This window comes from Mercenaria mercenaria, chromosome 14, assembly GCF_021730395.1.
Source record: "Mercenaria mercenaria strain notata chromosome 14, MADL_Memer_1, whole genome shotgun sequence".
Lineage (NCBI taxonomy): Eukaryota > Metazoa > Mollusca > Bivalvia > Venerida > Veneridae > Mercenaria > Mercenaria mercenaria.
Genome location: NC_069374.1, coordinates 70,170,704 through 70,235,908, shown reverse-complemented (window position 1 = coordinate 70,235,908; position 65,205 = coordinate 70,170,704). Strand labels below are relative to the sequence as shown.

The 65,205-nt window shown below is 33.6% G+C and overlaps 3 protein-coding genes across 3 annotated transcripts; all 3 read right to left on the bottom strand.

Annotated features, from left to right (window-relative positions):
* Positions 1–11,972: 11,972 nt before the first annotated feature.
* Positions 11,973–15,722, bottom strand: LOC128548581 (acetylcholine receptor subunit delta-like). The gene is made up of 2 exons (XM_053523848.1): positions 15,583–15,722; positions 11,973–13,495 (listed from the first exon to the last, which is right to left on the bottom strand). The coding sequence occupies exons 1-2, from the start codon at positions 15,712–15,714 to the stop codon at positions 12,626–12,628; spliced, it is 1,002 nt and encodes a 333-aa protein (XP_053379823.1). The 5' UTR covers positions 15,715–15,722; the 3' UTR covers positions 11,973–12,625.
* A 15,547-nt stretch (positions 15,723–31,269) lies between these two features.
* LOC128548587 (acetylcholine receptor subunit delta-like) lies at positions 31,270–33,199 on the bottom strand. The gene is made up of 2 exons (XM_053523860.1): positions 32,781–33,199; positions 31,270–31,595 (listed from the first exon to the last, which is right to left on the bottom strand). The coding sequence occupies exons 1-2, from the start codon at positions 32,919–32,921 to the stop codon at positions 31,416–31,418; spliced, it is 321 nt and encodes a 106-aa protein (XP_053379835.1). The 5' UTR covers positions 32,922–33,199; the 3' UTR covers positions 31,270–31,415.
* Positions 33,200–37,245: 4,046 nt separating this feature from the next.
* Positions 37,246–42,733, bottom strand: LOC128548579 (acetylcholine receptor subunit beta-like). The gene is made up of 3 exons (XM_053523844.1): positions 42,470–42,733; positions 40,828–40,974; positions 37,246–40,339 (listed from the first exon to the last, which is right to left on the bottom strand). Exons 1-3 carry the CDS (start codon positions 42,608–42,610, stop codon positions 39,443–39,445), a joined length of 1,185 nt encoding a protein of 394 aa, XP_053379819.1. The 5' UTR covers positions 42,611–42,733; the 3' UTR covers positions 37,246–39,442.
* Between the last annotated feature and the right edge of the window lie 22,472 nt (positions 42,734–65,205).

Here is a 65,205-nt window from a genome sequence, read left to right as displayed (position 1 = left end):
AAGCGTCTCTTTAAATATGACCAGATATGTCGTACAGCTGTGGGCGCTGGGATTATTTCTTACGTAATAAGACAGAAGAAAGGTATGACACACATTAATTCTTACGGAAATCGTCCCGATGATATAAGAGCCCATACCTTACATATGATAAAAGTATATGTCATATGCTAAATAAAACAGATAACCCGCCTTTAGTTGTTGTGCAAAAAAAAACGTATTTTCTTGAAATGTCACTGATACAAAATAAAATGTTAACAAAAATCAAATATTTGCATCATATTTTTTTTTCAAATATACACCGACATTACTTGAATTTACAAACTAGCGATATACGTTATGAGAGAAGGATATGACATCAAAATAAAAATAACGTTCGTAGGTCTACTCTATTGTAAAAAAATCATTAAATTTTCCAGATATGGATTCCGCCTTTGCTTTATTATTGTAAAAAAGCATGAGGACGCAGCCATGATAGTGTTGTCATAAAAGTTATCATCCCGTGATAACCACGCATCGAAAATCGGTATCCAAGGCTTAAAATAGATTTGCTTAAACTTCTGCTGTCGTCTGAACGTTTTTTCTTCTGATCCTAAAAGAGACAATTCTATAGCGTTAATAGATGGTTTTAATCATATTGGCAAAAGCATTTATCATACACCTAAATAAACTTTGTCAAAAATAAGGCTTGTATTTCACAAGTAAATATGAACAAGTAGAAAAAAATCTGTATGGTACATTTTGTATTCATTTGTATGTTGCCTGCCTACATTCATTTAATATGCATGACCTGACACAATTCTATAATCATCGCACACAAAAACTTCACTTATTTCTATTTTAATACCGAGAAACATTTAAGATTTCGTTCGTTAACAAAACAACAAACAAAAAGGTGGAGGTATTTAATAAAAGGGTCATTACAACAGTAGCAAGATCTGGGATTTTGTACTCGCCTCTCGTGGAGTTTGCAAGGACGGATCACACTCGGCGCTAGTGCGCCTCGCATTCTTGTCTTCGTAATATTTGACTCTTGTAAGAATTTTTTGACGACAAGGATGCCGCCATGATTTTGCGAACCAAAACAACTAGGATATTACAACAGTTTGCTTTATGCTACAGTCACACATACGGATATGTCCGTGCGTTGAGGTACGGTGCGGATGAGATGGGGCGGACATGGATTAAATACGGAGCAGTACGTCTTAGTACGGGAAAAATGGTCAGAAACGGGGAACAAAAAAAAAACCCAGACAAATACAGGACGCGAATATGTACGGATAGGTCCGGCGTACTGCGCCGAACTATGTTTTACTGCGCCTGGCAACTTGCCCAGCGCGTGCAAGGGTCTGCGGTGAACTACGTTGAACTACGCTTTTGTACGGGTAGCCTAGGATAACTACGTTCAGCTACGGATCAATACGGCTAGGTACGTTTCGGTAAGGATAACTACATTTTAGAACGTTTAACTACGGACCAGTAAGTTTAAACCAAGTTGGACTAAAGTCACGCTCAAATGGCTACGGATCGCTCAAATTTTTGTGCATGTTCAAAAGTTGGAAAAATTGCAAGTCTGGGATAGGTTTTAAATACGTTTTGACCAAGTGTTGGTACGTAATGCTACGGATTACTACTTTGAGGTACGGCTCAGGTACGGATCGATACGGATTGCTACGTTTTTATCCTTGGCTAGACGTAGCTATCCGCGCCGTATGACTGGGGTATTAAGGAAAATGATTTGCAATGGTATTAAACATGAAGCAAACATTCATGAATGGTTGATTTGCAGTCATCAGTAGTACCGTGTCTCGTGCTTTACTTTCAAGGCTAAAACAAGCAATAACTTTTCGTTTGATAAAGGATGACCAGTTTTGTTCAAGGTGCTCGCAAAATCCAGGGACCTTTGGCATGAGGCTACATATAGTACAGTCTCTCAAGGGCTGATAAAACAGTATTTGCTGAAAGGAAGGGTCAATTTCGTACATAAAACCTAAATAATATTTTCTTCTAGAGCGGTTAATACTCTAGGGAGATGCCGTTTAGGGAGTCATAAAAACAACTGCACATTTTTAGCGAGTACTCCGGTAGCAATTAGGCATATATAAAACTTTATTTTTAATAGAGAAAAATCATTAGTACTTTAAGTATTACGTTTGTAATATTTGGTTTGTAGCTGATTGCACGAACAAAATGAATGCATACATTAACTGGTGTTCTTACACGCTCATTTCTCCCTGGTGCCGTCTAATACTTACAACAATAGTCCAGTATTAAACACATATTGAACTACATGTGGAAAATACAGCATAAAATAGAGAAAAGTGGAAAGCCCAAACGAAAGTAGTAAAATATTAGAATGACAATTCTGCGGAAGTCATCACTGTATTTTAATGCAGTGTATATTTGGACAAGTACTCATTAGGAAGGCATGTTGGACTGATTGATATGTTTTGTCTGTCTACTGACTTCACATTTAGTTCATCACTCCTGACTTCCACGCACTTCCACAGTCGAGAAATCCTAGATGTGAACGTTGCAGTGTAGTCCCCTATGGTATGCTCTTAAGTAACTGAAAAATACCATTCCCAAATGCTTTATACGATAAATATTTGTGCCAAACCGGCATCTCTTTCAGCTTTAGTCTTTTTCAGCCTATGAAAGAGGAAAAAGTCACAAGGGCTTAGATCAGGTGAAGAGGCAGGATGATTGATTTTCAACACTTTTTTTCTTATAAATATTCATTATACACATACTGGTACAGTTAAATCTTGAATTCCGAGAGATCGAGCATTTCACTTCGAGATAACCGAAATTCGACATAAAGTGATATGTTATGCACGTGTGTTCGGTACAGGACTTGAAAATATCGCGATTGTGAGATCAAAGCACCTATAAGCCGCTATTTGCTTTTTTGTCAATATCTTAAAAAATAAGCATAGACAGGAATGCGCCTTAATACGGAAGCCTATTAGGGACATTTTGTCTTAGTTTTTATGCATTACCTCTTATGTTTGATGTATTATGCGTTACGTATTATTTATTACCTCTTAGATTATACACGTAAGGTAGAGGTGAAGCGGGAAACATGAATTGAATCCTTTACTGATATGTGGAATGTATAAAGTTTTCTTTCACAAAGCTCGACCAATAGCTTTGTTAACTGGAATCTACATTCCGCAAAGTCTAGTGTATTTTGTTACCAAAGTATTTGATCGGTATGATTTTGGCACGAAAGTACGCTAAGAAGATGTCAGTATATGCTGTGAAATGTGTGGTTCCCATAGGAAGATATATAGCCAAGACTCAGAGTGTCTAGTAAGACTGCTCAAACCTATAGTGTTCAAATTTCCATACATGTACAAGATGCTATATAGACAGCTATGAACACTTGTTGAAGAAAAGCTTGATTAAATCACTTATTAACATAATGAAAATATCTTTCATTTCATCATATCAGTTTTCATTGCATCTGTGAAAATAAAGATACTATTGGATATGATACAGAGTTGGTTAGGGGGTGGGGGACACTTCTATGACGTTTGAACCAATTCCTTTGCCTCAAGGAAGTTTTATGTAAATTTAACTTGGGTTTACGCAGAACATAGATTTGTAGCAAAAATCGCACGTACGCTTTAAGAATATTTTCATCGAAAATCTTAGCTGAAAAACGGACACTAAACTGCCTAAGTAATATATGTTTTGTTTTTAAACGATGTGGGTGTAAGGTGTTAAATAGGTTTTAATACTGGTGAAGTTATAAATACGCTGGAAGAAAACTTCAGTCCTTAGTGCGGCGCAAACTGCGAATTCCTACTAAAGTCTTATTTATCAGCTCTTGCATATATAAAATGTACATAATGTTGCATTAGGTATTTCATCTTACATCTTATGTCTAAGGTATTATATATATATAGGTATTAGGTATTTCTTCTTATGTCAAAGGGATTAGGAATTAGGTATTTCATCTTATGTCTAAGGACTTATATACTCCCTGTCGTACTTTATAATAGATAAAGTATATAGTTTGTATTAGGGACATTTTGTCTTAGTTTTTGTGCATTACCTCTTATGTTTGATGTATTATGCGTTACGGATTATTTATTACCTCTTAGATAATACTCGTAAGGTAGAGGTAAAGCGGGAAACATGAACTGAATCCTTTACTAATATGTGGAATGTATAAAGTTTTCTTTCACAAAGCTCGACCGAATAGCTCTGTTAACTTGAATCTACATTCCGCATGGGCTAATATACTTTGTTACCAAAGTATTTGATCCGTAAGATTTTGGCAAGGAAATACACTAAGAAGATGTCAGTATATGCTGTGAAATGTTTGGTTCCCACAGGAAGATATATAGTCAAGACTCAGAATGTCTAGTAAGAGTGCTCAAACCAATAGTGTTCAAATTTCCAAACATGTAAAGATGCTATATAGAGAGCTGTTAACACTTGTTGAAGAAAAGCTTGATTTAATCACTTATTAACATAATGAAAATATCTTTCATTTCATCATATCAGTTTTCATTGCATCTATGAAAATAAAGATACTATTGGATATGGACACTTTTATGACGTTTGAACAAATTCCTTTGCCTCAGGGAAGTTTTATGTAAATTTAACTTGGGTTTACGCAGAACATTGATTTGTAGCAAAAATCGCACGCACGCTTTAAGAATATTTTCATCGAAATCCTTAGCTGAAAAAGGGACACTAAACTGCTGAAGTGATAAATGTTTTGTTTTTAAACGTTGGTGTAGGGTGTTAAATAGCTCTTAATACTGGTGAAGTTATAAATACGCTGGAAGAAAACTTCAGTTCTTAGTACGGCGCGAACTGCGAATTCCTACTAAAGTCTTATTTATCAGCTCTTGCATATATCAAATGTACATAATTATGCATTAGGTATTTTATCTTAAATCTTATGTCTAAGGTATTAGGCATTAGGTATTTCATCTTATGTCAAAGGTATTAGAAATTAGGTAATTCATCTAATGTCTAAGGACTTATATACTCTCTATTATGGCTATCGTACTTTATAATAGTTTGTTCAAATATAGTGTTTAGTTACATAAGCTATTTCAGAGATTGCTAACTGCGCAGTTAACAAAAGACGACGCACAAGATATGTAATGAAATATATAATGCAGCAAGATAACAAACCGAGAAAAAACAGAAGATAAGAAATGGGTTTATTTAGTCTGTTTATAGGCAGTAATGAAATATATAATCCTGCACGACAACAAACTGAAATGAATCACTAGGAAATAAAAAAACGGGTTTTATTGAGTCTGTTTATGGGCAGTAATGAAACATGCCCACTTGCGCCAGTTTAAGCCATTCTCTATTTAAGGAACAACCAAACCCCTACTTCCTTTTACAGTAAGTATATTTTATTTAAGTCATGGCCATGGTCTGGCTTTGAAAACTCAAACCACAACACCAGAAGTACAACTTAACATGTTGAATAACAATCCTAGGTCTGGTGACTCTATGTTTAATACTTTTTTTAGATATACATGACATATATTCGGACAGACGTACTGACAAGAACAATTTTAGGTCTCCCATAAAACAACAATAAAAATACTGTCGGTTGACTGGACTATTTGAAGAATTGATGGAAGTATGGGTTCAAAATATTTGACAAAAGATAAAAGATAGATAAGACAAACAATCTACCTGTATTTGTGGATCAGGATATATCTTGCACTATATGGCAATGTGTGGCCATGATGGTAAGCAAGTGTTCAAAGTTTCGAAGTTATATATCAAGCATTTTAGAAAACAAATATGGAATTGTATGCGAAACGTAACTAGTTATATTGCCAAAAGAAAACGCCATAATTGAGCTTAAGACCTTGTCCTGGTTATTTAGTCTTGCCTACATATGTATACTATGATAGTAAACAAGTGGTCATTAGAAAAAGTTGTTTTAAGGTTCTTCTATTTCTGTCTCTAATGGCTTAATTCAGAAAGGGATCAAATGCCCCGTGTTTAAACTACAGACAAAGGTTAATGATAATTCAGCAAAAGACTTCATGAAAAAAATGTTTAAAGTTATTTCTGTGTTTAGCTCTAGAGGGCCCTAAAAGGGAATCACTGCGCGTTTTGAAACAAATTTGGAAATGACCTTATAATAGTGGTACAGAGCAAGTTTGTTCAAGATCCATCATGCTGTTCATAGCATAAGTCTTTTAAAGTTTTTTTTTTCTAGTTTTAGTTCTAGTGGTCACCAAAATTGCCACAAGCAGTAATCGTTTACGTCCGCCAATTTTGTTTCCCTATTGAGAACTAGGCAAATGTAACTTTTGATAAGTAACACACAAGATATAATACCTAAGAGGTAATACGTAACATGTAAGAGGTAACTGATAACACGTAGCACATAATATGTCATACATAAGAGGTTATGCATAAAAACTAAGACAAAATGTCCCTAATAGGCTTCCGTACCTTAAAGAAATTAAACCACTTTAATAATCAAAATAGCACGTGATTTTGGTCTTATTTGTAGCGGCTATAGACTGATTCTGCATTAGCTCATGTTTCATATGTTGCAGATTTCCTTTCATATGAAAATTTCATAGCATAGACACTTAAGTTTAAGCAAAGATGTAGTTGTTCAGAACTGTTTTAATCATTGATGAAATAAGGACACTTTAAAAGTAAATGAGATAAACAATTCATCCAAATCAACGGCTCAAGTTGTGTTCTTCACAAAGATTTATTTTGAAAGTGGTTTGACAAACACACACATACGCACGCACTCACACACAGACAGACAGACAGACTGACAGACAGACACACACACACACACACACGCACATCCCAAAATGACAGGTATATCATCCATCATCTTTAAAGGAAGCATACACTACTGTATAATGTACAGAACTTTGCACAGCTACCTGAAATTTGTCATCAAATTGATTTTCCTCTGAAGACTCTTTATTTAACAATAATGATAGAACATTTTGTGTACAATGTATTCAATAAATAATTAACTACTCGACCAAATCAGTTTTACTGACCGTACCGACGTCATGATTCCAATTTTAATATATATCAGTTTTTTTTAATAAAGTGTGTATGTCATTTCTCGTACAATACAACGTCCGTTGCATTACAAATTCCAAATTACTTTGTTATTCGTCACATGGACTTTGCATTTATGTAACACGTATGACAGTGCATTTTATCTGGATTGCTGTCATTTCTTGATCTGTTGAGAGATAGTCATGTCATAGAACGGGCGTGTAAAGCATGTAAAAACATGTAAAGCCAGTAAACAGCCATTTGTTTTAAAGTCAAAGTCTAAATAGTTGTGAAGAAATGTGTCTCCTGACAATATACTAAAGAACAATACATGTTCTCGCTCGCAATGCTATATCATCTCTCAAAATTTACCGTAGGGAAAAATGTAATAAAGCGCCATACAAAACTTTATTAAAATTTCGTGATTGACTAAAATAGTTGTAAACAACTTTTTCTTATCAATAAACGACGCCATCTGCATTATATTCCTTAATTATTATAGCGCAATTAATCCCTTATTGGCATACTATATACTGTAAAATTATTGATATTCGTGGGGAAGTAATTTTCGTGGATTTCGCGGTTGAGTCAATCCACGAAATTTAATCCCAACGAACATGTAAAATTCCCATTCTTTTTATGTTCAAAAGTTGAAATCCACGAATTCATATCCCCACGAAGTTGCCGTTTTGACCAAAACCACGAACTTTCATACCCACAAAATTAAATGATTTTTCAGTATCCATTTAAATGCTACAATTAATTCGGATACGTTATCACGGCAATATTCATGATACGAATTTTAGTATAGTACGTTTTCTTCATTTACGTGGGGGATGTACCGTGTGCATCATCTTATGCCTAAGTGTATGATAAGGAACACGGAAAAAACATATTCGTTGCACGCACCCCTAACTTTTACACACATAGAGGATATGTGTCCATAAGTTGAGGACTTAAATGGACTTACAATTACTGTAACAACTAAACACCTCCAGCAAAGCTCTATGAACGATCGTATCTATAGTTGAGCCATGCCATGAGAAATCCAACATAGTGGGTTTGCGACCAGCATGGATCCAGACCAGCCTGCTCATCCGCGCAGTCTGGTCAGGATCCATGCTGTCCGCTAATGGTTTCTCTAATAACAATATTCTTTGAAACCGAACAGTATGGATCCTGACCGGACTGCGCGAATGCGCAGACTGGTCTGGATCCATGCTGGTCGCAAGCCCACTATGTTGGTTTTCTCATGGCACGACTCAGTTTCAAAATTAATCGAAAGATACTTTACAACACGGAAAAGTCTGTGGTGTAAAGGGATGCTGTTTACAAACTTCATAAGATTCTATATTGTGGACGTTTTCCTTTTTTCATGGATAGATGATATGTAAAATGAATAATGAGACCCGGTCACGACCGTTAGATACACACCGCATCTTGATGTTAATCTGCTTAACAGTTGGACGCTACAGGTTTTTCTTTGATTACAATTTTATTGCTTGAATTTTCCTAAGAGATTCACCGAGCCGAGATTTTTTTAATGACATTGTCCTGTAACTTTGAAACGTGTTTGGGATACAGAAAGATTTGGCCGGTTAACCAGTTGTGTTTGGCACTGATCGTTTCTATATGCTACAACCCTGTACTCTTTGCTTGTTTTGCCTTTTTGTAAGTTTGGCTTTGACTGTGATGTTTGTGTATATGTAATCAATGAATACACCAATAAAGACTCTGTTTTGGGCATATTACGCATTAATCTTTTGATTTTTGTCTGTGTTTTGGTATTACTAATTTTGCTTTTATAGAAAATGAACCATTCCCCCCGCAATAAAATACTCAGTTTAAACAGAATTTAGTTTGCTATTTAGGCCAGTCGTGTGCATTTTATGTAATTTATACATATTTTTGTTGTGTTTCATATGAAACCAACACAATAATAGGTCTTATGACTTTTTTCCAGCTTTTGACAGTAGAGTAAAAACACTTGGTGACCCGTCGTGCATTATTTCATCACCTGCGTAAACCACCGACCATCCGTAAGTAATCTGGATAACTTCCTTACATAAAGATTCAGCGCCCTGAGAGAGGCTCGAACCCACATTGGCGAGGGGTATATATTTGTGTGTGTTTGCTTTGTATTTAATGTCTACATTGTATTTATATAACTTTGTCAATGTGGGTCAGATAGGCAAGGAGAGTTAAGCGTGCATAAAGGTTTTAACTTACTACATCTTCCCGAAGTATATGTCTGATGATGCAATTGAGGGAGACTTTTAAGACCATTTTTATGCATATTTCCGAATCGTCAGAGATAATGGTACAACTATTAAACAATTGTCCATTTTCCCTTTCAGCGATATCTTACATTAGTTTGAAATATTTGAAGGGCGTCTTTAGCTGATTCATTTCATAATAATAAGGCATTAAGTTACATGTATTAATGTCTGTGCGATGCATGAATAAACTGACTAAGATCTCATTTAACGGTGGATGCAAACAAATTTACTATAATAGGATAGCAAGTTTGACAGCTGGCAAGTGGCAAGTGGTAATTCAATCTCATACCCTACTTTTAAATTAACAGTCATTGGCGTAAATATCCACCTAATTACTTAATATTCTCTTGAGTGCATTTTCAATTTATTATAATCTTGACTACTTCATGTTTGTCATAATAAATGACATACTATTGTTTCTGCTGGCTATATCTAATTGAAACGTCATATGTCGAGAATAGTTTACGTGTGTTGAAACATTATCATATAACCCTGTTGATATCAAGATCATTCTCTGGTGCGTCTGCAATACGAAAAGTACTTTTACTATAATGTTATTATTCAGGTGATTTAAGATGGTACGTTCATAGAATATGCCGAAAAGGTATCATAATTTAACGTTCAAGTAGATAAACCAAGCTTGGTTTTATCATATTTGGATACACATCTCGCCTGTATACTTCTTAAGCATTAAAGCGAAGTAAACTTTAAATTGCCGGAACATTTCCGTTAGATTGTTGAAACAAAAACAAAAATAAAGATACCCCGTAACAGTAATTTTTCTATGAAAAGGTATTAAAATTTCACGTGTTCCTGATATTTCTCAAAGACAGAACCTATTCTATTTTTCCAAATTCTACTACGTGAAACCATTTGAGGTCAAATATACACTGCCGTCCGTCATAACGAAAGGTTGACTGACCTTAATATTAGCCGTGGTTAATCATGTATAATACGATGAATGCTTTTAATTTAAGAATGAGTTTATATTATTTCTAAGAGCTTTTGCTTTATCGGCGATCACCAACAAATAAGTAGAAAAATATCAGTTTCATCTGAGGTTATTTTCCCTTCTATTACCGGTAGTAACTTTACCTTTTTCTTTACACACAATTTTGCAATATACAGGCTAGAAATATTTGGTAAAATGAATATCTGTTTTCAAAACACGATGTCTAATTTAAACTGAACAAAAAAGCTAAGCCACCATTTGCTATTTTGTGAATATCGTAACAATTGATATTAATGACCTTTTAGAATTAAGCAAACATTAGAACTAACATGTTGTTAAATACATTTCAAATTTTAAAAAAAAATATAGCAACACGCAAATATATAGTATTATTCATTTCACTTTTTTTTGTGTTTTTTTTGGGGGAGGGGGAGGGTTGGTTACGTCACACCGAATCAGTTTTAGGTAATATGGTGACTTTATTCATTTTACTATCACACCCCATTATTTGAAGTCACAAAATAAATAAAAAAAAGTTGTGTTTTTATAAAATTGGCAAATATGATTCATAAATATACAGAGATGTAGAATTTGATTTTTCACAAGACAATGGTTAACCTTTAGCCTGTTGGCGGCAAGTGGTTCTGCCTTTGCTACCAGTGCAGACCAAGATCATCCTGCACATCCGTGCAGGCTGATCAAAGTCTTCACTGTTCGCTATTCAGTCAGTACATTTTCAACTCTCCCTTCTAATGATAAATGGTACTGCCCAAACTGAATGATGGACCAGTCCATTTTAGAAATTTAGCAGGCTTAAGGTTAAATATCATACATATAACGATAGGGTACGCCAAAATATTTTGCTTTTTTTGCCATTTCCTTCCTTCTTAACGATTATCTCTAGTTTGTAAAAAAAAGATATTTTAGTGTATTTGTTATGACTTTCAAAAATGGTTTGATATTTATCCTTGTTTTCTGAAGCCATAGAATGAGTTAATGTATATGAAATCAACGATTCATTTTATTAAAATTTTGAAATATCATGGAACAACGTTCTAAAAGTATGTTTTATTTGGAAAAAACTACTTTCAGTAATTTTCAAGAAATTTGCAAAATAACAAAAAAAATGACTGGTTAGCTTTTTTATTCAGTATATTCAGTTGTAATATGTTACGTTATATCTTTCTCTTTATTCTGTATTTTATTAGTTACTAGTTCTCTTTCATTCAAAGTAACATGAAGCAAACTGGTTCAAAGGATTAATAATAATGTTTTCCATATGCAAATACAATGTATAATAATAATAATAATAGATAATAATAATAATAATAAATCTTTATTTAATGAAGGTAGCATACATAGTGTACATAACATGAAAATGAAACTTATACTTATTTTTAGTATGGCCTTCACTTAACAACAGCAATAATACACATGTATAAAATCATTTACAATCTCACAAATGAAATGAGCCGCGCCATGAGAAAACCAACATAGTGGGTGTGCGACCAGCATGGATCCAGACCAGCCTGCGCATCCGCGCAGTCTGGTCAGGCTCCATGCTGTTCGCTTTTAAAGCCTATTGGAATTGGAGAAACTGTTAGCGAACAGCATGGATCCTGACCAGACTGCGCGGATGCGCAGGCTGGTCTGGGTCCATGCTGGTCGCACACCCGCTATGTTGGTTTTCTCATGGCACGGCTCAAATATCCAAAAATATCAATGTATTTAAAAGCTTCCGATTTATCCATCCAACAGGCACTAGCCAACATTAAAGGCAATAAACAACAGCAACAAAAAGTAAACGGCGTCATAGTATATTAAAACGGGTAGAACATATTTTAACATGAACAAATGTTGTTTGAAATTATTTTTGTATGTTTTTAATGTTAACAGATGCAACCAATCACATATATGGAAGGCCAGTATATTGATGTCTGTTAAAATATTTTTGAAATATTTTTTCTGCAGTATCCTTTATAAACAATCATCAACTAGACATTTAAAAATTGTTCACAGGCCAAAACTTTACAACGTGTTGCTCCAGGAACAGTGAATTGGCATGTACGATTCTCGAGACACATGTTCCACCTACACATTGATTTTACCACTTGACAACTATAATTTGTACATGGAGAAAGACAAAAAATAGTAAGCAGTAAGTCTCGCTGACTTAATGAATAATACTCTAAGAAAGTAACAATTTGAATACAATGGCTACTTTTTATTTTTGTTTTCAGTAATGATTAGAATTTGATTACCCTACGTCATTATTACTTGCAGTCTGATGATTAATAGGCTATGTTATTGTAGGAATATTTATGCGGAACATTTACTTACACAGTACTTTTAGATTTCATGACTACAAAGAATACGATGGGCAGTGTAACCTTAATAAAATAACAAGAACAAAACACCATCTGTCGATACAGTGGCTAACATCTTGCCATGTTACATTCTTGCTAACTTCATGATTACATTCGTTTTCATCCTGTCCTCGTAGCCCTTTTTGGTTGACATTTTTATTATCACGAGCCTTTTCTTTATTGATACATTTCTGGGTTTCTTCCGATGAGCCAGTTTCTGTAGAACGTGTTTCCTTTCTGCGAAAGACCTTGCGAGTCAGCCGTACAAACTTGAATAAACAATTTGGAAAATGACCTTTATTTTTCATTGTGTTGATTCTTAAGTTTATTATTACAATAAACACAATTATAGCGTCCATAATGTACCATATAAACATCATGATCAAAATAAGTGGCATAGGTTCTGAATTTTGTGGGAGATGGTCGCTCACTATTGTCATGTATACAGATATTGCAAGTAACATTGTAATGGAAAATCCAACTCTTTCGCCGGATTTCTTTGGCAAAATAAACACTGTTGGAGTAAGCAAAGCAAGAACAATAATAGGAAGAAGAATATTAAGCAGGATGAACAATGGTCGCCTTTCAAATTTGAGTTTAATCTCAAAACTTCCTTTAAACAACGCTGTTGTGGTATTCTTGTAAACCAGCTTCCACGATCCATGTTTGGCATCTGAAGATGACAAGTCCTCATTTAGATGTATATTTAGCTTGAATGGAAACTTGGACGCCCCAACAACGCTCAGTTTGATAATGCACGTTTGAATATCAAATGGATAGTAGGTCATGTCAAGGTCGCACGTTGTTCTCGTGACCATCATTTCATCAAACCATGCCGATCCGGTTGAGTTATAGATGACGGAGTCCTAACAAAATATAAACGTTGTTTACTTACTAACATGTGGTAAAATTAATTATAATGATATAACAAAATGTACTTAACCTGGAAAATTACTGCGTGGAACTTTATTAAGTATATCTAACAGCGGTATTCATCCCTATGGGTTAAATCCTACTACGCTTGACATAATATACAGATCTATAGTTCTACCAAAAGGGCTGTACGGGTGTGAATTATGGAATAACTACGCTTTTTCTGATATGTTGCAGCTCGAACGTGCACATAGATTTTGTTTGAAATATATATTCAACATCTACATGTTTCTACAAACACCGAATTCACATTATGGGCGATAGGTGCACGCCCGATTGAGTGCGAAATTGACTACAGAAAATTACAATTCCTTGGTCAGCTATGTCGCCTTCCATCACATTATCTTGCTAAAAAGTTATTCAATCAGAGACTCGTTCATTATATTAATTACGACAACCAGATGCAAGGATTCATACCGGATATATATCGTGTCATGCAAAAGTATGACCTTACAGATTTTATTACCATATACCTTTGGTATGGGAGATTCCAAATAAGTACAGATGGAAAAAGACAATCAAACATGCTATTACGCAAATGTCAAGACGTCAAATAGAACAGTGTCTTTCAGAGAAATGTGCAGACTTTAATGAATTAATATTGAACGATAATGGGCCGTGTGAACTTTGGAAATTAAGTAAAAATAACCCATCATTAGCCCCCTGCTGTATATCAGTTATAAGAGCGATGGGGATGTTCTTTTCGCAGAAATTTATACGGTCATGTACTGGGTGTAACGCAATCACTAATGACACTTTGTTACATATTGTATGTTACTGTCCAGCGTGAAACGGTGATAGGTATAAGCTGTGGAATTTTCTCTTGCAGACGCATGGCGTCCATTTTTACCGGAATTGGATAACCTTAAATCCTGAGGACCAAATCAAAACACTGTTATTCCAACTCACACGGTTAAATGAGGACTGTCCCAATGAAAGTAACAGAGCAAATACATTAAAACTGTTGCACAATATTCTTAAGCCTTTTTGATATATGTGAATAGGATTTATAAAAGACTGTTTCAATAAATGTTAGTACCATAAATTTATTCTATTAAGGAAAACTGGCTATACATATTAAGTTATGTTTTACATAATACCCGTGAAGTTGTCCGTTTGTATCTCTTACATTTCGTTTCGTTTCGATATAAGAGATACTAAATGGAGGAAAAAGCGATGCAAATATGTGTTGCATTTATACTAGTCATGCAATTAAACGTATGCTGTAAAAGTCTCTTTAGAATACGTTTGTCTGAATCTCTTATATTTCGTTTCGGTAAAAGGGATATCAGAATGGCGGAGACCTAATGTTTGACTTGTATGAAATTTAGGTGTCGTTTTTTTTTTTTTGTTTTTTTTTTTTTGTTATGATTTTTAAACATATATATATATATTTTTTTTTGGTATGAATATTTATAAGATTTGCATGACAACTCATTTTTTCAGAATTGTTGCTGTGTATAGTCGTTGATTGATATATATATATATATTTTTTAAATTAACAAGATTTAATTCTTGATTAAAAGTTGCAATTATGTATATGTACATACGTAGAATTTAGCAGCCAAAGATCAGTTATTTTGCTAATATGTTTATATGTGTTTACTTGGATATAATCAGTATTGTCTGAAATTGTATTTATATGTGTAATCTTTATATATATATGGAGGATATTAAATAAATAATAGTTTTCATTGTATATCGTACAAGTAACAACATTGCCGATATTATATAACTAAATTTGATATTAACCGCCATAAAATTATTTGAACTCATTATGATACAGCTACGATATATGTATAATTGCTAAATCTGGTTACGTCAGGGGCCAAGGGGTAATACTCTATAATGAAATAAATTGCTTGTGCAATTTTAAAAGGCGTGTAGAGAAATGCCGGATAAAAGTGATATAATTATACAATTGCTACAGGAATAGAAAGAGGCATTCGAAATAATCTACAATTTCTGTTTAGTAATCCAGGTGAATTTGTATATATTGTGTTTTAGTTGTTCTACTTACAAACGAGCGATCAGTAGCCTGTCTGTTAGAAGAATCAGCATGAGGGTTATCTACACGCAGTACTGGTTTCCAGACATCTAACCAACCGAATGTTACATCCGTTATGTTATGTTCTTCTTGCGTCCATTTCATATTTTCATCATTCCACTATAATTCAATGTTATCTTTATGTTATTGTTTATACATTATCTTTATAAGAAGTTTCTTTAAGCTTCTTGAACTTAGTCATTAAAAAGTAACTTAATGAATTCCAATGCTTTCAAAATATAATTTACAAAGCAACCAAAAAAATCTAAATTTTGAGTCTTTTTAAATTCAGTGAGGTTAGATTCAAGATATTTTCTTAAAATAATCTTTCTTTAACACTTTGATCATATAATGAATACCGGAACATTGGTTTATGTTTCTAAGCTTTTTTAAAGAAATACCAGCTGAAGAGTCGGTACTCTAACCCGGGTCGCCTCCGCAATGATACCTTTCTACAATTTTTTCTAGTACACAATGGAAAATTTATTCATACTTCAAAACCGTTTTATATAGCTTTACAATTTATGCAGTTCAACGTCTCTACCCGGGACAAGCGCTATTCAATTTTGATGGAAGAAATTATAAAATAAACTAATTTTCACAAAATTCAGTAATTAAGCTTCAAAACCTTCTTAAGAAATACAGCAATATTTTCCGGATCTCTTAGAAGTTTCTATTTTTCTGTGTTGCCATACGATTAGGAGGTCAGTCTCTTAAAACAAAACCATCACATTGCTCAAAGTTAAAACTTTAGTAATCTGCACCGAAACTGTTAATTGTTTACCTTGATTTTGACAGGATTAAAAGTGAATCACGCCCTTGGGTGCAGCCAGTCAACATTTTATTTTCTTAGGCTTCACCGGAAAGAATCATTTGAAGTCTCTGTCACCATATTTTGTTGTAGATCATGTCAAAGTTTTAAGCTAACAAGTCTAAAATTACTGCTAAGTTGGTTCATTCACTAACTCTGTATAACACCGGTAACTTGCATCTGTAATGTTATGTATATGAAATAGGCATCAAAGACATGTACTCATTACTAATCTTGTACGTTAACCATAACACAGTTGACAGCTTCTCCTCTAGTTCATCTATTTCTCCAACAGCAACAAGACTTATATTAATTGCTATATTAAAAGCATTCATTCCAGAATAAGGCAGTATATGTTTTTTGTAATTAGACAGTAGTTTATCAGAGAGTGCCCGTCTGTCCTCCAGTTTTGAAATAAATGGAAAAACAGTTTTCCACTCGCTCGGCCAATAGTCCCACATAAAAGTACTATATGGTGTCGACCAGTCATAGGGTATCTCTGAGGTGATCTCAGGAGGATATTCAGTAGGTAGGCTCTCCATAGGCAATTCAGTATGGACATCAAAAGGCAACTCCGTAGTTGCATCAACAAACATCTCGGTATGCAATTCAGCCGACATATTAGGAGACCATGTAGAAGACTCGGCTGCTATAGTCTCAGAAATCAAGCTGAAGGTCAAAAATAGTGAAGCAAACATGCTGCGTATTTTGGCTCCTATCAAGTAGATGAATAAGTGTGACTACAAACAAACTGTCGACGAATATTTTAAGATCAAAACCGCATAACCGTTATCTAAACGAAAGATCTTGATTTCCCATGACATTTCTCAAATTGTAAGAATTTCAATATCGAACATAAACTTAAATCATAACATATTATAACCATTTTCAAGATGAATATAAATGCACAGTCTTAAAATTTACATGTATGTAAATATTATCACGTATTCTAACTACAAAAATATAAATAAAAATTATTATTCAGAACGTTTTAGAAGTAGATTCCATACGATTAAATATATCATTTAAATGCATTCTATAAAATATGATTATTAAACAGGGTACTTATAGCTGCAAACTCTAATCTACATATTCATTTAAAAAAACGGAAATTCATTAATGTAACTACTCATTAATGTAGGTACTGTGTCATCTAAGTATTAATGATAGATATCTAATTATTTATCGAATTGAGTGCGAGAACCAAATGCGTTAAGGAAAGGCTTAAAGTTATTTTATGAACTACTGATTGTCAATTGAGGCAAAATCGAAGTTCTATTGAATGGCAGTTTGTCATTCTAGATCGTTGTTGATGATGATAACTTAAATACGAACTGTAACGTAAGTTCACATTTTGATAAAATCATTAGATATCAGTTAACTTCCAAACATGTGCGCTGACATATAATGTTAATTCCATGTAGAGTTTACTTAATTCACTGTTGTCGAAAATCTAAAACACCATTCGAAATATCCTTCTCAAAGCATTTCTTGAAGTATATACCTATTTATCTAATGCAATACAATCATATGTGTATTGTCAAATACTGAACTGGGACCATTTGACAATTAATGAAGACCCACCAAAAATATGATATTCTCAAGCATTTGATACCCAAAGTGAGGCTCGTGTTAGATTTTTATCAAATAAGTATAGACTTAAAATGACACGAGCAGTTGTAAACTAATCTTTCGGGTCATTGTTAGGAAAATTAAAAATGAACCTTCAAATAGTAATTGTCATATAAAAACGGTGTAGTTAATCAGTCGCCAATGCTTTATATTTCCTCATATATCATATAATAAAGCTTTGAGATAAGCCCGTATCTCAACAGCATTTACTCTTTCAAAAGTAAGAGACATGTAAATTGATATTATCCGCATGAAAATTTGCCGTAGATGATAAGTCTTTAGGAAAGCAAGGTAACCGGCTGAGACAAAAAAAAAAAACAACAATACTTCTGTCACCAATGTATTGGACCTAGTTTTACGTTTTGAATAGATTTGGCATATTAAAGACAATATGGAACGCTGCAAACATACCAGAACACCACTATATTATATAGTTTAAAAAAAGTAAGGGGACTGAAAACACACTTAAGAAGGGTAACAAAAGGAACGAATTGAAATGCCAGAAAGAGAACACATTGCAGGAAAATGAATACCCGTTTTGGCGACAGAAGAAACCATGTTTAGTGACAAGACATATGGCCTTATCATAATGTCGTTATACCTTAAATGAACAAAACGTTTTATAATTGTGGTGATCAGTTTAACATTTTAATCTTTCTTTTAAATTATCGCATGACTGTCTGTCTGAGGTATTATTGTTAACAATTTATCACCCTGTTTTCACCTACATAGTTTAAAAGTTCGCTGGATGCCTTAAGTTGCTTTTTTTTTTAAATATTACAATGAAAAATGATGTATGACACAGTTTATGATATGTTTACTATCCATGTCTTGTGAAAAAAATATGTTTTAGATAATCTGCGTTTTTGACATAGAGATAACAAAAAAGAATGTGAGAAGTAGACATCTGATCTCAAATGTCAGATTGCAAATAAGAGTAATTTATATATCATATTTAAATTACTGATTATAAATAGCATAATAACATAACTAAATGATTTAAAATTCAGGATATCTATTCTCTGTCATAATAAAGCGTTTCATTCTAATTGTTTGACAAATGGAATATATTGCGGTTGACCTTTTTGAGAAAGTGTATGTTTGTAATCAAAGCTATTGGAGAATACTTTTACCTTAACGGTGACTTAATACGGAAATATGTATTAAAAATCATAGGTACCGGTGCTTGATCTTGAATTATCTGCCCTAGGCCTAATCATGAAATTTATCAGATGGACAAAACATTGCCTGTGTTTTGTTTTGTTTCTTGTGTACAGAAATAATATATGAAGTCATTATGTCTAATGCTGCATTTTCGTTACATTTGAAATGATATAGTATTGCCTTGGCTAACGGGACAGATTTTGTCCAGCATGAAGTGTCAACGAGAGTTTTATCCACCTTGAAAATTCATTGGAGGAAGATTTGTCCTACATGAAAAAAAAAACTGTCCACTTTATCAAAAACTGCGGGTTCGGTTTTGTCCTAGACTCAATGGCTTGTGCATTAAAAGGTATATGCATACTCATATGCAAATTTTAAGAAAGTAAACAAAGCGTCTAATACGAAGCTACATTACACGTATATCCAGTATCGTGAAACGTTATAAATGTGATTCTTTAACGTAACTAAGAACGTTAAAAGGTTGATTTCCCAGAAGCACGTAACACCCCAAGCACAGCCTTAGAGTCATGCTCCACAACAAAAAAGTCTGTAACGGAAAAATATTGTAGACGGGTTGCTTTAAAAATCCAAGAAGTACATTTTAGTTATATGCAAAATATAGAAAAAGGGGGGTGGGTAGAGGTAAGGGATAGAAAAAAGGGGAGGGTGGCGGGGGTGGTAAAGGGAAAGCCACGTTTCTCAAACGCAGCAACCCCACAACGTAAACCACAGTAGCGGAGACACCCACAAAAACAAACACACACACAACTAACATACACATAAACAAACAGACAAGTAAGATAAAACACCACAGTGGGGCACCGCCCAAGACACACACACGCACACACACACACACACACACGCACATACACTAGAAGGAAAAAACAACAGTCAGACACCACCTTAAGACGACCGACAGCCAAAATTATGGTGGGCACAATAACTTACTCATAGTAAAAGGAGAGGGGTGCAAATGCAAGGGAGCGTAAATGCAAGGGAATGGATGGGAGGGGTCTTAAGATATTCCATTACACTTGCTGTACTTGCTCTTATTGATAAAATACTTAATGCTACCTGCAATTATTCGAGAATTATGCCCTTCTTTAAGTTTTGTTAAACTGTTTGAAAAAGTACAATATAGTTTTTTAGCTATTGCAGAAATGACATAAAAACAAAGTTAACACCATACTTCGACTTAAAAAATCTAGGCTGAAGATATGCCTAAAAATCGCTCTCTTAATTGTCAGTTCAGATTTTGATTTGAAGCTAACTTAATGTTATTTAGGTATCTAAATCTTGGTGAAAGGTGTATGTCATACGAGGGGCGTTCAATATGTTCTCCGTATGTAGTTCCGTAACCGCTGGTTATTTTTAGATGCAGTTTTCGGCACATTATAGAGCAATTTATTGGGAACTCAATGCTATATAAATTATAAAAATCGACAGGTTCGAAGTAAAAATATAATCATTTTAGTGAGGTGTACTCAGGTATACTGAACCATAATTATAATTTAGGTTTGTCTTGGGCATCCAGAGTCTCAGAAAAATAGAATAACTATAATTCTATCATTTTTCTACGAGGTACAGCAATTTGTGATGAGTTTGCTTTTGTTTTAAACTATTTATTGCATTTTTAATTTTACAACACAACTAAAAAATCTAAACTCGAGGTTGATTCCATCTGGAATGGGTGTTGAGAGCGATTAATCAAAATTGTAAGAACTAGTTTCGCAATCGAGAATTAAGATACTAGTATCAACTTAAAATACAAGAAATTTTTAAACGATGATTATCGCGCCTGACAAAATTGCAGAGGCTTATTGTACTAACCTTATCATTTTTCAAGTAAAAATATACACACTCAATTTAGAACTGTTATAAACTACTTTATTTTAGTTTTCATATGTTTTTGTGAAGATCATGATTTGTTTTATCTGTTTAAACTGAAAATTGAACTATAGTTCTAGTTGTTGAATAGTAGAATCAAGGAATTGCATATTACAAGCTCAATATTTTGGACATAAAATTGTCCATTCTTGCATAAAACTGCCGTTCTTGTCACTTTTCGGGAGTGTTTTAACAGGAGAGAAAATGTGTGTTAACAGAGAGATTCTCGCGCTCGCGTGCTGTTAAAACACCTTTTATATATGCGCGTTCCGTGGCAAAGCGTAAACGTATTACGGCCCCAAAACGGATAATTCAAAAGGAAATGACGTCAACGTGAAAAACAACATAGACTTTACCGCGCATTTCATGGAAATTTCATGACGTTGAGGGTCAAAATATTCATTTACTTGGTTTTTACGCGTTTTATGCTAGAATAGCGTTAGCGCATGTTCTTTTCGTGTTATAACATTTTCAAAATCCCTCGGGTACCAACCAATCCCTCGAGATTCTGCAAATGTTATAACACGAAAAAACATGCGTTATTCCTACAGTATACCCGAGTACACCTCACTCAAATGATTAAATTTTTACTTTGAATCTACCGATTTTATAATTTATACAGCATTGTGTTGCCAATAAATTGCTCTATAATGTGCCGAGAACCCCATTTAAAAATAATAAGCGGTTACGGAACTACATACGGAGTAACATTACATATTGAACGCCCCTCGTATACCGCTGAAATGTAATTTGGAAAAGTTACTTCCCTTTTTGGACATTCATGTTTTGGGGCCAGACAATACTTTTTTTTCTAAGAAAGCCCAATATAGAGCGCGGATCTTCGGATTATGGAGTTGTGAGTTCGATTCCAGGGCGAAGCACATGTTTTCCATGACGATTTGATAAAAGACATGGTGTCTGTAATCATTCGTCCCCCAAACTCTAATTCATGTGACCAGGGGAAGTTGGCAGTTACTTGCAGAGAACAGATTTGTACTGGTACAGAATCTAGGTCATTAGGGTAACTTCCCGCCGTTACATAACTGAAATACTGTTGAAAAACGGCGTAAAACGCAAACATAAAAAAATTTCGACAGAAAAATTACTTAACTGACTAGCTCTGAAACAATCGAGCGTTATTTTATGAGACAGCTCTTGTTATTACAAACAATTGATTAAAGCGTTTGTCAGTTTGCAAAAGTTGGCAAATTGTGGTGGTAAACAAACAAGATATAAACAATAAATAATTATTTATTAACAATCTCAATAAAATTGAAAGAAATGTTTCATAATTTGAAGGCGTTTGTCCAGAGGAGGGTTTTTGTTGCGCCTTTTTAAAGGACAGGACCATTTCTTAACCTTGGACTTTCAGTAGGAAGCGTTTTATCCACATTTAAATTTCAACGGAAGGATTTTGTCTTACGTATGAGAATGGCGGCAGAGGTTTTGTCAATATCCAAAACAGAAGGAAGGGTTTTATTGAGGAGGTGTTTTCAGGCTGCCTGGAATTCTTTCTAAAACAAACCACACTGTCAAGTCCTTAAAACACTTTTCTGATATCACCCACTTTGTTACAGTTAACATGTACCGAACCTTTAGCTTTGAGTATCTTTATTTTTCTTAAAAACATACCAGTACCAGTGCATTGGCGATTTTTGTATTTCAAGACGCCCAGACAGATCAGATGAATTGTCAAACAGGTGTTTAATGATAAAGTATAGTTAAGTACCAATAATTAATTTTTACTTACTTTCATAATATATTGGTTTGCAAGTTAAACAAAAAATATAAATACGCACTGCCTAAAACGCATTAAAAGTTCATGTGTATCCCCGAAACTATATGATAACTCTAAATACAGTCTTAAAAATCAGTTAACAAAACTCTTATCAACATTTCTTAAAGTAATATGAGAGAGAGAGAGTGTGTGTAAAGGATCTATTCGTAAAATATTCTAATTATCATACAAATGCAATGATTAAAAGGATGACATGTGAGCATATCTAATTCTTCTTCTTTGCTGTTTATTACCTACTAGTGTATAACGCTATACAGTTACTGAAGCACAACTTTGTGATAACATAAATTGTAAATATAACATTTTTCATCGGCAAAATTCTTTACAAAAAGTAAAGTAGAGCGTAAAATTTTAAAGGCTCAAGATTCATATATCTTCAAAACAATTATATTTTTAATAACTTCTTGATAATATTGGGCCAAAATTGTTGAAAGTTTCTTTATCATTTATAGCGCTTAGTCTGACATATATCATTCATTGTAGTAAACACGTATTTTAAACTCAACATTTCCAAATGTAAGGAAAATGCTAGTATCAAACCTTTACACAAAGCCGGTGATCAAGATAATGTAAAATCACTATAGACCAATATCAATTTTACCCACCCTATCAAAACTAATTAAAAACATGTATACGATCCTCTTATGTCTCCTCAATCAAATTTCAATCTTTTGCACGAAAAAAAAACCGGATTTCGAACGATGACTATTTATTACTCCTTCTTCTTCTTCTTCTTTTTCTTCCAGCATAAGAGTAAAGATCCTGACGGAACGTCTAGTACCCTGCGATAAAACTGTACTACCTGATAAAATAGCTGGCTATTTACAATAAAAATTATATACATCTCGCTCGGGTACTACTGTTGCTGGGGTGCAGGGCTCAGACTTCTGCCCAGAAGCTCTCGAGCGTCTGGCAGTTGGTGACGGTGGCTGGCAGTAAGTTCCAATCTCTGGTTGTTCTTGTAGATGTAAACCGAGGCTGGGATCTAGTAAAATCTGTTGGCACCTCTAGGTCTTGCATCGCTGTGGAAAAGGGAGTTCTCTTGCACCTCAACTATACTGCTGCTGATCTTAAACAGCATGAAGACTCTGGCCGGGTAGCGACGGTATAGTAGGGATTCCCATCCAAGGTCTTGAATCATCTTAGTTACATATCAAGGAGTACAGTCAGTGTAACTATTGTAGACGAACCTGGCATCTTTCCAGTTCCAGTGTATGAGCTTCTGTAGCTGTTGCTGGATCCCAGACACTCACGGCGTATTCCAGCCCTGGTCTGTGTATGCAGCTGCCTTGACGGCAGGGGAACAATCTGTTAGTTTCCGTCTTACAAAGCCGAGTGTACGGTTGCCCTTAGCAGCGGTGTTGTTCATGTGTTTCTTCTACAGAAGATCATCGCTCAGTGATACTTGCTGCTATCCGCAGACTAGAGGGTCTCTCCATGGAGAGGGTACTTGGTCTCAATGCGACGGCGGGGGTTCTGGCAGATACGCATTTGCTAGTCGCTATCCCAATTTTCTAGGGCCCCAAGGTCCTGTTGGAGGAGGAGGTCAGCATCATGCTGGTTCCCAATGAAGCGGAGGAGGATACTGTCATCTGCGAAGAGACAGGATTCGGAGTGTGCGGAACATTCTGGAAGATATAGGCGAGAAAATATATGGACCAAAAACAGTTTCCTGGGGCACACCGGAGACGACATCTGCCCGGGTTGATTTCTCGCCTTCTACGAGGACCTTTTGCTTGTGGTTGCTGAGGAAGCCTCTAGCCAGCGAAGTGTCTTCCCTCTCAGTCCGTAGTACTTTAACTTGTGCAGAAGGTGCTGATAGGGGACCTTGTCGAACGCCTTTGCAAAGTCATGAAGTATTACATCAACTTCGGCCCCTCCCCTTGAGTCTACTGGCAAGGGTTTGGATTGTCCACAGTTGCTGGGATTCACAGGATCGTCTGGCCTAAAAACCATGCTGTGACTCTGTGAGTATGCGGTGCTGATCGAAGAATCGCATCACCGAGCTGTACACAATATGCTCTAGGACCTTGCAGTAGGGCTCGTAATGGCAGACTTTTGAAAAATATCTAGTCGATCATGATGTTCGTTTTTAAATATGTAACACTATAAATGTCTTAAGTCATGTATCAATTGGTTTGCATCATATTCAGGCCATACCAAATTGATATGTCGTTCGTCGGAACCACCGCATGAATAATTTCATTCCCGAGAAAAAAAAATAAAAATTACCCGCCCGCACGTACATAAAAATCTCCGAAAAAAATTTTTTTTTTCGATTACGCGGTCCGGAATAATAACGGCAAAACAGGTTTTATCGCTGTTTTAATGCGTCAAAGTGATATTGATCGGATTTCATTCGTCCGTAATACATGTAGCTGATGATCCAAACTCAAAAAGTCAGGAATTATGGTGGTGTTCATCATTTGTTTTAAATCTGGAGTGTCTGTGCTAGTACCACACATGGCCTTCGATGTGCCGGTAGGTAATGAAATAGGCACATTCTACTTTTGTTCAATACAGTGAAAAGAACGAAGCCCGACTTGTAACAGGTCTAGGAATGTGGAGTATTTACAGATTATCTGTCAATTTACAGATAATCTATAAATTTACAGATTTTTCAATCTGTAAATTTACAGATCAAGTGTTTGAAAACTGCTAAAATTATATTTAGACACAAAATCGCAGCTTGAAATTAATTGATTTACTTATGGTATGTATAAATAAAGGTCAATTGTAACTTTCAGTCATTTCTGTTGACTTTGATTTTTCTGAAAATGCCAAAAAATCAAAGTCAACAAAAACGGCTGAAACCCACAAAAGACCTTAATTTATGCATGCTGTAAATAAACCAATTAATTCCAAGCTGCGGTTTTGAGGATAAATGTTATTTCATCAGTTTTCATACACACAATCTGTAAATTTACAGATTGAAAAATCTGTAAATTTATACATTATCTGTAAATTTACAGATAATCTGTAAATATTCCACTTTCCTAGACCTGTGTAAGACCTGCACGGGGATGCAGTTAAAAATGTTTGGAAATATTGTTCAGATATAAAGTTTTCAAACCATTTGTTATCAGTTGTTTAATTCAGCATGTTAGATCTAGAGCCCAAAGCTGAGGCCAACTACTATCTTAAAAAAAAATATTTGTTCACAGATCCTGACCTATCACATTGTCTCGGCCCAACTCTTTTTGAACGTAACTTCTTTAGTACAACAGTCAGATATTCTATCAAAACACATTTAGTCAAGTTAAAAATTGTTTAGCTTTTCAAATAAGTAGTGTTGATATGAAAATAATTTCTAACAAAATCTGTCCTTTTGTAACCCCAGTTTTGCCTGTTTGTACACAAGATGCCAGGATATATTTAAAATTGGCTGTAAATTGATCGAACGAAAGAAACTGAAAAAAACAGACTTCCCCAACTCTAAATGTATAGTTCAGTCAAAGCACAACAAACAACACTTTTAAGGGTGGCCATATTGGGATCATTCTTTGTCCGCCTGTTATTATTTTTGGCTGAAATGAATCTCTACCACAAAAGCTTAAGCTAGCCTGATCATGATCTGTTAAGAAATTATTCCAAATCGATTCGAGCAATGTCGAAGCATCTGTATGCCCAACTCCATTTGGTCGCACTGGTCAAGTGGTTTATTACTTCCCCTCACCTCTATGGGTTGGAGTTCCACTAGGGGCACAAATTTGTTCATGTGTCAAAGCCATCTAACTGTGTTTCAGAAGAAATGTTATTCCACACAATCATGTGCCTGTTTTGTCTTTAATATTCCTCATCCTGTGTCATTAAATAGGCACATCTTCAGATTAATGTAGAAAAATCAAAATTAAAAATAAGACACTCATTCCTTAGTAATTAAAATTACAAAATAAAAAAAAATAAAGTGATTCAGTGAGTTTTGGCAAGAATTTATTTGCAAAATCATTCATGTAGTCTTTAAAACATATAGAAAAGCTATATACTGTGTTACCCACACTGTAAATGTTTGATTTCTGTGTTATTTCTAAAGAAATGTTAACTTTATATATAATCATAACCGCCTCCTCAAGGGTTCAAGCTGGGAAAAAAAATAAAAAAGCCCGCTCGCTCCATGTAAAATCTACCCGCCTCTGAAAAAATCAAAATTGAGAAAAAAAAATAAAATAAAAATTTCGCTCGCCCGCTCCTATTTTTTTTGAAAATTTTCCGAAGAACTATTAATCAATTTGGTATGGCCTCATCGGACCGTCATCAGTCATCAGTTAGAACAAGTAAATAACGTTTTATAAAGTAGTTGTAACAAGGTTACATGCAACGTGCCACACTGATCTGTTTTAGGGCCTTCATTATTTCTTTTATGTATTAATGACTTGTCACTCACAGTAGGAAATATAGTATCATCTATAGAACTTCTGTATGCCGATGACACAACTTTCGATGATATACAAAATGACAAAACCGTTTTACAAGCATATCTAAGTTCCACACTGTCCATTTTAGAAACACTGATGGGAAAAAAAATGTCACGAGAAAACAAAAATAATGTTTACAGCGCAACAGATGCGTCGATTTCTTGAAAATAATGAATTAAATGTTTTCTATAAATGTAATGCTACACCAAAGTCAAAATTAAAAACAAAATGAAACACTCATAGGAATTTGCATGCAACATGATCTTAAACTGAATTCACATGTTAAATCTGATTGTAAAAAGATATCCTCTTTATATTGTTACTCTCTAGAATAAAGGAACGTCTAAATACAGAATATAGAATCTTATTTTGTACAGCTTATATTCAACTGCATATAGATTATTGTTAAATAGTATGAGCAAGAACAGTAAGTAAGAACATACAAGAAAATTATACGATTGCAAAAACATGTTAGGATCAAATGATCCAGACTTCGATCAAGCTCTTAATTTTGTCAATATACAACGGTTTGATCAGCGTCTGTTTTACCAGAAAGCATGTTTTATGTTCTAAATCGCAAATAGCCTATTACCAAACAATGTGAAATGTAGATCTACAAACAAAAAAGGACAAATGGTACGTCTTTAATATAACGGTCAAAAGAAATATTTATATACCACAAACGCAATCAGAACTGTTCAGTACTTTATTCAGATATATTTGCTTGGAATATATCACATTTCGATGATGTAAAATCGTCTAGCTCACTAAAGTGTTTTAAATCAAGGTGTAGCAATTGGAAGACTTTGCCATTAAACAGGCATGTAAAGGTTATTTTCGAAATAACAATGATTTGTATTTTTGTCGTATGTTTGTATTTTTATTTCATGTCGTACTTACGATGTCATTTGTTGTTTTTGTTTGAACTCTTTTTGTACATATTTGTGTTATAAGGGGGCTTCATGGGAGATTAGCGTCAGCTAAATGAAGTACTCTTTATAAGTAAAAAGTCTACTCGATTTCTTACTTACTTACTTTATTTATTATTCTGGATATACAGCACATTTAGTAATACATTTAAAAAACAAAAACAATTTCGAACATACAAGTGTCTTTAAAGAGTTGTCTTTTAAAATTTGTTTCATACAATGTGCATTTGTATTTTGTTGTTTTGTGTTTCTGTTGAGGTACAAACTTGAGAATAAAAGTACAAATTATGCATAATTAGTCTGATATTTCTAACAGCATTTAGTATTACATACTAGTATGTTACATAATCTCATTCACATTGTACTGCAAGACTTCATAACTGCAAAGAATACAGCCGGAAGAGAAATCTTTAAAACATAACATATCATAAAGCACCATCTATCGATACAATGACTAAGATCTCGCCATGTTACTTCTTCGCAAACGGCATGGTTATGATTGTTTTTTAGTTGTCCGTGTCCATTTTGTGTAGCACTTTCATTTCAACCATGTTTTCATTGTCGATACATTTCTTTGTTTCTTCTGAGGAGCCGGCATCAAAAGTATGTTTTTTCTTTCTGTAAAAGATCCTGTGAGTAAAGCTCACAAACGTGCGTACATAATTTGGAGGTTGCCTTTTTTGTTTCATCGTGTTGATTCTTGAGTTTATAATCACAATAAACACAACGAAAGCGTCCAATACATACCATATAAACATCATAATTAAAATAAGCGGCATAGGTTCTGAATTTTGTGGAAGATGGTCACTCACTATAGTCATGTACACAGATATTGCAAGTAACATTGTAATGGAAAACCCAACTCTTTCACCGGAGTTCTTTGGCAAAACAAACACGACTGGAGTAAGCAAAGCAAGAACAATAATAGGAAGGAGAATATTAAGCCAATCTGACTAAAGTACATCTCCTATTACGCTACGCATAGGATCTGACAACGAGCTATTCATGGCCTCGTTCTGACAACCCTTCCGCTAGCCAATCAAAAGCTACCTTACAATATCCTGCAAGCTTTAAAAGCCGTGGGTTTTGATATCAACAATTTTTATGTTGAAGGATGTCAGATAGCCGGTTAGCTCAGTCGGTAGGGCACTTGCTTTGTAAATGAGAGGTCCCGGGTTCGAGCCCTGGATTAACTGCAAATTTTTCTTACTCTTTGACATTCGAACAAGTTGTCTGGTTGGTTCAAACAAAAATAGATTTGCGAAAATAAAAATAGCAATATTGGAAATCCAAAATATACAGAAGACGAATGTGAATGGATCGTTCTCAGATCTTCGTTTAGAAGATCAAGTACTTTAGTCAGATTGAATATTAAGCAAGATAAACAATGGTCGCCTTTCAAATTTGAGTTCAATCTCAAAACTTCCAAAGAAGGTAGTTGTATTCTTGTAAATCAGCATCCACGATCCGTGTTTGGCATCTGAAGATGACAAGTCCTCATTTAGATGTATATTTAGCTTGAATGGAAACTTGGACGCTCCAACAACGTTCAGTTTGATAATGCACGTTTGAATATCAAATGGATAGTAGGTCATGTCAAGGTCGCACGTTGTTCTCATGACCATCATTTCATCAAACCATGCCGATCCATTGGAGTTATAGATGACAGAGTCCTGACAAAAAACGAAAGTCATTCGTAGAAAATAAAATACAAAAAAGAATACGAAGAACGGTCTTCTATGTTATATCGTAGATAAATAATTACAAAAGATACATATTAGTGATTGTAAAACATGATATATTCAACACGCGAAATCTGAATAATAGTTTTTGACTACAGTAGGTGATTGAGGTTATTCAACGTATATTTAGCATGTCACAAAAAAACAATTTCGACATTTGCCATGTATAATTCAGCAGAAAAATCTACACTGTAATGTATACGTGTACGCATACCTATGGGACCTGTGGGCATCAGCGTGTATTTTTATTTTTCATCTCGGCATACAAGTATCTAGGATGGAATACATATGAAATAGCAGATGGTATGCGTGAGATGTGCGGAATTAAAGAACCCCTTGATAAATGGATATTTCAAGAACTTAGTCTTTAGTGTAAAATTCAGTATGCTGCTCCGAAGACCATGTGCTGGGTTCTTCTGCTATAGTATTTGAAAATAAGCAGACGACAAGAAATGTTGACGCGAACATCCTGAATAATCTGACGTCTGAAAATGAAATGAAAAGTATTGTTACTAACGAAAAAATAGAGAGGATATTACTTGAGTGTCTTTTTATATTGAATTTATGAAACTTTTATCAATTCTATTCAATGAGTTTAATAAATTCCATGTGGAAAGTCACAACATTTTAATGTAATATATCACATGTTAGCTTTTCCTGTCGAAACATAAAAAAAATCTACTTTCTTTAACTGTTGTAGATAAGTCAGTTTGACCAACGTCTCCTAAACTATAAGCGACATCGACGTCAAAGCTACACTAGTGTATTATAAGTTTTATGCAATGACTTTATTTTATTCCCGCGATGTCAAACAAGTGATAAAATCACTTATGCATAATCAGTACGAATATAAACTACACAGGTTGATTACAGATACCTTGCTTTAGTTTATCCCCTATTATTATGGGACCAGTGGGCATCAGCCTCATGAATTCTTAATCGAGTCAAGTGTATTTTTATTTTTCATCTCGGCATACAAGTATCTAGGATGGAATACATATGAAATAGCAGATGGTATGCGTGAGATGTGCGGAATTAAAGAACCCCTGATAAATGGATATTTCAAGAACCCAGTGATCCGGAAGGACCAACTGAATGTCACTAAGTAATATGATATTACCAAAAATCACTCTATTGTCATACATGTATACTAAACAGTCACTTCTTGTCAACAAAGAAAGACTCAAAAAATGAACTAATAGGATACTGAATACAATGCATTTACTATTTGAACGGAAAGAGGTATTCCTATTTAAAGTAATGCCTTTGAAATATTGCTCATTCTTATTGACTATATAGACCTAAATCGTCTCTTTTGTAAAACTTACTGTTTTGTTTGTTATCTTCTTGTTGGGTTTAGTAGCACGCCGAAACACTTTAGGTCAAAACTTTATGCCTATTGCGTATTGCTTAACATTTACGGGACTATCAATACATGTATATTTCAGTTAAACTACTTACAAACGAGCGATCGGAAGTCTGTCTGTTGGAAGAATCTGCATGAGGGTTCTCCACTCTCAGTACTGGTTTCCAGACGTCTAGCCATCCAAAAGTTATATCTGTTATGCTATTTTCGTCTTGTCTCCATTTAATATTTTCATCTTTCCACTGAAAAATAATCCTAACCCTGCTAAATTTCTATGATAAACTTGTCCATCTTTCAATTTGGACAGAACCAATAACTGTTAAAAGGGATACTCTCCAAAAGATACTGACTAAATGGCAAACAATGCAGTCTGATCTTGATGAGGCAGAATCATTCGTGTCCAGCATGATAAGGGTTAAGGTCAAAGTGAAAAACATATGAGCCGCGCCATGAGAAAACCAACATAGTGGCTTTGCGACCAGCATGGATCCAGACCAGCCTGCGCATCCGCACAGTCTGGTCAGGATCCATGCTGTTCGCTTTCAAAGCCTACTGCAATTAGAGAAACTGTTAGCGAACAGCATGGATCCTGACCAGACTGCGCGGATGCGCAGGCTGGTCTGGATCCATGCTGGTCGCAAAGCCACTATGTTGGTTTTCTCATGGCACGGCTCATATTAAAACGTATAATAATCTTTACCGAGTTTTATTTAGGTTTTGTCATATGATAAAACCCAGCAAAAATGAATTAGAATTTTTAGAACTTGAATAAATATAAAACAGAACATTCATACATTCACATGTTTATCGTTAAAAAACTTATTTGTTTTATATTTACTGTAAACAAATTAGTTCTTATTGACCAAATAGATCCCTCTTTGACTAAAAAGTACCACACGACGGTTTTGATGCGAAAATCTGCGCATCACATTGTTCTATACTATTTAGCCTATCAGAACGGAGACTGTGAAATAATATATGATGTTAAAGTGCACTGATTTTGGAATAAAAACATTATTTTTCACCGTTACTTTATATCGGTTTTCAAACTGGGCAAAGCTGTACCTTATAAAATCAAACAGTGAAAACCGATACAAACATGAAGTGATCTGTTCAGAAAGAAAGAGATATTGACATTGCAATGCACAGCATCGACAAACAAAATTATCTGAGTGCGGGACACGGTCAGTTGCATAGCTGAAAGGGCAATAGTAATTGAACAGTTATAGTATGATCATGAGATGAATATCAAGGTTAATGGACCTGAATATCACTTTGGTCAGGTCCATATACTTAGATATTCATCGACAAAATTAATATACATATGTGACTATAATTGGTTCGTTCAAACAACAATGTGAAGCCGATAACTTAGGTGTATATCTTATTTTTGTACCGTATACATATATTTGATAGACGATACTAACCTTGTATATTAACCACAACACAGTTGACAGCTTTTCCTCTATTTCGTCGATTTCTCCTACAGCAACAAGACTTACATTAATTGCTATATTAAAGACATTCTTTCCAGAATAAGGCAGTATATGTTTATTATAACTAGACATGATATTTTAGATAGTGTCCGTCTGTCCTTTATTTGCGAATCAAGTGGAAATAGTTGCTGAGTTTGATATTCCGTGGCCCATGCTTTTAACCACACCAAATCATTAGTATCAGACTCCGGCATCTTAGAGGCGTTGTCAGAAGGCAGCTTTGTAGACCATGTATCGGGAACTTTAGTGTAAAATTCAGTATGCTGCTCCGAAGACCACGTGCTGGGTTCTTCTGATATAGTATTTGAAAATAAGCAGACGACAAGAAATGTTGACGCGAACATCCTGAATAATCTGACGTCTGAAAATGAAATGAAAAGTAACGAACATATAGAGAGGATATTACTTGAGTGTCTTTTTATATTGAATTTATGAAACTTTTATCAATTCTATTCAATGAGTTTAATAAATTTCATGTGGAAAGTCACAACATTTTAATGTAATATTCTTTTCATCGCATGTTAGCTTTTCCTGTCGAAACATAAAAAATTCTACCTTCTTTAACTGTTGTAAATAAGTCAATTTGACCAACGTCTCCTAAACTATAAACGACATCGACGTCAAAGCTTTATTACATGTACACTAGTGTATTATAAGTTTTATGCAATGACTTTATTTCATTCCTGTGATGTCAAACAAGTGATAACATCACATATGCATAATCAGTACGAATATAAACTACACAGGTTGATTACAGATACCTTGCTTTAATTTATCCCCTAGTATGAACATGTCTAGTTTCAGATAATGATTAAAAGAACAACACAAAATAATACATTTTTCCATACTGTTGAAAAATACTTTGTAAGACGTCTTCCGCCGTTTTCGATAGATCCAATTACATATTTTTTTAAATGACATAAATAACATAAGGCTTGTTATTCAGAACATTTAGAAGCATACAGAAGTCAAGACGGATACTCATACGAATGACTTCGACTTTATTTGTTGCTCTGTCACATTTTGCTTTCTTGAAAGAAATCATTTACCCGGGCTTTATAGTTCGACAAGCTCCGTGGCTCGTAAAGTAGAAGAAAGTCAAACTTCACCTGTCGTTCAATTCAACAAAAATATGAAAAATGTTTGCATTATTTATAGGGTTCTTTCCAGAACAACTTTGTTACTATTTTATAGCTAGATGCATGGTAATAGAAATTGATAAAATTAATCTTTAGAAGATGATATACACATGATTCATTATGTCTGTCACACTTGATTGAATTTGCACAAGGTTCTGCAAGTGTATATACACAAATAAAAAGACATAACTCATGCCTATATTAAATCCGTTAAATCAATCGTGGGTACTTTTGGAACGACCATCACTGAAATAAAAGCTGTTAATATTGAAAATGAAACATTAGCAAATAAGCATTTAGAAGTGTTAAAAATCAAGTTAAACATCATTTATCAGAAATAGATTGGACAATTAGGTACTCGGAAGTTTAATACAACATAAAAAGCACATCGGATTAGGAAAGAACTTCTTCATTTGTAGAAGAAAACACCCCAAATCCCTATTAAAATTACTTAGTCCCTATGTACCGACACATATTTGACGATTCTCAAGTAAGCACAGCATTTTAGCCATTTTTATCAAGACACTTGTATAAACGTGACATAATTTCTGGCGCTTCCCTTATTGGAGAGGTCCATCAAATTCTCTCCATAGTGTTGGCTTTCAAACTAGGATGGATCAGACTAATCTACTAATTTTACGGCGTTAGACTTCACTTTCTAGTGCAAATTACGGTGAGTCAGTCTAAAACTGCTCAATGCGCTTGCGCACAAGTAAGTTTTGAAATCCCCTAAGACGAAAATAATTGTTCGTTTAAAATAAAGAAATATAGTGTAATACAACTGTTACAAATGTTGGAAACGGTTCAGTTATTAACAAAAACAAATATAGAGATATATTTACTATTCTTTGTTCGCAGTATTCAAAGATATGCATATAAATCATATTGAACTTTCAATTTTTCCAATAATCGGTATTATCGATTTTTGACACATTAAATAAAGAAGGATAATTTCGATTTATTCGCTATATCTTTTAAATGGTTTAAAATAACGAATTTGCTTCGGTGGCATTCGTTGATTTAATTTTTCATCTAAATGATGATATCATTTTAAATCTTGTAAGTTTACGCTTTCGCTTACCCTTTGGACTTTTAAACGTACCACCCTTGTTTGACGTCAATTGTAGATGTCTATTTTTTGCTAAAATTTAGGGTAAGTTTTGTTTGTATATTGTTCAAAGTACGAAAATCGGTGAAAATAATCGTTTTTGCTTTGGTGATGTTCTACCTAATAATTATTGCTCGACTCAACTGTGCAAAAATAATTTAAAAAAATATTTTATTTAACCTACCCTTTGGGTGTTTTATAACATCACTATTAATTTTAAAATGAAGACTCGGGTAGACTCGGAATCGGTATACAGGTAGTTTCCAGTTACGGCAAATTTTATGTCAAAGTAAATTTACGTTTTTAAATACCTGGATGTAATCATCATAATTTATCAATTATTTTGCGTCTATTTTTCATAAGAATGATTAAAGGTTATACATATTTTGACATGCGAATGCGTGAAAGAAGGGACCAGAGGTAAACAAAAGTAGATACATATGGGATCTTTTATCGGGGAAATAAGGCAGACACAAAGATGAAATTGTCTGTACTTAGAGAAAGTGTCAACTTGATTATTTGTCCAATTGTTTTCTTAAGTACATCAAAATATGATCCTTATATTGGATGAAGAAAGTCCTCAACTGTCAAAAATGTGCGATTTATTTTTGTTTTTTTTTTGCACACGCATTGACACGCAAGATTCCTCAACCTTTTCTTTAACCAGTTCGCTTCAGCGAAGTATTTTAATATTGTTAAATGACAATTTATACATATTAATGAATGATAAGATGGAGAGTAAAGCGGATCATATTAAAATTTATTTCGTTCAATCAAATGAATTTATGGTTTAACTGGCGGATTTGTTTGCCCCGTTCGGAAGATCTACCGGGAAAAGAATTAAAAAGTTCTTCCTAGCTTTTGATAGTCGCAGATGTTAACAATTGTTGTTATCTATGACTCTGATATAACTTTATAAGGAGCAACACTGGACCTCTCCTAGGCTTTTTAAAAAAGAAGCCTATTTGTTATGGATTGGTTTTCAAATAGGATACCCCTAAAGCAATGAATATGGACGTACTATGATACTTTGCATCTCAAACTGTCAGTTCAAATATAATTTTATGTCAAAGTTAATTTTGAAATATTTTTTTTTTTGTAATTTGACGTATTACATTTACTCATAATATATAGCACATCATCCTCATTACCAGGAATATTCTACGTTTTAAAGTGCATTCACGACTCAATAAACAGTGTTGACCTACTTTATTATAGTGATGATAATAACTTAAGAAATATAGCATGTTAACTTTTTTGATAACATAAGTCTCACTAGTTTATCTTAAAAAGTTAAAAAAAAAAAAAAAAAAAAAAAAAAAAGGTTTCACTCACCAGTCAATGTAACGCCTTGATAAAACAATCTCACACATCAAACTCCTAGATAATATGTTTTTACTTATTCGATGGTATACAATAATATATACGCTGGCAAACTCCGAACAAAAGAGGCTTGATATGATATTCTCATTTGATACATACCACAGGGTATTGTATCAAAAAGATTTATCTTGGTAAGGCTTCAAATGACAAGATGGGCCTTTACGATCATTTTTATGCAAATTGAAAATTAAATGTCACACTGTTATGGTCGCAAAGATATTCTTTTTTAAAACGAATGTGTTAGGTAAAATCCTCTATTTACTATTTAAAATATACGAAGTGAGACATTCATATTACAGTGTATAATTCTTTTATATAGTAAGCCTATTGATAAAAATCTTCTGATGATAAATATAGAAGTCGCACAAGTAGAGAAGGTAAATGTCCCTAAAATGAATTACAAATGTAGACAAATACAAGGGCAATGTAAAAAGTACATGTTGAAACAAGAATGCAAAAATATACATAATAATAATAATAATAATAATAATTATAATAGTAATAATAATAATAATAACTTTATTTTCTGAAGGTTACATACTAAGTGTACAAATGCAGATATTATACAACTTATTTCCAGTATGACCTTCAGCTGATATACATTCACACATACGCACAATCATACAGTCAATTTATAATTAAACATTTATACAAAAATACACATATCAGAATTACTTAAATTTTCTCGACAAACAATGCGTCACAAAGATTATACACGACAATTAAGATGTACAAAAAAGAAAGTCTGTCCCATAAGATAATAAATAGTTCTAGATTTGAATAATAAGATAATATGAATATTTTTATTATTAGAAACGAATACAGTAACATCAATTCAACAAAATGTAATTACAAGTAATTAATTGCTAAAAACTATTGTAACAAGAGAAAATTCTTTAAATCATGCTTGAAAGCAGTTATATTATTATTATGAAGTTTAATGAAAGAAGGAAGTGAATTCCATATGTGTGCAGCTTTGTAGCTAAATGTTTGTTTCAGGTAGTTCGTTTTAGGTTTAACATAGAAAGGTCCATGTTTTCGCAGACTGTAATGATCATTATGAACAAAATGAAGTAAATCTGAAATGTATATAGGACAATCTCCTGTTTTACTTTTGTACACTAATAATGAAATATGGTATTTGCACCTGTTCTCAAAAGATAGAAGTTTTGAATTTCTTAATACTTCATCAAAGTTGCTACACTTTGATTTTGTAATTATTTTTATAGCGCGTCTCTGCAAAGATGTAATTTTATCAGTGTCCGATTTGTGACGAAGTTCCCACGGTTTGCTGTTCGAGCTTTTGTCGTAGATATTGATTAGACGGCTATATGCAACACACACAACACCTTGAAAATACAGGGACAGAAAAGCAATTGCATTTTACCATATTCCGTTGAAATTGTGATTTTCAACACGTTTTAGAACTGCACGTTTGTTGCTGCAGACCTACAGAAACAACAATTTGTGATCCAGCCATAAAGCGCCACGTGATCATGTTAGAAAGTGCCGAGTAATCCAACCTGAAAGCAATACCTGATCAAGCCAGAAAGCCGTACGTAATCTATCTAGAAAGTGACGCGCTAACCAGCCAGAAAGCAACATAACTCCTTTTTTTGTATACAACTATTGCTGCCACGGCCGCTAACCGAGCAATGGTATATATTTTATGTAACCACCACAGTTTTGTACACCAAATGTTATAGTAGGCTGAAAAACATGGCCATTCTTCTATAAATACAGATGTATTAATGTGATGTGAATATCTTATACAAAAATGCAACTCTTACACACAAATAAAATAGCAACCATGGAAAAGAAATTATACAGTAGAACTAAGTATTTGCGTCATTTCATTTCAATAAGCGAGAAAATAAATCACGCACTTAAATTATCTTCATTTTATTATCAAGTCATATCTATTGATCGAAACAAAGTCACAATAATTGATAAAGAGTCATATTGTTCAGAAGTCCCCATGCGCTAATTTGCTTGCGCACAATATAGCAGTTATATCATAACACGCCATAAATATGTTATGCAAAAACGTTGATTACAATAAATATATAACATTCTGTCCTCTGCAATTGTTTAGATATAATCATTCTATCCGCAAATAACCCACGGGGAATTGATTTTAAGTATAGATATTTACATTCACCATATATTTTGAAAGAAAAAAAAGACGTTTATTTTTGAATAAACAAAAAACAAATCCGCGAGATTGCACGCACAGTCCTACGTCTTTCACAACAGAACATGAACAAAGTGACGTCGTTTGAAAAATTCTTTCAAAATTTGACTAAAAAATTCAAAACGAACATATAATTATAGCTTAAACAAACCCTTCTGACGACGAAGATCAAAACTAATCCGACACTGCTGAATGATTTTCAACAAATAATTGAACATCAAGAACTGTATGATTATTGGAAGGTATTACAACTGAACGTTGACTGGTTGATATGGTAGTTCTGTTTAGATCAAACATTATTTTGATTTTCTGATACTTATGGTAAGCAAACCACTTATGTTTTTGTAGCAAGCTACCGTACACATGTATATATAAGAATTCAATATTCTTGTACGTTAATATGGGCATAAACCACATTTGGATTTCTTGAAAATTATCAAGGATCGCGCCATTTGCAAAAATGTCTTAATGTGGTTTATACCCGTATTTAAACGAACGAAAAACAGCATTCATTTTTGAAAGAAATGGTTGCTTTTTAGATCCCTTCTGTGCCCCCAAGATTCATTTCACTTCGCTCATATCAACGAATCTTCTTGTTGACAGGACTGAAAAGTAACATCTGTACAATATACACAGTGAATGTGGTTTATATAAATTAATCCTGACGTAGGCTACATTTGCCTTATACTTGCCGATTCATACGTAAGTAGTAAACATGAACCTGATATCTTCAATTTACGTTAGTGTTTTAAACAGATGTCATTCAAGTCTATATTGTACTGCTAGATTTGACAAATGAAAAGAATGCAACAGGACATGTAACTTTTAACATATAGAATAAAACAAAGCACCACTTGTCGATACACTTGCTCAGGTCTTGCCAAGTTTCACTACTATAATCTTCATTGTTTGTGTCAACATCGTTTAGTTCTTGTATTTCCTCATCTTGATTAGCTTCTCCTTTGTTATTAGTAGCACCTCTGTCGATACATTTATGCGTTTCTTCAGAAGAGCCAGCTTCTGCTTCGCGTTTTCTCTTCTGAAGAGAGATTAAGCACGTCAAGTGAACAAACCGGCGTAACATATATGGCAGCGGCTTTTCCTTTTTCAATTCATGAATTCGTGCGTTTATAATTACAATGGAGACGATCGAAGCATCCATTGTGTACCACATAAACATAAGAACTAAAATAATTGGCAAAGGTTCTGATTTTTGTGGCAGGTGGTCGCTAACAATAGTCATATATACGGATAATGCAAGAAGCATTGTCATGGCGTATCCAACCCTTCCTCCTGAGTTCATTGGCAAGATGAATACGATTGGTGTAAGAAGAGCAATCACAATGATAGGCATCAAAATGTTCAGTAAAATGAATAATGGATGCCTCTCAAATTTAAGTTCAATTTGAAAACTACCACCAGACGAGTATATGTCCTTATGGATAAGTGACCATGTTCTGTGTTCGGCGACGGAACTTGCTGTATTGTCATCCACAAGTGTAGCATTCAAACAGAATGGAAACTTTGAATGTCCAACAATCCTAAATTGTATGATGCAAGTATGAATGTCAAATGGATAGAAGGTCATGTCCAGATCACAAGTTGTTCTCGTTACAATCATTTCATCAAAAAATGCCCACCCAGAAGACATGAAAATCACGGTGTCCTAGAAAACAAAATTAGAAAACAAATGAAAATACAATGCATTATTTTACTTAAGATATTCGGCTACAAAGTGGACGTTTGATGTAATGCTCACACCCCTGTTTAATATTGACATTTATTGGACAGAACATTGTCTGGTTAATTATGGTTGTTATTTAATGATTTCCTGCAAATAGATGATAGTAGCTGTAAACGGTAATAATGTATCAATAAATAAAATCAGTTAAAAGATCTTCTGGAAGCATAGAATGCAACTAAACAAAACGATAGCAGACTTGGTTTGATTCAGTCTGTTTTTGAGAGGTAATTGGAAGTGCAGCACCCCTCACGCCCCTTAGCATGGACTTAAGCGGAACTCTACTACACAGGCATTGATTGGGTTCTATGACCTCAATAAACAAACTGAATCTACGTAAAACAAAGTAAAAAAAGTAATCAAATTTAACTACTCTAACACTTTTGTTAAAGTATTTCAATAAACCCACTCACATACAAGCGCTCATCTGATTGTCTGACTGAGATTTCAGCATGTGGATTTGTAACTTGAAACACTGGTTTCCATACATCAGTCCAGCCGAATGCCATATAAATTACGTTGGTTTGTTGGGGGTCCCATTTAATATTCTTATCATGCCACTAAAATAGTTTATACAAATGTAAACAAAGTGTCTCTGAAAAGTACATGTCATGAAAAAAAGTTTTTTGTCTTTTAAATTCCGAACAAACTGAATGTTTACCATGCAGAACTATATGTATATATTGCAACTATAGCTTCCTTACACATCTTGATGCAAGCTTATTCATTTTTGAACATATTTGAAGATTTGGCGATATCATCATAAAAGCCGCCGACTGCGCTGCGATATAACATCCCTTCTACGCTCCGATATAATAAGTTAATCTTCTGCTGTAGAAGAATTGTTTTTAGTACTATATGTAAAGAATATTAGGGTAAGTACTGTGAAAGTAATTTTGACTTATTAGGTATAAATGTCGAGACTTTTACTTTATTGTTTCGTAAGCAGACTTGATAAATTTAGATTTATAAAATCGTTATATGATGTTCTGTTCATTCCACCGTTTCAACAAGAATTATTTTTTTTTAATTAAAATAATCCATAAACTTGGTATATGCATTTTCTTAAACAACGATTGAAAATATTGATACGCCAGTCAATATGCACAGCTTTACATGTAACTAAGACTAACGTTTTCGTACCCGACTTCTGTGTGCTCTTAAAGAACGCCAGTGGCAAAGTACCAACCGTGTTTTTTTTTATATTTCACTGGTATATATTTCATAAAAGGCAACTTGATCATGGATAAACAGATAATTATTACTTATGCATACATCATTTTAATATCTCATACAAAACCATATTTATCACAAAAGTATGTATACTTTCAGATTTCGTAAACTTAATATCTCAATATGACATTGCGTGGTCTTATGAAATGACACGTCGATACATTTAACCTACCTTCATGCGAAATAGAGGGCAAAATCTAGGTATAAATCTAGGGATATGATAAACTTTGCTTTTTATTGAAAATCAAATTTTGCCGGACTTTGTTTTGAGAACAAATGCTAAAGTCATATTTAGGCGATATTATTCTTTTATTATTCTTTTATAAATGAGCTTTTATAAAGTACGTGAGAACATCACATGATATAATTGCAATTTCAAAACAAGTTTTTTTTTTATAACAGACTCACTCATTCTCGTTCATAGCGTTTGTGCAGGATTTTAGATTTCATATAAGCATTATTCTTTTATAAATGAGCTTTTATAAAGTACGTGAGAACATCATATGATATATTTGCAATTTCAAAACAAGTTTTTTTTTATAACAGACTCACTCATTCTCGTTCATAGCGTTTGTGCAGGATTTTAGATTTCATATAAGCATAGATGTCTGCACTTATATCAAGGCATATTGCATCTGGAAAGAAATACTATTGAATCAGATAATCGATGAAATGGTTATATTTTTTGCATCATGCATCGTTATTCATCACCTAACGTTTGCATATTGAAATGGGTATCCGTCTTGCAAATTAACTTCGGATAAAACTTCGCTTAGCAGAAAATTAAAATAATTTAATCAAGTTCATGAATAAGCAACCTACCGAATAGGTCAACAGCATAACAGTTGATAGCTTTTCCTCTGTTTCATCTATTTCGCCAACAGCAGTTAAAGTTATCCATATTTCAATAATGAAAGGCTTAAAACATTCAGATGGCAGTATGTTTTTGTTGTAATCCGTCATAACGCTGTCATATACTGCTTTTATGTTTTGTGATGAAATTTCTCTATCCGGTGATTCTGCTATTGTTAGAGTATTACGGAAACACAAAATTATCAGTAACACGGAGAATATCCTGAAGGATCAATTCTGCAAAAATAAACAAAAAGTTATCAGTAACACGGAGAACATCCTGAAGGATCGAGCCTGCAAAAATAAATACAAATAATGTGTAATTACTATTATGGATATAAATTAATGAAGACATGGTATTTCTAATTTGCCGTCCGTCTGTCTGTATGACCGTCTTTTTCGCTGCTTTTTTCTAGAAACCATGGTCAGATTTCAATGAAACTTCTAAGGAGTAATTGATATAAATGCATATATGTTTTGCGGAGTTATGGCTCCTCAGGTGTCATTTCGTTAAATAAAGAAATCAAGACTACTTCTCCTGAACAGCTGCTGCGATCTGAATGAAATATAGAAATGTTCAGTACAGATGTGTTTTTCCTGATAACAAAATGCCATAGCAAGATTTGGCATGGGAAAAATAGTTACTTTTTTTTAAACCATTCATCTAGTTTTTACTGTTTTATTTCTTAACTGTAGTCTGTACCTCGATATTAATAATAGCAGTGACTTACGTTTTTCAGTGCTACTACAGACCTAAATGAAAATTATGAATGGGAGACATTTCAATATCAAATTTCCTTTCAAATGCTACCTTACAAAATTGCAAAACATTGGACAAAACATTGGACAGACCAGATCACAAATGTAAAACACTGTACATACCACAAATTTAAAACACTGTACTTTCAACAAATGTACAACACTGTACATACAATAAATGTAAAACACAGTACATACCACAAATGTAAAACACTGTACTTACAACAAATGTAAAACACAGTACATACCACAAATGTAGAACACAGTACATACCACAAATGTAAAACACAGTACATACAACAAATGTAAAACACAGTACATACCACAAATGTAAAACACAGTACATACCACAAATGTAAAACACAGTACTTTCAACAAATGTACAACACTGTACATACAATAAATGTAAAAACACAGTACATACCACAAATGTAAAACACTGTACTTACAACAAATGTAAAACACAGTACATACCACAAATGTAAAACACAGTACATACCACAAATGTAAAACACTGTACTTACAACAAATGTAAAACACAGTTCATACCACAAATGTAAAACACTGTACATACCACAAATGTAAAACACAGTACATACCACAAATGTAAAACACTGTACATACCACAAATGTAAAACACTGTACTTACAACAAATGTAAAACACAGTACATACCACAAATGTAAAACACAGTACATACCACACATGTAAAACACTGTACATACCACAGATGTAAAACACAGTACATACCACAGATGTAAAACACAGTACATACCACTAATGTAAAACACAGTATATACCACACATGTAAAACACAGTACATACCACAAATGTAAAACACTGTACTTACAACAAATGTAAAACACAGTACATACCACAAATGTGAAACACTGTACTTACAACAAATGTAAAACACAGTACATACCACAAATGTAATACCACAAATGTAAAACACTGTACATACCACAAATGTAAAACACTGTACTTACCACAAATGTTAAACACTGTACTTACAACAAATGTAAAACACAGTACATACCACAAATGTAAAACACAGTACATACCACAAATGTAAAACACTGTACTTTCAACAAATGTACAACACTGTACATACAATAAATGTAAAAACACAGTACATACCACAAATGTAAAACACTGTACTTACAACAAATGTAAAACACAGTACATACCACAAATGTAAAACACAGTACATACCACAAATGTAAAACACTGTACTTACAACAAATGTAAAACACAGTTCATACCACAAATGTAAAACACTGTACATACCACAAATGTAAAACACAGTACATACCACAAATGTAAAACACTGTACATACCACAAATGTAAAACACTGTACTTACAACAAATGTAAAACACAGTACATACCACAAATGTAAAACACAGTACATACCACAAATGTAAAACACAGTACATACCACACATGTAAAACACTGTACATACCACAGATGTAAAACACAGTACATACCACAGATGTAAAAACACAGTAATTAACCACTAATGTAAAACACAGTATATAAACCAACACATGTAAAACACAGTACATACCACAAATGTAAAACACTGTACTTACAACAAATGTAAAACACAGTACATACCACAAATGTGAAACACTGTATTTACAACAAATGTAAAACACAGTACATACCACAAATGTAATACCACAGTACATACCACAAATGTAAAACACTGTACTTACAACAAATGTAAAGCACTGTACCAACCAAACAAGTAAAACAGTGTGAGGATCACAAAATGTACGTAAAACGCTGTACAATATACTGTACAGACCAAAAATGTAAAACACTGTACATACAAGAAATGTAAAACAATAATACAGATCAACGCACGGACCACAAATGTTAACCGCCGGAAGGACCACAAATGTAAAACACTGTACATACCAAATGTAAAACACTGTACATACCACACATTTAAAACTTCGGACGGACCACAAAATACATTTACTATGATTTCTTAAATATGCTGTATTATACACACACACAGTTGAAAATACCAATATTTACGATCTGTTACCTGTACGTAATCCATATTAAACGAATAATGATTTAGAAAAGAAATTCAACATTGAAATAAATACAGATCTACTTTAAATACGACAGGCTTCATATTTCAGACACAGTGACACCAAGTGTGAGGTTCTTCTTCGGGTATATGCCTTGTTTCTTACTTTTAAAGATTTCATCACCGTCTGTTTGAACATTTCATTCTAAAGCCTTATATTCACTCGTAGGATATTCACGAATAAGATTTGAAAAATAAATTCTGCAAAAGATCAATAATTACATCAATCAATCGTTCAATTCTATTTTCGTTCAAAGTATTGATTATGTCAGAAAGTCAAAAGTAAACAAATGAAATGTTTTGCAAAAACGGAATCGAAAGTGAAAATGACATGCTTGTATCTTTCATCCGGGTTCTATTGCAAATTCTTTTATCTAACAAAATATTTTTAAAATCCAGAACAGTATTTAAAAGGTTCAAGTATATTGTAAAATGCTTTTAAATGCCACAAGGAGATATCTGTATACAAAAACTAGTCAGATTTTCGTTTAAGATATTTCTTTCTTTTTGTCGCAGTGTTCAGATAAACAAAGCATTTCTAGGCAAATGCTTAACCTTCTCCAATTTTCAAAATTGTGTTCCCGTATTACCTGTACATAATAAACAATTAACATTTTTGAAATTTGTAAGTCATTAGCTGTTTCCGTTGTGTATACATGTTGATGGGAAAATAGATATAGACGACATCTGTTTTATTTTTCAGTGTTAGGCTGAATATATTTCACCGACATAACACCATAAAGTGGCGAAGCTACATCACGTGCATTGTGTCATAACGTCACAATGTCGTAAAGTTTCCAAATGTCTTTTTAATTGTATGCTGGTGGAGCGTATATGTTTATGTTGGTGTTCGTTGGTGTACATCTAGAACTTTATTGCAAAGAATTTCAAATTATTTATAACTAATATTCTTTCGCGTTCATGTGTTGTTCCGTGCCATAGAAAAAAAAAGAATATTTTAACTGCTCTGAAACAGGGAAAATGTCCATTTTATTTCACTGATACACTCTAGTATTTTATTGCCCATCTAGTACATTAAAATGCTTACAGGTCTTTCAAAAGCTTTAGTGGGGATCATGATTAATATACTCTCGTATTTCGATGAAAAAATATTGTCCGTAAAATGGTATGTGATTTACAATAAAGAGTATTTCCTTTTGTCAAAAAAAAAAAAAAAAAAAAAAACAAACGGAAAAGCACGTCTCTTATTTCGAGATCTCAGCTGTAACCTATTTATCAATTTAGATTGTATATTTAACAATGCAATATATAAACACAAAGTACAACATAAATTGCTCAAACAGATGTGTTGTTTACTGTTAGATTTACCTAACATGTATATGCGAAACTATCTGACGGGTTCAAATGTAACAAAATTAATTAAAACGTCTCCGACGGTGTAATCAATCTAAGCTTTATATATCTTACGGGAAAATGAAATCCTTATCTAGCAATTTTGTTTTGAAATTAAGGCAAGCATCAAAACTTAACATTAATTTCTACATCACTTAAATGATTTATGCAGACTAATCTGTAATTTAAAGTATACTTTTTCATAAATGTATTGCTCGAAATAGCTGTAAATGAAATGGCTGTATTTTAGAAATCTTATGATAACACAAATCGTTTTAATATAAAATAACTTATAACTAAGCGAAATCTGAACCATTGATAATAAATCTATACGAGAGTCCTTTTGAAGCATCAAACCCAACCAAGAAAAGTCATATAGTAAATTTGGTAGACTGTGTCTGTTCATGAGAGGGTATAAACTGTGCAAAAAACCCTCACGCATAACCTAAGCAAAAATACCCCAAACCTTTGTTTAGTACTCCGAAGCCATCAGCATTGCTTAAAGTTGTCCACAGTCGCGCAAAGGCTTAACATTAGATTTCGCTGAGGATTTTATTAATGAAACAAAATATCTAAATACTTAGCTTCACAAGAGCATACATAACAAAGAAACACTTATGCCTAAAACATATGACACAACAAATGATCCTGTTTTTGTAAACATTTATGTTAACCGAAATGACCAACATTCACGGACTTTAACGTCCTTAAGAATATACAATTACTATAGTCACGGGGGAGGAACTGTTACACGAGACTCGGTTGTGGAGGATATCATGTTACAGATTTAGGATGCTACTGTTACAGTATTCCTGGATAACGTTACAGCATTTGCAGGATAATAATAGCTGTCGGTGTTTTGTTTGCCAAAGAAATGGAAAAGATTTATCTCTTTTTTGCAAAAACAAAAATTGTATTTCTAGATCAGTGATATGCACGTCTGTTGAGACATGGCTTAATCTGCGAAACACAGTATATTGGTGTCAATCAAGCGTTTAATGACAAAATTCGAAATTTTGATAGAAAATTATCTAAAAGAAATTGCTTAAAAGATATTGCAACCGTATTTCAGGCTCATTTGCATCGATTAAAATCCTCTTCAGGCATGAACTTATAATACGAGGTTGAAAAGTTACTGTTTGTCTAATTTTTGGTGGAATGTTGCAGTTAGCAGGATATGTTACAGTTGTGGGATGCTGCTTCTGAATGTGTTACAGATTGAGGATGATACTTTTCTTCTTCTTCAGGATTCTGTTGTTAGATGTAAGTACTGCTAAACAACATTTATTTTGTCATTTGAGGCAGTCAGACATGTACTAAAGAGGTGTTGCTGCGTTTAAAAACACAGGAAAGAAAAACTAGAACATTCCACCTAACGGAAGAAGATGTCGGTTGTGATATGTCAAGAATCACATTTGATGAACAGTTGGTGATACAAGTTATGCAAAGCAAATCTTCTATATATCCATCCTCAGTGCAAATTGACCGATCATTTGAATAATCTCTAAATACATCGGTTGTTAAATTTTTTCATAACCTCAAAATAAATCACCGGAGATATCGCGGAGCGATATCGAAAAATGTCCTAAGTGTTTCTTTATTTATATTCACATAGATTAGTTTCGTTCAAATCTAAGAAAACAGTGAGTTACTAAGGAAACTCGTAATTTTTGAACAACCCGAATTTAATGTGCTCGTGCTCGCGTTTACACAATGCCAGGTGGTGGGCATTACAGTCCTGAGACATGCCTTCGAATGGCGCACAGTCCTAAAAAGCCCTTGACACCGGCATACATATAAAGACAAAGACGCATATATTTTTAGATGAAAATCCTGGAACATTATACATTTTAACTACGAGTTGCGTATAAAATCCTCTGTTAAATAAAATAGGCTCCTAACTGTGACCAAACAGATTCTGAATCAATGCTTCAGATTAGCCAATTTAATTGTGCATGCTTGCCAGATCTTCATTGCACAGATGCATATCTGCTTGTAATCAGCTAGGCGTCTGCAAGCAGACTATGATTCGATGGTTGTTCCAACAGTAAATACGTATACATATTTAACAAAAAAAAAAAAAAGAATCGTTTGTTATTTGAAATAAAGTTTCATTGCACATGTGCGAGTTTTCGTTAGAAAAGCCAATTATAATTATAATGTCTTAAGTTCTCCATTACCGATTCCGAGAGGATATTTTCTTTTAATCATAGTAGTAATTGAAATCGTTGTTAAAGACACGCATTGCCAAGCTCTTCTAAAACTAGTACACATCGTTTGCTAGCATAGTACAGGTACTATTTATAAAAGATCAGCCTATTAAAGTGCAAACGACGATTCAATGCGAATGGGTGATTATCGTATTATATACATTTGATACAGAAAACAAGCTTTCCATTGAAAATGTTTATATCATTTTATTTTAAATAGATGTTGATTTAAAATTTCGAAATTAGAAAAAAATGCACTTGGTATAATATATTTGAAACATCTTACAAAAAATCCCGCATAATTCATCATATCTATATTTTATTTACTATCCTTGTATTGTATATTATCAACATCTATTCCAAAAAATATCATCCTAAATCTGTAACACATCCAGAAGTAGCACTCCACAACTGTAACATATCCAGCTAAACTGTAACATTTTATAGAACCACGAAAAATTAGACCCACAGTGATTTTTCTACCTCGTATCGTAAGTGCATGTCTAAGAGGGTTTTTATCGATGCAAATGAGCATAAAATATGGTTGAAATATATTTTAATAAACTTCTTTTAGATAATTTTCTATCAAAATTTCGAATTTTGTCATTAAACGCTTGACAGACATCAATATACTGTGTTTCGCAGGTTAAACCATGACTCAACAGATGTATTTACCATTGATCTAGAAAAACAATTTTTACTTTTGCAAAAAAGAGATAAATCTTTACCATTTCTTCGGCAAACAAAACACCGACAGCGATTATTATCCTCCGAATGCTGTAACGTTATCCAGGAATACTGTAACAGTAGCATCCTAAATCTGTAACATGATATCCTCCACAACCGAGTCTCGTGTAACAGTTCCTCCCCCGTGATAGTGTCTTTGCTGGTTTGATGTGATGTCAGTTTTCTTTTGTTCTAATTATTTGTTTTGGCTATACTACGATTTTGAAAGTGATAAATATGCTTATGTGCGTCTATATATGCTTGATTTCTAAATATTTGAATTTTTCTCTCACCATGTTTAAAATACATTTAAGTATCTGAAGTGTGTGTTCATACTTTCATACTGTCGCAGAGTTTCCTCCAGTGTGCAAAATATAAATATCAGATGATTCTATCAAGCCCGTGTAAGCGGCCACCTCTGTTAATCAGCCGCTTGTCTTAACCAGTCACATTTATTATTTCCCATACTCTACATAACGCAATCCTGTGTTACCTAATCCTGTATTTCAGACAATCTATTATAGTAAGCCTACTGTTCAATACTAGACTCAAATAATATCTTAACAGAATTTACGCGCTATATTGTTGGTCTTGATCGGCTCTTTGAAATAGTTAGTTTAAATCACATAAAACATTTTGTATGTCTATTCAAAACCTTTAGTCTGAGAAACTATCTAAGTAATTAATTCATTAGGATTTAAATATAATTGAACAGTATCTTTAGACAAGCCTTTGCAGTATCGAAGTGTATTATATGAAATATGCGCCGCTCCTTATGAAAATGTCAAGAAAAATGCATGGATATCAGAGAAACAATAATGGTTTCACCATTATCAAAACCATTTCAACAAGTGAAGACGTAGAGTTAACACCTTTCACTTTCACTAGATGGGGAAAATGATGAGGGTAATTTAACTATATATATGTCTCACTTTCATGATAGCTGATATATGATCCAGGGACGTGCTGGGGCTTTTATATATTGAACAACGAAATGGATCCTACTGTTAGGTGAATTGAATGCTATTGATCAAGCCCAAATGGCTGGTGAGAGCGATATACAGAGGGTATTTGTTTACAATGAATATGGAATATATTTCGCCGAGGAGTGAGACCTATACCACATTCATGAAAAACAAACACATTTTCTTTTTTATTTAATGCTTAAATAATTTGAAATAAGCAGTTTGCAACCAATTTTAATCTCAGCACGGGAAACAGGTGCGCGTTATGAATGTTAGCAGGAATTATTTCGATAACATAAATTCATTTATAACGCAGACTGAACAAAAGAATATTGCATCTTCGTGATTTTTTCTATATTAGTAAGTTTTTCACACTTGGACAATGTTGCAAAAGTAGCCCATCACTTCAGTAGTCATGATTAAACTTTTGTTTTCCCTCAATAAGTACTCTTTAAAGACATTGACCTGTCCAGAACGTGGGTAATGGAAATACCTAACAATCATTTAAACGGGTGTGAAAACTGTCTGTTAAATTTGGGGACAGTTATTCAATAAATAATGTTGTTTAAGTGTTTTGAAAGGATAATATTATATTTTACATAATCTGACAAGAAATCAGCAGAAACAGATGTAGTTATTGCTGAGGTCCAGACAGGCGTAATTACAAAGAAAATATTAACAGGTTAATTTCCGGAAAATAATTTGATATACATGACGATAAAAACTTATTTTGCAAGAATTTCCGTTTGATATTCAAACTTAATTTCAGTTGGTAATATTTTTATTGTTTTAAATAAGCGAAAATGGAGCCAATGGTATTGTTGATAGAGACGAATATGATCCCAGGTAGATAGATCCCTGATAGGGTATCCTTGATATACACTAACAGGGGAATAATCATCAACATTCAAAAATGATTCTGACTGGAAAACCAACAGCAGTCCATCCAAACAACCCTTGAAATAATCACAGACATCCTATTCCCATCTATCGGTGGATCGAATCTAGGAAATTTGATCCAATCAACTAGAAAGATCTTTAAAATGTCAAACCACAAATTTGTATCCTCAACAAAAATGCAGTTTCGATAAAAATAACAAAATTAAACGATTTCACAGTAACTAACTGCTTTTTTACATTTGTTACATTTAACAAGTAGTTTACTAAAATAATTGTATAAATTCGATACTATTCTCAGCACTTGCTTACAAAAGTAGAATTTATTAAACTCACTTTAAATAGGCAATGATGTATCTTGAACTAAAACTTGAAATTCACATACAGAACTTTCCACTTTGGTTATTGGTTTCGATTTCAGTGACTGGGTGCAGCTTAGCAATCACAAAAAAATCACAACCACATGTTTGTAAAATAAGATAGATAGATAGATAGGTAGGTAGGTTTATTTCCTCCTCTAGGGAGAGCAGAACGTATTTACAAAATGAATAATATAGATAATCAACGAGCAAATTAATTACAATTTTGCAAAGTATACAAAACATATACAGATACAATCAAAAATTAACTAACCAAACGTGTACAAATAGCTTAAAAGTAATATATTGTCATTATTAAATAGTTCAATAGCCGCTGTGGAGGTAAAACACAATATTATTGAAACAAAATAGCAAGAGCAAGTTCTAACTAATGTCAAACGGTAATATATTCACTCAATGTTTTTTTAAATATTATTATCATTATGCTATGCAAATGTAGCCATGCGCATACTGACATGCCACTTTCAAGTGGCACTAACTTACATACTCGATTAACCACTGTGGAAATACCATTAAGCGAACAATGTCGTACCGAAACGAAAAGCAAGAGCATGTTATGATTAATGTTTCATTAAACAGTAATGTTATAACGAAATGGAAAAACAATTATCAGACACAAGAAATGGACAAAAAAAAAAACCAACAAAAAAACAAAACAAGGCAAGCACATGTATTCCAGCGAAAACTACAGCCTACTATTTCACTTCTTAAATGTAAATTTCAGGTAAGGGTTGGTTACCCTGAAGCACAGAGCACACATAACACAGCCATAATGCAAGGCATAGCAAAGTAGGCCCGCTACAAAACACGGAAAATATAGCAGACGGGTGGCTTCAAAAATCCACCGAGTATATTTTGATTATATACAAAATACAAAAAGGGGAAGTGAGTGGTAGATAAAAGGGTGGAGTTGTTGTGGAAAGTAGGAAAAACAGGGATGAATATTCAACAGGTCAAGGCACATTCCAATAACTATAGCGCAAACGACAGCGCAAGCACCAACGTACACAAGAAAAACACAAAACACATACACAGGCACGTACGCACAAACACAAAACTAAATGGCAGCCAGAGACACACACAAACACACACAGCAAACAATTCAAGACATTTCACTCACAGACACCTTCTGGTTTTATAAACAAAGTCCAATTTTGTTTCAGTAAAAATATTACCCTAATACATATATAAAACACAGGTAGATTTCTGTTAAGTAAATTTTAAATAGAAAGAGCAGAATCATGCTGCTCAATTATCAACACTTGCGTTTCTTGTACCGTACCAGTTAGTGGATTAACATTAGCAAATGAAATACAGCATAACCATGTTTTGATTCAAGCTAATCCTACAACGATAAAAACGTTGCAGCACCCGATTTTTATAAGAATTATTTGTATATCATTTCATTAGTAATATAATGTGCCATGACTCGATATCGGATATCGGATAATCACAGTTTGAGATATATTATTTCAAGTCTGATATAGGTAGCTATGTGCCCTCATGATAATATACCTTCACATCTGAACTTAAAACAGTTTGTTTCTAATCATCCACAAATCACAGTGACTGTTTTTGACATTTTTTTCTTAAATATTATTATCTCTTTCAGATAATCATTGGAAGACCATCTGCAGCAAGATAGGCAGACCAAGGAATAAACGAAGGTAATATGCTGCTATTGAACAAACTCAGATTCACTGAGCAGTGGCCACAGGTAGGATCTAGAGGAAGACACTGTCATTGGTCATTGTTCAATAGTTCTTTGACAACGTCTCGGACACCTGCAGACAAGCAGATAAAAGGGTAGCAAGGCAGACTAGAGCCTTATCTATTTACATGTTTACAAGAGAGAAATAATATTGCACCACCTTTCTTATACTTACACCCTCTGGCATGTTGCCAAAGACCATACGTGACAGAGTGGACCATTACTTTGATTAACGGTTATCTTGATGACTTTGATAACGTCACCAACGCCGGTAAAATTGGAGACCTATATACATAAAGTTCTTAATTGAAAGTAAAGAGTGGCAAACTGTCATAATAACTGGACAGCTTCTATGACTTTAAATATGCTTCACTTGAGCAGATTAGGTTTTCAATGGGCATATAATATCATCCCTTCCATACAATTTTAAGGGAAAATACAAGTGATTATCTAGAATATACTTTGTAACAATCTCGAAGACATTGATTAAATGATGTAACGCAAACAAACAGTTCCAACTATCTATTTAGGATGCTTATTGCAAGAACTTTCCAAAGCACTCACTGTTTCTTTACTTTACTTGAATAGAAGAAATACAAATGTAAATAATGAATCCTTTTTTTGCCACTGAATTATTATATTCGCTTGAAAAACGTTTATAAAACGATATTTTCCATATTTGTAATGATAACAATGAAACATGTTTTCTTTTTTATATATTACATTGCAAAGCAGTGAATGCAGTTTTAAAACCACAAGTACATAAATCTTCCACACGAAAGCTAAGAAGCTGTCCCGATTTTTTAATCCAGTACAATTTCCAGGTAGGTAATATCATCATAAGTTAAAAACATTTTTCTGAAACTATTCACGATTATCTTGATAACTGTTGGATAAGTGCCCACTGTTGTTATCTCGATAACTATAAAATTTCCTTTCTACTTCACTTTTCTTACGAACTTTTCTAGTTGGCCTGAACACTCCAGGAAATGTAATTAAGTGCGATAATGACTTTAGAAAACTGCACAACTTTGGGAGAAAGTTAAGTAGATTTACAGGATAACAGGTATGCAGCTAGCATGCAACAGTTTATAGCATCAAGACGAAATTTAACACTAAAACATTTTTCAGGAAAATAATTATTCAGTATCTACATGTCATTGCTATATCTTATTGCTCTATTTTCTTCAGAAAAAAAAATGCAAACAATTTCTAGAAACTTATCGTGATACCTGAGTGTACTGTTGAGACAATGTATACAAATAATGCAAAATGCTACTCAATATTCTCATAGCATGTCTACAGAAAACTAGTAACCTAAACAAATGTGCACGTTAAGTTTGGTTCAGGAGGGAAATATCTTAAAATGTGAATACCACCTTCTTGGCATTACTGAGTAACACATGAACATGCACGATGGCGTGTTCACAATTGAAAGACATTTCTCAACTAGAATAAACCTCTCGTCTTTTCATTTCATATTTCATCTAATTCTGAATCAATGTATAGACTCACAGTTTAAAAAAAAATGTAGTTATGTACTATTATATATCAATGTGAGTCTGCATTACATTGTAAACACTCTTTTACAATCTGAGTTAAGATAATTTACTATTTAGGAAACAAGTAGCCGTTTTCAACACTTTTATTACATTGTTTTATATTGAATGCAAAACCGAGATAGAAAACATGAAAATTGATTTCGAAGCGCAAAGAGCAAATTCATTCAGTAACACAATCTCTGTTAAATAAAACAGGTAAACATAATTTTTATTGAAGTTGAAATACATGTAATATATCTTTAAAGGAAATATATAACACAATTTAAGCGTATTATTTACTTCGTCTTTTGGGACATTTTGATTTTCTTTTCAATTTCTAGACAACATATTTTGAAGATGCATTGGGCTGTAGTATATTCAGCAGTCAATCCTGATGATGATTTTGAGTACGACGTCTACGAATTTTACGTATAACTTTACTTACAATGGAAACAAGCTTCTTTTTAAATATACTTTTATCTTCCTTTACAGCTTCAACAATACTGTTAACTAGTTTCGTTAACTCATTTACTGTGACAGGATCTGGACAACTCGAACTTTGCCAAGGCCATTTGGCACTGTGAATATTATTTTTTTCTAACAAAAGTAGAATTCTTAATGGTATTTGATGTTTATGGCATCTCAAAACAAATACATCATTCTTGCTTATGTCCTTTTCTCTTAGCCTCGGAATGATAACTGTATCCATTTGTAAGTTGAAACAAATCTCATCATTTTCATATTCTTCTGACCAAATAATTAATATGGTTTTGCTTTTAGTAATTGCATCTGTATATTGATGAAAAACATTCAAGCCAGGTGTAATATCAAAACATGAATTTACTTTCAGTTCACATGTTGATTTTAGGTATTCAAGAAAAAATCCTTCCACAAACTGTTGATCGTGCTGACTCTCTGCCAGATAAAATACGAATACGCCATATTCTTATTTTGCATTGTCCAGCTTTTCTTCATAACGTTCTATCTCTTTAAAAAGAAGTTTCCCAATTTTCAAATAAAGAAAAAGAAAGACACAAAACATGTAACCGACTATAAGTCGCATTGTTTCGAATGAAATTATTTCAACTTGGCTTTCAATGCTATATATCAAAGATGGTAAATTTTCTTCAGTGTGTAAAATTGTTTTGTTTTGCACAAGTTTGAGTGCAACAACTTTTTGTTTAGTTAGGAAGAGATGTGGGATGTAATTAAAATAGTTATCATCTAATTTTGGTAATAGTCTAATCCGACAAGGAAATATGTATTGAATAGTTTTATCTAAAATACTGTCAAAAGACAGAAACCTTAGCTCAAAGTCACCAAATGTGTTTGTATGGCCAACTGAAATTGAGATATAGCATCTAGTTCCTCTTTCCGACGTGTTACAACGTTGCACTGGTTTATTGCAGTCTAAGCATTTGGTATGCTCTGAACCGATGTGGTGGAGACCTGTCATATGATAGAAAAGTACGTGAATGTTATCGTTGTTCTGTATTTCCTGAGGCAGCAGTATATCTTTGATCACTAGAATCGTTTCTGGTTGTAAGAAAATTACGAAGTAACGGGTCTTAAATGTTGGCAGTAACTTTCTATCTGTAGATGTTATCTCTATACAACCATTTTTCAATTTGCTTTTCTGACTGTCTCCTTCAGAATTGTTTAGAGAATAGTTAAATCTGTAAAATGTTATATCGTCATTCTTGATATGCAACTCATCCTTACTGTCTATATCATATGGACAGTCATAACTTGACGCGGCGATATGTGACATGTTTAGTCCACCAAAAGGGTCTCCATTCGCATACACACAGAAATATTCATAGTAATTCTTGAACGTACATTTGTCAACGCATATTGCTTCCTTGGCTCTTCTTTTAATAAAACTATAGTCCGAGTCTAAACTTGCATACATCAATGGCAACACAACTCCACTCACAGTTAATATCGCAGCAGCTGCAAATATAACTTTCCAAACATACTGGATTAAACTTGATGTAAAATAATCCGTTTGACAAACTTTTCTCCTGTTTGGATTACTCCAGCCTGCTAAGAAATGCAAAGGAGTATTTGCCCCTTTTTGAATATACAACTTGTAAGTGATACTAAAATGTTTCCAACCGTAAATCCATAGAAATAAAACAATACCTGGAATACAGTGACGGTTCAAGAACAAATATAGAAATACCCATAGGTAACACATATGAAATATAAGCCACAAAGTATATTCTAGTAACGCCACTTCACGGAAGTAAGCTTTTATCCATTCCATATAAATCATTTTCAAGAAATGAATGATAACATCCATTATAAAAAGTCCAAACAGACAAAGGTAAATGCTGATATCAACAAAAAAACATGTCCAAATTATAAAAACATTTACATAAATGGCGGTCATGTTGCACCATATTCTGACTTCATCACATAGATCTAGTCCGTACGTTGCTGTTAAGGCTGATTTTACAAAACTCAACAGCGCTGCTAATGCTCGAGATGAAAACATTTTATTAACTTTCCTTGATAAAGTTGAAGAATCCATAGCTATGATCTTTCTCTGTATTTCATAAGGAAAATACGTAGCAAGGATGTTTGGTGTTATGCGTTATCTCACAAGTTCATTTATTTGTAACAGATAACCCATACACTTATTGATAAATCAATGTGCCTGTATTTATCTGTAAATATTACGAGCGCAAAATAACAACTCAAATTATCAGCAGTCAACTTTTAATTTCAAACTTCTCATCGTTACACATTTAAAAGAAACGTTTCCATTTTAAACATTACAGATAATTGCAAGGAACTCATTTCGGTCCGGCGCCCTTTTCGGATCATTTTCAATTATTCTGATTATTCTGCAAGAGATCTTTTGTCATAACCATTATCATAACACTCTTTAATCTGTACCATTTAAGCAGTTAATTATGTCACTCGGGTCAGAACATAATTTCTTTAGAACATCAGCTGAACTATCATGCATTTTGGATAGTATTTTTCGACAGATCGGTCTCATGACATTCCTTTACTAATGCTTTTACTTTTACTAAGTAATGTATTTACTTATCTTGCGTTGGGAATACGCAAATTTCCGTTTATTCTACGTGTTAGAACATGTCATTTGCAATGAAGAACTGGTGGTTTTAATTCTAAACGTGTTAACGTCAGCCCAGTCTGATCAATGGTCACATTTTATGTCTGGTATTTTCCGACAGGCCAAATACTATTTAAAGATCAATAATATAGGTCTTCAGTTATCCATCCAGGAAGTCAAGAAGCATACGAAAGATTTCACCACACACTGCACTGTAAAATCCAGATTAGATGATGGAATTCCTCTAATGTTTAATGTAAGACCATCTGTTCAGGACTCACTTGGATTAATGCCCTTCTAATTAGTGTTTGGTAATTCTGATGGAGCATCTTTAAAGTTCTTAAAAAGATTTGTTTCTCAAGATGGGGCCTTTATAAATTTGCTTCAGTATATATCTGGTTTAGAAACAAACTGTCAAATAAATGTTAGGTAGCTAACATACCGGTATTTAATCAGCCTGCTAGTGAAACTTTGGTATTATGAAAATTTGATGGAAATAAGATTTAAACCTCAATAATGTCATGTCCTTTTTTGCCTATCCCTAGAAAACCATTACAACCAAGACAATTTAATCCTCACTATTGACTGAAAAATCAATTATGAATACTCATCGGAAACGTTAATAAACCAAGTACAAATGTATGCCATGTTTACGTTTCACAGGAGTATTTTGTATGAGATATTTCTGTTATTAATTCAAAACAAGTTTTAGTTGTTAATCCTGTCAAACAAGAAGCATGATTACATGAGTCAGGTAATAGTAAATGATGTCATAATTTTGAAAAGTCTGATTCTGGTTCAGCAAAGCTTGAAAACTCTGACATTCTAACATATCTAGACCAGAAACTCTTATAATTGTCAAAATGTTTAATTGAAATAGTTGATCCATGTGTATAAGTTATTTACTGATATCCCTAAAATGACTGGCAAAACTATAACATAAGGTTGCTGTTAAGACTCTAGGTCAGTTTACAACATCCTTATACAATAAAATATTAGTCTAAATGAATGTAACACATAAACCGACAATGCCGTAATATACTCTGACAAAATATTACAAGGATTTAGGGCAAGAGTTCGTTTACAGAGTGTCGAGATCTTGCCAAATGCGAATTCTGTCACGCCGCTCTAGCATTGCTGATCGTGTCTAGAGACATGGTCAAGTAAACCCTATACATGTAGATGGTAAGGTCAAAGCTAGTTCTGATTTTCTTACGCTTTCATATATAATAAAACTGACACGATTTCTTTGCATGGCTGGTCATTATCAAACTTTCTGTATTTACTTTTCATAATGCAATAACCTTTTTAAAAACTGCTTGAAAATTGCATAATACAAACCTCATTTGGAATCAGGATCAATAGGAAACGGAGATTAACATACTTGAAAGCCACATTCAACAGTACACAGCTTTTATTGTCACAAAACTTTGACAAAACATTGGCTATTTATGCTAGTAACATAGGCTCAGGAGATGTACTGATACAAGAGGCCGAAAATGGAGCTTATAGCTCAGTTGATAACTTTTCTGAAACATTTGACGAATATAACAAATGTGCAATAGAGAGTGTAAGTGGTTACAACTCCTTAATCAGTTTTTTTGCACAAACTTATTAAAATCAAAATTAAAAGAAATGAAGAGATGGAGCTTTTTGCTTCATTAATACTAGTATAACCTGAATAAAAGGAAAACAATTTGATTCCCAGTGTACTCAATATTGTTTTGTCTTATGCATTTCGCAATTTGATAACTGTTGGTTTTTGTGTCAGAACTATCAAAAGAGCAGTCTTCAAGCATCATGTGTAAGCCATCAAATGAATGTCGTCCTGTACTTGGATTAAGTGTTGTTTTTTTTCTGGTCCGCTTAGGTCGGTGCAATGGGCGTAAGGGGAGTTGTACCTTTCTTTACCTCTTATAGACTCTTTCAAACTGAATCCGCTATTATGCTGCACGGTTGCGTCCCATGCGTCCAAAGGATGTTTGTATTGAGTTATTTTTTTTTTATATTGCTGTTGTATAATGTCTTTGCTTTATACATTTTGTAAACGTGAAACATGCATTATGCAATATCAGTCTGATTTTCACTGTATAAGAATTTCTTTGTCCCTAAAGAGGGCAAGTGTTATGTATGTGAATTTAATCGTAGGGTTGTATGTGTTGTTTCATTTCATAGCCAAGTTTCCTTAAAATGTGGTATTTATGATAATATAGTAGTTTTATTACATAGAGAATTTCAAACGTTTTTATTCTTTCGACTTTTGGGCGTAACAAGTCAAAGAGCATAGCATTTTATGACGAAACATCCCAATCCCCTGTGGCAGGATTCGAATCCGGGTCACTCGGGTGCTAGTCCAATTTCAAGTTTCAAGTATATTTACCTTGCTCTAATCATAGTATTAATCTATACAGACAATATATTGATAAAATTGATAATATTTTCTCTATATACAGTCAGAAAGGAACTGAAATCGTAATGGGCGACTTTAATTCCGAAATTTTAACCTCAGCTAGTCGTTCAAGGTATTTTTACTCTTTGCTAAACCGTTACAACTATGTCTCTGTTAACAGCTTAGATACAAATAAGGGGCAAAATATACGAATGTTAATTATAATGTTAGAACAGAAACACTGATCGATCATATACTTTTCCCTGTTGAGAAAATAGATCTGGACACTCGGTGTGAAAAACTAGATGATAATGCGCTAAATGTTTCTAGTCACAGAGCCATAATATGTTGTTTTAATACATATACTTACAACACTTCTTCATAGTCAAGTCATGTACATATAATTAACTGGAAAAGGTATCTTCGCCTCAAGGGGAAAAATACAGGGAATACTTGAATAGAGATCCAAGTCTTAATTCTCTGCTAAATAACGAAATTCTTTCTAAAGATAAAATTGATTTCTATTATAAGTTTATCACAAAATCCATCTCTAAAGCAAATAACGATTGTTTTCTTAAAAAGCACTTTTTAAAGCCGTATTGGGATTTGAAACTTAAAGAGGCTAATAAAGAGTGTAAAGCAAAATGATGGTCTTGGATACAGTCTGGGGCAAGAGTTCTCAGAATATAAAAGAGCAAAAAAAGTTTTAGGTATTTACACCGTAGAAAAATCAGTCAAAATATCTCACAAAGCCATGCAGAAATAGATAAGTATGCAGAAGTTGACAGTGCCTATTTTTAGAAATTAGTAAATGAAAGAAGAAAAAAGTCCAATACAGCATGTAGAAGTGAATTAATCTTTGATAATGTTGTATACAGAGATCCTAAGCAGATAAATGAACAATGAGGCAATTATATTGAAACGTTGTACAAACCATCAGAATGTGATAATTTTGTACAAACTTATAATGGCTCAATTATGTCTGACATAAGCTTGATAGAGGATACAGTAATTAACCCTGATAATGACCTGTCCACGATGGTTCCCATTACACTGTACGAAGTTATAGCTGCATGTATTAAAAGTAAACCAAATAAAGCTTGCGGGCATGATCAGTGCTATTATGAAAATTTTAAGTATGGTGGTGAGATAATCCATAGGGTACTAACTATTTTATTTAATGGTATGTTGCGATTTTCGTATGCATCAAGTGAAATGAAAAAAGGTGTCATCATCGTATTACACAAAGGGGGCAATAAATCGGAAAACAACCCAAACAATTACAGGGCCAATACTCTTTCCTCAGTCATTCTTAAACTATACGAATCGGTACTGTTATCCCGCATCGAACAAGATAATAAATACGGTCTTATTAATGACTTGCAATGTGGCTTTAGGAAAAATATAGGGTGTTTGTATAATGACCTCTTTCCTGTTTCGTGAATGTGTGAGTTTTTCTCATGAAAACAGGAACTCCCTTTTCTCTTGCTTTTTAGACGTTAAGCAGGCCTTTGACCGTGTCTCACATAAACTAATGATGGTCAGTTTATTCAAATTTGGTTTAAACTGCGAAATATATAAGGCAATATATAATTTATACCAGGGTATGACTGGCTGTGTGCGCAGTAATGGACAATATTCTCGCTGGTTCCCAGTTCTCCAAGGACCCAGGCAGGGTGGGGTCCTGAGCGCTTTCCTTTATCTGGTGTTATCAATGACCTTTTAAATGAATTGCAAAACAATCCATACTGTATTGCTATGTATAACATAAAATGTTCGTGTACCACATCAGCAGATGATATGGTACTGTTTTAATTTTCTCAACGTGGCTTAGCACAACTAATGAAATTATGCTATCAATAAAGTATAAATAATAGATATTTTTATAACGCTAGCGAATCTGCAGTTATAGTTACTAAACAGAAACATCTAAGTGACAGAAACTGGAGATTAGGGCCAGATATAGTCACTAAACAAATTCAGTGTGTCCACCTTGGTGTATTATTTGATATTTCTTTGAATATAAGTAAAAATGTCACAGAAAGTTGTCAGGAAATTAAAGGTACATTAATGAGTATTCTAACCTGTGGGATATACAAAGGTGGAATACATCCTATATCAGCAAAACGTATATACAATAGTGTTGTACTTCAAAAGCTTTGTATGGATGTGAGCTTTGGTCTTGTCTCACCAAAAATGATTTGTATAAACTAGAAGTTTCTCACAGGTTCTGTATAAAATTTATGCAGGGGCTTTCTAGATCAACAAACAATGATGCATCTCTGCACCTACTTAGGTTTTTACCAATCGAGGCTGAGATAGATATAAGAAAATTAACATTTTTATGTCAATTGTGTATGCTTCATTCACAGTCAATTATAAAAATTGTGTTTGTAAACCGCCTTATAGCATATTTAAACAAACATAGCATGATTACTGGATTTATACCTGATATTTGTCGTTTGTGTGAGAAATATAATCTGATGTCAGTTTTAAATACTTTTGTTACAACGTGTATTTTCCCATCGAAATATACATGGAAGAGAATGGTAAAAAATAATATACAAATCATTTTTCAGCATGAATTTTTAAGCTTGTTGAGTCGAGTAATAGTTTATAAGACTTTTTTCTAATTCACGACATATCTCGTCGTAGCAGTTGTATACAGTGGTATTTATCTGCTACTGATAGAACCTTATTGAAGTATATGCAAGTTTCTGTTAAAATAATTGGCGCACTTTTGTCCAAGTCTTACAATGTTGTTTGTTACAAATGTTATAAATCGACGGACAATCTAGTTAAACATCTTTTGCTATTTTGTTCAATGAATAGCGCCAGCAGAGAGCAACTTGTGTCAACACTTCTCAATACATTTGGCTTAAAGCTATATACTGACCTAATACAGATGCAGCCAGATAAACAATTGTTTAACATCTTATCTGGTATGTCTACCTTTCTGTCCAACACAGAATCAATAAAATGTTTACAAATAGTCAGTAAAGCATTCTGGGTTATGTACACGAAATGGACTGATCACCTCCTTTAAATGTATTAAACAAAAATGTATTTAAGTACATTGATAGTAACTGTCTCCAACAGTGTGGACAATCAAGTTTCAGTTTCAGTTTATTGGCAGTCAGCAATACATTTGCCTTTGGCCATAAGTGTTATACACGAATCTCATATATATTGAGAATTTTCTGCCATTTCCTTTGTCATTTCCTATCAAACTTGTGTTTGGTTTCGGTTCGTTTCGGCAATTTGTAGGACTCGTGACATCTCAATAATCCTTTGTAAACCTACCTACCTACCTACCTACCCTACCCTACCATACCCTACCTACTACCTACCTACCTACCTATCTGTCTACCTACCTATCTGTCGACTCCCTGACACAGGTGTCAGAGATATGCTTTAAACATGCATGCTATGCGTAAGCGACCATAACACTTCCCCTCCTCAAAGAAGTCATTATTTATAATGACGTGTAAGCCATTCTGGCATAGAAAGTGCCGCTTTCGGCACGAGATAAAGAGCATAGCATTTTATGACGAAAAAACCCTGCCTGTGTTGGGATTAGAACCCGGGTCGCTCGGATGCTAATCCAGTATTCTAACGAGTCGAGTCCCTGACGCAGTTGTCAGGGATTGGCTATGTGTAAGCGACCGTAACACTCCATGATAAAATCTTTAGAACCATATAGAATCTTGAAGAATCGAAATACCGGAATAGTGAAGTTTCTAAAGCTGAATTTATAGGACCATAGAGAATGTTCTGGATCTATCTAATATTTATATAAATATATATTTAACGAAACTTTCTGTAAAAATTTAATGCTCGACCAGTGTTAGGTAAAGGAATTTATGTTTTCATGTTCTCTTATAATAAATAAATGTTATTTAACAGTAGGTGCGAACAAGCTGTAACTCTTGCTTATTCTGTTATAATTTCAATTTTGTCCATATAATATAACGCAGTTCACACTCGAGCAGTTCAAAGGGTGTGGTCATTTGATATAAACCAGTTCATTCCTTAGCAAATAACTCAGCAGGCAAGTACAAAAAAAACCCTCCCCACCACAATACTTTCTTTAAAGACTTTCTGCTGCCGTGTTATATATTTAGAGCGTCAACAAACCAGGCCATGCCACATTCTGCCACAACGATATAAACTGCCTATTATAGATAAAGACAAACATTCCTGCCAAGATCTCGCAAGCTTGTAACCAAGTGTATGCAGTAACTGTAATATTATTGTTAAAATACGAATTTAAGATTTAAATGTAAATATATGCATGTTATTGAAAACTAAAAAAGAAATGCACTTAGGAAATTAATGACAACATTATTTACTGTAAAATCAAATATTTTTGCAAGGCTGAATGTTCACAAAGTTCAAAATGGTAGCATATACAATACGTAAGACTAGTCGTAGATACATACAGGCTTTTTATAACAATAATAACACAAAAGTACTCAATTTAGCAAATCTGTACTAGAATGATTAGCGAATTAAGCGAAAATATATCCCTGGGAAGGAGTTTAGATTTTACAGTATTCAGTGTGTTACTCTACTTAACAT

Coding starts and splice junctions, on each gene's coding strand:
- LOC128548587 (XM_053523860.1), bottom strand. CDS start 32,921: ATGTCTAGTTATAATAAACATATACTGCCTTATTCTGGAAAGAATGTC. Junction 31,596..32,780: donor TGTTGTGGTTAATATACAAG/GTTAGTATCGTC, acceptor ATTATTTTTCAG/TGGAAAGATGAAAATATTAA.
- LOC128548581 (XM_053523848.1), bottom strand. CDS start 15,714: ATGAAATGGACGCAAGAAGAACATAACATAACGGATGTAACATTCGGT. Junction 13,496..15,582: donor AGGCTACTGATCGCTCGTTT/GTAAGTAGAACA, acceptor ATATTTTGTTAG/GACTCCGTCATCTATAACTC.
- LOC128548579 (XM_053523844.1), bottom strand. CDS start 42,610: ATGACGGATTACAACAAAAACATACTGCCATCTGAATGTTTTAAGCCT. Junction 40,975..42,469: donor TTATGCTGTTGACCTATTCG/GTAGGTTGCTTA, acceptor AAACTATTTTAG/TGGCATGATAAGAATATTAA. Junction 40,340..40,827: donor AATCAGATGAGCGCTTGTAT/GTGAGTGGGTTT, acceptor TTTGTTTTCTAG/GACACCGTGATTTTCATGTC.